General features: G+C 54.0%; 1 long non-coding RNA gene across 1 annotated transcript; it reads right to left on the bottom strand.

Annotated features, from left to right (window-relative positions):
* Positions 1 to 23460: 23460 nt before the first annotated feature.
* LOC119037850 (uncharacterized) lies at positions 23461 to 43747 on the bottom strand. The gene is made up of 4 exons (XR_005080303.2): positions 43413 to 43747; positions 43154 to 43235; positions 42340 to 42618; positions 23461 to 23870 (listed from the first exon to the last, which is right to left on the bottom strand). It is a non-coding gene; the product is annotated as an uncharacterized LOC119037850 (long non-coding RNA).
* Between the last annotated feature and the right edge of the window lie 17201 nt (positions 43748 to 60948).

The raw sequence follows: 60948 nt of genomic DNA on the forward strand, positions 1-60948 counted from the left end.
CGCCCATAAATGTCCCTCAGTGCCGGTCCCGAGACAGGCCCGCCTGGGTGACAGCCACTGTGACACCACCGCACACGAGGTTCAGACCCCACAGCAGGGGCAAGGACCAGGGAAAGCCCCGGCCAGGCCCCATGGGCGAGCCGCCGAGGAAGCACGGCTTCCAGCCTGCCCCGCGATATTCTCCGCAGCACGGCCCCTTCCGACACAGCCCCCTGAAGCTGCTTTCTGCTCGGTCTTGGAGAAGGAAGATGACAACTTGGAAGAGAACCCCCCTGTGTTTTGGAGGAGGGAGTGTGCCACGGTGAAAATGAGATGCTGGCTGGGCTCACGTCTCCCATGTTCGTCTGATTTTTTGCAAAGTATATATTGAGACCCAGCGTGTTCTCAAGCCTCCGAATGGGTTTGAAGACGAGACGGTCCCTCTTGCGTGGCTCCCGACACTGGCTCTCTCTTCCCCTCCCTCCATCCTTCCGCAACGTTCCCTGAGCGGCTGTTAGGTTTGCTACATGTGGTATCGGGGTCTGTGGGTGTGAACAGAGGGCTGAGTGGGCCTTCTAGAAAAAAGGAAGTCGGGCGTGCAAGAGGAGAAAACGACTACAGGGGAGGTGGAAGGAGACCAGACAGTGAAACCAGAAGCTGGTCCCGGGGCCCCCCCGGCTCCTCCCACAGTATTTTAGTCAAAGTCACCAATGATCTCAAACCCATGCCAAGCAGCTTTATAGACACAGCGCAGGTCGGAACTGTTAGCAGCACCTGCTGGGCAGGAACAAGGGGCCCAGTGGGATTTATGCTGACATCGAACAGATTTCGTGGAAACCCTTTCTCATTCTTTGAGAGGAGTGAATGTGTGCAAAAGGTGGGGTTTGAGACCGGAGGGGGGGGCAAGCCCGGCCCCCACTCAGAGCAAACCTTGTGGAGTAGGAGGCTGGGGCTCCTTGGCTCCGTGCGCTGGTCACCCTCCCACCCCTCACGATCCTTGACAACGCACAGAACGTCGTCTCTTGTGCTCTGCCCCCAATATTCAGCGTTCTGTGTCCCCAAGGCTGGGCAGGGCCGGGTGAGCCGTGGAGGAAGGCAGCCCGCCCTTCAGGGCCACACCTGGGAATCTCGTCTTTGGGGGCTTTGTCTGGACTCCAAGGGGCGAACCGTGCAGAGGGAAAGTTAAGGGAGGAATCCAAGAGCTGAGAAAACACCAGAAGGAAGACTAGGATGTTCCATTATTGCTCCACTGAACCAAACAAGATAAGAGTCCTAATAGGTCCAATTAGGGCTCGGAGCGAAGGCGAACTGAGTCACGTTCAGAGCCATTTGCAAAAAAACGGCCTGCGGTCTGTGGGGTGGAACTCCCCAGAAGGAAAGAAACCCGACAGCAGAAGCGGGCTCGCTCCCTGTCGTGAGGCTCCCGTACACGTAGCCACGCCTGCGCCCCCACGTGCTGCACTGTGGCAGGTGCTCCAGCCACCACGCAGGTCCCTGCTTCAGTAAAGCTTCTGTGCCAGTGGCTGGGGTGGGCCACCTGTCAATCAGTGAGGAGATGCTGCAGAAGTTACCGCACATACAGGTGCCTGCCTTCCGTCCTTCCTTCTTTCCTTCCTTCCCTCCTTCCTTTCTCCCTCCCTTCCTTCCTTCCTTCACTTTATTTTGATCCGCGTGTTTGGAAGCAGGGACAGGCGCTGCACACTATAACTCAGTTCTCCCAGGTGTAGTCTGGCCTCCCTTGGCCCATTGCTCAGTTCCCCCTGTTCCTGCCCTCCTCTCCTCCAAATCACACCTGGGGACATGAAGAGGGGCACCCCCTGGGGCCATTCCATCTGGTTCCATCCCTGGACATTCTGTTGCCATCCCTGGTCACATCCGAGGCTGATAGACCTGTGGTCTTTCTTGGCTGCGTCAGAACCCGGTGTCCCCATTCTGCTGCCTCAGCACCCTGGGCTCTTTCGGGACTACTGGACCCTTCCAGGGGGCCCATTTTGCCCCCTTCCCCCGTCACCTCCCTGCCCCCTATGTGCCGGCGCCCCCCAGAGCCCCGCTCATCCCCTCTCTGCTCACACTATTCAGGACAGACGTCCCGGGCCCACTGTTTGCCCAGCCCTGGGCCACCTGTCAGGTATCGCCTCCAAACAGAAACCTGAATAGAGACCCCGTTCCGCCCTCCGCACCAGGCAGCAAACGCGTCTGGTACTCACAGGCCCGGCAGGCAGCCCGGACCCAGGTCCCCGAGGCAGCCGGCAGCCCCCCGCCGGGCCTGCTCTCCCGGGCCCCTCCCCTGCTGGGATTCCTCTGGTGGGTGGGGGAGCCTGCATGCCGCTTTCCAGAACGGGGTTCCCCTTGTGGCACAGTAGGCAGGCACCAAGGTCACTGACTGAACAGGAGCACCCCCAAAGGAGGGCAAATTGTGCAGGAAGAATCTTAGACTTGGTGTTTGCCTGCAAAATCGTCGCAGTCGACCCCAGAGGATAAATCCGGACTGGCTGACCTGTCTTATCTGCATCTCACAGGCTTATTTTTTGTTTTTCGTTACATGAGGGAGGCGGGAGGGTGCCGTCAGCATCTCTACCATGCTTGCGCTTTCTCCCATTTGGGCTGCTCCTGCAACACCTGCCATAAGGAGGTGGCCCAGGAGCACCTGGAAGATTCAGGGCGTCTGGGGCAGGGCGGGAGCTGTGAGGGGAGCAGAGGGGATAGAAGGGTAGTGGGAGGCTTGGGGTGGGAGGGGAGGTCTGGCCCCCTCTGCAGTTCGCCCATCGAGGCAGTACAGCCCAGCAGTTGACCATGGGACCCTGGGTTCAAACCCCAGCTCTGGCGCTAGCGAGATGGGTAACTTCGGCATGTCACGTGGCTGCCCCATCCCACAAAGTCACTGGGGGGCGTAAATGCATCAGCTGGAGGGGACAGTACCTGGCCACTAGGCAAGTGGCTAATTGGAGGTGGGGGGAGGAAAGAAGGGTCCCCAGACAAGTTCCTGCCGGGGGCATCTGAGTAGACCTTGGAGCCACCCACGGCCTGTTGGCGGGATGTGTCCTGACCTGGGACCGCTGTTCCGGACCCACCCTTACGTGGAGGAAGGGAGGTCTTCCGCTCCGTGTCTGCCACACACTCACTCCCGGAGGCCCACCCACGTGACCACCCCCTTGCCCAGTGGCTTCCGGGGGGACTCAGCCAGCAGGAGGCCCGGCAGGCTGCGGTCGGCAGTGACTCTGTCTTCTGCCCACGGCCTGGAGGACCCGCCCTCTCCTCAGGTTCCGGGCATCGCCCCTTCTCGTCCCTTCAGGCTTTCGAAGGGTGAGGGCGGCTCCATCCTGTGCTTCCCTTCACTTCTGTCAACAGTCCCTTTATCCATCTCTCCTTGGTGACCCCCTGTGATGGCAGCATCTTGTCGGGCAACACCCCCACCCCCACCCCAACACACGCCTGTCCTCTCCTGGAGCGACCTGCTGTCCGACAGCATCCGCCCAGGGCCTCGGAATCCAGAAAGTGAGACGGCTCAAAGGGGCACGGGAAAGGTGTGGCAGAAAGAAACAGGGGCCGTGCCCCCAAGCCCAGGGGCCCTGGCCGCAGCTCCGCAGGAGGGGCACACGGAGGCTGAGGGAGGAGACGGAACAGCCTCCCCCAGGGCTGCCAGGGCCCAGGGGCCACCACGGCTGTGAGTTGTAAGGAAGCCCTGAGAGAGCTTGGTCTGGAAGAGGGGCCTCAGGGTTGGGTGACAGGGACAGGAGTTAGGGAAAGTTGACGCTTAACTTAGAATGAGACGCGGGAAGGGACCTCTGGGATTCACAGGCAGGGCAGCAGCCCCTGAGGGTGGAGAATTCTCCCTCGGAAGGACACAAATGTCCTTCCTGGAGCAAGACAGGCACTGGGCCAGTCCTGGGCAGCGCTCCTAAGGCCGAAGGGAGCTGTTCTGCGGGGAAGATGGACCCTTGGGAAGGGCAACCATGACCCTTGGCACAAGCCCCAGTCCCAGGCAGGTCTTCAGTCCCCTCCTGCTCCTGGGACCCAGCACAGGGCAGAGCTTTCCTGCCCCGGGCACTTGCCTCCTTCCGCTCCTCATTCAGCCCCTCTTCTCCTGGTCACACCCCTCCCCTCTGCCCTGCCTCCCCCTACCCTGTCCCAGTTTTCACTCTCAACCTCCACCTTCCTGCTCAGCCAGGAGAACAGTGTCCCAGCCCTTGGCCTTGACCTCTCTCTCTGAGTCTCCTCTTCCACCTGTACACTCTCCCCAGGAACCCCTCCCACCAAGCTGCCCCCAGACCCCTGAACAAAAGGCCGGACCTACCAACCCCATCCCTTTGTAAGCACCCCGTCTGAGCCTGCGCAGGCTCGGCTACCCTCACAGAATGACTCATTTGCCGCCCTGCCCCTGGAAGGATCAGATTTTGATCCTTCTTATTGTAGTACATGAAGGTTATTATTAAAATGAAAGATTGTTACAGTTAAGTATCCTTGCTACTTCTTTTTTTTTTAAGCTAACCAAAGCAACTGGTACAAGGACCCCTCGTAAGTTCCTCTGATTTTCTATTGACATTGTCTCATGAGAGGTTGTTTTAAAGATTTTCCTGACCTCATTTATTCCCTGAGCTGGGAAGGTGCACAAGACAACAAGCCTTAGCTGCAGGCCAGGATGTTGGGGCCCTTCCCCCGCCGCGTGATCAGACAGTGCCCTTATAAGCATATTTATGGAACAGGAGCAATGACTCGCGCCCAGCAGCTTGGAATCTAACACACGCTGTATCTACCTTATTTGCAGGATTAGAAGCCATTAATTCCTAGAATTGTTCTCTGGAGCATAAGTGGCAACAGCTGTAGCTATCTGCTCACTGTCTTTCCACTCGGGCGCCCTGCACGAGAGACGCATGAACACACACAGGCGGATGGGCACCGCCTACTCTGTGCCGGCTGGAGCCCAGACGGAGCCTGTCACCGCAGACAGAGAGACGGACAGTACCCCGCCCATCACCTAGAGGCTGAGGAAGGGGGGGAACAGGCTCCTCCTGCTTCCTGTCCCTCCAGCCTGTTCTCAGCAGGGACAGGTGGGAAGAGGGAGTGTCCCCCAGGTTCTGCTCTTGCAGTGGCACTTACTGCTCCGGCCTGGCCAAGGGACGAGCACCCAGGAGCCGGCCCCCAACCTCTCCAGGCCTCGGCCCCTCACAGGAAACTAGAAACCACGTGGGTCATCTCACGAGGTCTTTCGAGACCTTAAAGCACAAAGGAAGCTCACAAACAGACAAAAAACTGCCTCGGTCGGTGGAGCCAAGCTTTGCCGAAACCCAGAGCGCCAATTCGTCAGAAAAAATGATGAACTTCTACTAACACAGCTCCTAAATGACCGCTGCATTTCAGTGACCCTGTCTGGGTTTTTGACTAGGAAAATTAAAAGACCAGAACGAACGTGGTTTATAATCCCACCATCCAGATAACCCTTGTTAGCTATAGATACAGGGTTGAAGGGATGGACAAATGGACAGACAGGTGGACAGGAAGTAAGCTGCCACGTATCTTAACATTTTCACATAGTACAGAAAGGAATTAAGTCAAATGCAAAAATCTCTCACTCCTTTCCACTCCAACCCGACTCTTTACCTCCCTCTGAAGCTACACTTTGCTAACAGTTGCCTGTGTATCTCACCAGGAAAACAACATTTTTACACTGATACCAGCATCTATACTAACATATGCTTACTCAAAAGGGAAACATAATATATTTGGCTTTCTGCAAAACTTCTCAAACATACAGAAAATAATATAACAGACATCCACGTATGTACCATCCAGATTTAAGATATGTTTGCCTTGCAATTTTATTTGCTGCAGATCCAAAAAAGAAAGGAAGAAAGAAAAGAAGGGTCGGAGGGAGGGAGGGGAGCAGGGGGCAGGGGCATCAAGGGAGGGAGGAGGGAATATCGAGAGCCCAGGTCAAAGCCCCAAGTCCCACCCCACCCCCTCCACAGAAGTGGCCACTATGCTGATGTTTGGCGTCTGTGGCTCTCATGCACATTTCTATAATTTTACTACATGGTTTTATAGCCACAAAAATACACTGTGGTTTTATGTATATGTATTGGATATCACATGAATAGAGTGATACTGAATATATCTTCCTAGAATTTGCTTTTCTTAATCAACATATTCATAATCGTTCATCCATGTTGATTCAGATAAATCGAGGAAAGTCATTTCAATTTCTCCCTCGCTTTCCATCGAATGACGAAACACAGTTCGTCAGTTCATTCATCCTTCCGCGGACAGCCACAGACGACTTCCCGCTTCGCTTCTGGTTTTTTATTTCTTTTGCAGTCCCAAACAAAACAACTGTTGGAAGGCTTCCCTGCAATCACCTACATTTACCTTATTTTTTAATCATTTTTCCGCTGAGTGGATATCCCATAATTTATTTAGCCAGTACCCCACTGCTGGTCTTTAGGTTGATTTAAGGATTTTATTCTTATGAACAAGGCCCCAAGGAGTAGCTGTATCCATTTCTTGGTGTACTCCTGAAATTACATCTTTAGGGAAAATGTGTAGCAAACAGCCCTGGCTGGTGCAGCTCAGTGGATTGAGAGCAAGCCTGGAAACCAAAAGGTCACCAGTTTGAATCCCAGTCAGGGCACATGCCTGGGTTGCAGGCCAGGTTCCCCAGGAGGGGGCGCTCAAGAGGCAACCACACACTGATGTTTCTCTCCCTCTCTTTCTCGTTCCCTTCCCCTCTCTCTAAAAATAAATAAATAAAATCTTTAAAAATTTTTTCTAGCAAACAAAGACCTGGGCCAATGAACACACATTCAAACACACATTGATAGATCTAACAAAATTACTCTAAAAAGTGGGCAGCCAACGATGGTGAGGGAGGCACTGTTACTCCACAGCCTCGCCCACCAGCAGTTCTGTCAACCTGGTAGGTGCAAGTGGCTTCGCAGGTGACTTCCACGTCCTGTCTGGTCACTTATTTTCACTCCCCACTGACCAGCTGGAGCCGAGCCGCGCCACTACGCTGCTTCCTCAGACTCCATTATGTTCCCGACCCCCTATCTCACAACTGCTTTCAGTCGGGCAAGAATCCAGGCTGGGAGTGAGGGTTCGTCAGCCCACCCAAAACACATCCCTCGGGAAGGTGAGTCCTTGAACGGCTGCCCCCAGCGGTCACCACGGCGCCAGGATGTGGATGCGTGGAGGACGGACGGTGGGAAATGGTGAATAACCAAATGAGAAACGTGGCTTTTCTGGGCTAACGAGACCAGCAGCGCCGCCTTAAAAGACCACTCCCTTGGATCTTCAGCCTTTCTGAAGGGGTGTCAGACACCGCCACCAAGTCAGCCCCTCAACATCCCTGCCCCGTGGCATTTGCAGGCTTGTTTGAGATGGTCACCAAACGACCTCTGGTCCCCAAAGTCCAGCAGCAAGGAAATAATGAGCTGCTCATGGGTCGCCCGTGGCCTGGGACAGTGAGGCCCCTCCGTGCCCTTCGGGGGCCAGTGGCCACAGTCAGGCTGGGGGACAGAGCCATCGGCGGCCGAGATCTGGCACAACAGGAAAGAGAACTTCGTCCGCCGCATCTTCCGGTTCTGTACTGATGCTGCAAAATCTTATTTTGTCGACTAAAAGTGTGTATAGAGAAAGGTTCCAATTCCCTGCCCTTTCTGTTTTCCATAGAAAGCTCATCCTTGCGGTTTATCCCCAGCTGGACTCTGGAGGGGTCACCTTCTCAAGGCAGACACCGCTGGACGGGTGGGATAAGCCCACAGATGCCAAGATTCTCACCCCCGTGGAGAACACACCCCAGCAAAGCCTCACCTGCAGGCCTCGCCACACAGGGGTCATTGAATCCCGCCTCCCCCTGTGCGTGGGACACTTGGCCCCCCTGTTCAGGTTTCCAGGGGACAGGTCATTGGAAGAGCTTTCAAAACACGACATGATTTCCTCCACTGGTGTCAGTGAGATCTGTTTTGGTTGCCAGGGACAGAGCTGCAGTTCTGAGCAGCTTAAGGAAAAAAAAAAAAATCAGCTGATTCACAAGACAGAAGTGCCCAGGCCCGATTGGCCCCAAAGCTCAGAACGTGCCCGGGTCCTGGCTCTCGCTTCCTTCTCTGCTTCTCCAGCCCTCCCACCCAGCTCTGCCCTTCCCACGCCCGTCCTATTCTTCCCTCCTGGAATGACAGCTGTTTAGGTTCCTCTGGACTCCACAGAAAAGGGCTGCCAAGGCCTCCGATTTTCCAGGCAGATCCCGAATCCAGTCACAGTGTCTGTGTGGACCAGACTCCTTGAAGAACCCTTCAAGGATCGGGTTCCATTCTTGTGGAGAGGGGGGCGTGGGAGCCCAGGATTGTCAGACCCAGAAAGTCTGCAGTTCTCCAAAAAGTCACTGCCCTCAGAGAGCTTTCACTCCACCCGTGGCTACAGATGTGCAAACATGTGTGATGTCATGCCCAGAGGTGCTAAGTGCTGTGAAGAAATAACTCACAGTGAGGAGATCAGGGCTGATGGAGGCTGCCGTCTTATTCAGATCAACCTTGAACATGTCTCCGAGAAGGTGACTTTATAGCAGAGACGTGGCTGGGCCGCGGAATCCAGCAAGAGCATTTCAGGCACAGCCAGTGCAAAGGTCCCGGGGCCAGAGGGTTCAGAGGTCCCGAGGCTGGCGTGCTTGATGAATGAGAGGCCAAAGGGAAGGCGAGGGGGTGGGGCCTTGTGGCCTGTGGTAAGAGCCTTGGACTGAATCTCAGGCGCAATGGGACGCCGTCAAGGGTTCCACCAGGATGCAAGCCCCATGAGAGCGCTGCCTCACCTGCCCACCATGTCCCCAGTCCATGGAGTCTGGCCCTTTAAAAAATGGAGTGACTTAATTCCTTAATGCAGTCCCTACCCTGTAATACATACGAGATCCAAGTTCACATTACAATTTGAACATTCAAATGACATTCTGACTGAGCAAACAAAACCCTTCTTTCCTTGTGGCAGATTCGACAAACTTCCAAGGTGCCAGTGTCTCCCTCCACAGGTCACAAGCCGCAGAGAAAGGGCCTCCTTTGCTGATTTTACTGGGTCAGATTCTTTGTGTGAAGGAGGGGGCGGGGGGGGGGGGTGCAGGGGGAACAAGAGGGTGTGTCCTGCTGTTCCCTGAGGAGACAAAGGCAAAATCGAGCTGTAAAGTACAGCGGGTGGGCCCCTGCTCCGCAGTCCTCAAAAACTTCCAGAAAACGCCGGCACCCTTACTGCTGAATGGAGCCCTCAGTTCCTTAAAGACGGCCACCCCCACCAGAGGGCCTCCCGCCAGGAACGGGAGGGGCGGAATTACCTAGAGGTGTCCGACTGTTAGATTCCATGACTGTCGTCCCCACTCCATGCCACTCAGGTCTGAGTAGCAACAGGACCGGGAAGGGTTTTGCTCAAGAAGCCTCCCCTTGCCACGGCCATGGCCACGGGCATCGCAAATGTAGCACTTCACCAGATACTTTAAAACAGAAGTGGGGGGGGGGAGAAAAAGGCAACACAACAGCGTTTTTCCAACCAATCAAAATCAAATTATACCTGAGCAACATAATTGGAGTTTAATGAGTAGTTTTATGTTTTGCTAATCAAATCACCATATTGATGGGGTTTATCAGCAGAAATACAATGTTAATTACTAAGCAATGATAAAAAATTAATGCAACTCCGAATGCAGCACTCCACGTTGGGTACGGAAAGGACCCGGGGAACGGTCGGGAGCTGGTCACTTTTCCCTCTCGTGAGTCAGTAGCCACCAGGCACAGGCACTGTGGCAGGGCCATGATTATTTTCCATTTCCAATTAAACTCGGTTCAAGGGCAGGATGTCATCGGTGCGCACTAATGTGAAGTGTCCTGGGAGTGAGCGGACTCCATCCTGGGGCTCCCACGGGGTCCGCAGGGAGAAAGAAGTACATTTTTAAAGCCTCCCCAAACCCCTCCTCTTTGCCACTCAGGGTGTTAGGGAGCCACCAGCTGACAGAGAGAACGAGCCAAAAGCCAGAAAAAAATTACTTAAATAAACTCAGATGTTAAAGGCCAACTAGATTCACACTCTGTCGTCCAAAACAGATCTAAAAAAAATCTCTCTTTTTCAAAAGATCTGATCCATGAGGAATGACTGCGTCAGTTTGGTCAGTAAGGAATGGCCAACCTGGGAACCTGGTGTGGCTCAGGGCTTTTCGGAGAAACTGGTTAAGTTGGGGACTCATGGGACCCCTCCTGGGGCAGCAAAAACTGCCTCCCCAACATGGAAAAGTCCCACGAGAGACGGGCTCAGGGACCTGGCCCCTGGGCGCCTGTCCTGTCCCCTGCCTTCATTTTCTCTTCTGAGGTTTGACGGAGAGAACCTCATCACACGATGAGGTAAGAAGAAAAGTTGGTTAAAGGCACAAAGAAAATAAAGTTCATTGAAACTTCTGAGATGTTCTTCTCCAAACAGTTGACCACATTCTGCAAAAATACGCAGCCCACCTTCCATCTCAGGGACCAGGAACGCGTCCCCGGTAACTGCGTGTTCACACAGGGCTTTGCGTCACTAAGCTAACTCACATCTGCTGGCCCCTGTCAACTTCACGACAAACCCACGAGGTGACTATTGTCATCCATGTCTTAGCGTTGTGGAAACTGAGGCTCAGCAAGTCAGGCAACTCACCTGGAAAACCACCGGGTGGCTCACCTGGCGAGCAGCAGGCTCAGACCCTCACCACGGCTGTGAGCTCCAGGGCAGAGGAACTGTTCCCTCACATGTGGTTCTAGGACTCGGGGTGCCATCAAATGGCTCACAAGGTGAAGCCCACCGATCCCCCCATGGACAACCCCCACCCCTCGGCTGGCCAGCAGTCCCGGCCCTCCATCCCGCTGCCCATCCTGACGACGCTGGGACTTCAGCCTGTGCTGATCTGCTGCAAAGCTTTACCTTTTGCTGCCAGTTGTTTTATTTTTTTCCTTTACCACGCTGCCTCCTCCAGGTGCAGGCTGCAGGCATGAGTGAGTTTTGGCTAGGCCGTCCACAGACCCGGGGGCTGGCCGACCGTGGGACCCAGCTAATCACCTCGCCTCTCCGGAAGGTTCTTCCTTCCTCTCCCCTTCCAGCCGTATCCCATTGCCTCCCACTGGCCAAATCTGCCTGGAATCCAGAGGACAAATAATCCTGGGAAATGTCACTTCCTGAAAATGCAGAGCAGGACAGAGAACAGCCGGGATTGCTCCCAAGAACAAACTGATACGGGTGTTTATTTATTTATTTTTCATCTTCAGCATCTGGGTGTGCCTAGCACAGGGTAAGTGTCCTGAGTGTGTTAATGGAACACATGTATGTACTAAATGTTTCTGCAAAGGGTAGAAATGACATATTATATGTATTTTGTGACTTGCACATTTTTTGAGGTTGGAATCACGTATAATCTGTCTATAGTTGACCCCAGAGAGCCCCACCTTCTGGTGTGCACCCTTGGGAAGTCCCCAGAACTTGAGTGTGGATAGAACCTGTCGGTAAATTCCTTCCAACCAACGGGGCAAAGTGGTGGGAAGCCGCTCCGCACTTACATTCCATTAGTTAAGGTTCTCGCGGGCTCACCCTGCCGATGATCCTGGCTGGCTTGAGAGAGCAAGCAGTTATGTTGAAGAAGTTCACATCTCAAGGCCCTGAAGGAAGCTTCTAGCAGCTGAGGACAGGTTTTTGGAGCTAAGGAAGCCTACGGCTGACAGCCCAAGAGCAGCCAGGGTCCCCAGTCCTACAGATGCAAAGACATGAACTCTGCCTGAGTCTCCACCTGAGGTCGCAGCACCGCCCACACTTTGACTGGAGCCCTGACACCCTGTGCAGAGGACGACCCCGGCCAGCAAGCCGGTCCTGGACACCGGCCCCAGGGAAAGCACGCAGCAGCAACTGCGGATCGCCAAAGTTGCCTGTGCGTGATGACGTGCCATCACGCAGTAGCACTGCACCAACACAAATCTTCAGGCAGAGAAGGGGCGGCAGTGAACGCTACTGAATGAGGGTCCTGCCGCGGAACCATCAGGTCCCACTGTTGTCCCCCGGGGCAGACCCCTAAGCAGCAATCCTCAGGTTTCCTTGTTAGAGGTGCGGCCACGGGGCTGAGATCCAGCCAAAGCAAGGAAGCGAAGGTTGCAGGGGCCGACACAGGGCCCACGGCCCAGGTGATTGTTCTCCACCCACTCCTTCCCCATCCGCTGGCTGAGTGGGAGGATGCCCAACCTCAGGACGTCTCTGGGCCACGCTGGAAGAAAAAGAGTTGTCTTGGGCCACCCCTTAAATACACTGCAACACGTAATTGCAAAAAAATCTCACAATGTTTTAAGTAAACGTGCAGGTTTGCGTTGGGCCGCATTCGCAGCCGTCCTGGGCAGCCCACGGGCCGCAGGTCGGGCACCGCTGCCCCAGGGAAGCAAAGCTGAGGCGGAAAGAGCCCGAATCTGACTCACGGCAAGAAAGGCTGCCTAGCACACACTCCTCAGGGCTTGAGTCGGAGCTCGACTCCGCGGGGCTGAACCACCAGGAGTCTGGAGTTCGTCTGTTACAGCTGCTACTGTGTCCTTACCTGAAACAAACAGGAAGGGAAATCGCCTGCTCTGAGCACTCACTAGGCACCGGGCACTCGGCTCCACACTTCATGTCTGTTATCTCCTGAAGTCATCTGCTCAGCCTTACAGTGTGGGTTTTATTCCTCCATCGAAGCTCTGGGAGGTTCAATAACCTGCCCCTCACGTGACTAATAAGTAACAGGCAGAATTAGAAGCAGGATTGCCCGACCCCCAGAGCTAAAGGAATCTCTAAAGACGACCAGCACGGGCGCTAAGGGCGAGAGAGAGAAAAGGTGCTTTAGGACATCAAAGTGAAAACAAATCACGTCAGATCAAAAAGGCGCACAAATGCTCCAGGAGGAGGGAGCTATGAGACTGTCTTTGAACGATGAGCAGAATTGAACCGGTTAAAGGGATCGGTGCATTTCCAGCAGAGGAAAGAGCCCAAGCACGTGGGCAGAATTCGGAAAGGGTGGGGCCCAGATGGAGGAGGGACGGGGGCCCAAAGGTCAGGAGCGGTGGGTGCAACAGGAGACAGGAGGCGTGAGTCTAAAGACAGGGTTTGCATTTCAATCACTGAGGTCTCGGATGCCCAGAAATAAATAAATGAAGGCATTTATACTTACCATAGTAAAGGTTTTTCAGTAGAGGAGTTATAGAATTGTAACTGTACATCAGAAGCCTAATTTAACATAATCTCACGTAAGCGCAAATACTCTCTTCCACACAAAGGAATTCGTATCGTTACATGAGAGCTGCCCGTGATTTGGGGGAGCGGAGCCACGCCTGTGAGCACACCCGGGCACGTGCTCCTGTGTGCGGGATGGGCATGCGAACGCGGACACGGCCTGTGCCGAGAGGGTGCTCCGCCCTCGGCCGGGGAGGCCACCAGCAGCCACGGGGTGGACGCCGTCTGTCTCTTGGACATTTCACAGGAGGGGCGAGAGCCTCCTTTGCGTTTCGAGCCCCTGTCATCTCTTCAGACACGTGGAAGATTTTCTTTTCATGGGCAGGAGACCTGTTAGGCCACCCGTGACCACGACAGCGTCCACAATTTCAGGCCCGAGAAGCCATGAGGCCGGGATCCCAGCGGGGGAGGGGCTGTCAGAGGGCTGCGGCTGGCTGAGTCCTGCTGAGTCCACAGACCTGGGCGGGCCCTGCCGTGGCTCTCGGGGGGTGGGGAGAGGACCCCCAGAGCCCCCCACCTGAGGGAGTCAGGAGCAGCCGCTGAGCCTACCTGCAGACAGTCCCAGCAGGGATGACCCTGCTTGGGGTCCCGCAGGGGCAGTATCCAAAGTTTACGGGCCTCGCACTTTGGTAGGAGGACATGTCCAAGACCGCCACAAATTCCGGTGACCCGGCCTCTCAGTCCCCACCCTTCCCGCTCCTCTGCTCAAGTCCGGCACGTGAGCAGGGAGACAGGATCTGAGTTGGCTCATAAAGGTTATGGCTCAGCAAAGGACGACAAGCTTTGGACCCAGAGGTCTGGGTTCAAATCCTGTTAGGCTGCCCCACAGCTTCCGAGACACATAAAAAGGAACTCGGTGAATAATGGCTGTCGTGAGCCACCCGCCCTCGGCTTAGTGGAAACTGCGAGTCCCGGCAGCACTGCTGAGCTCTGTGGGACGTGGGCAAGCCTTTCGGGGGCCAGGAGCCTTTGAGCAGTGTGATATGTCTTCATAATTTGGACACAGACCGAGGATCAAGCACAGAATTGGCAATCAATACGTCAGCATTTCCTCCCCACTTTGTATCTGCTGCTACTGTGATAAGAAATCTTCGAGGCCCTCTGTGGGGTTGCCAAGGAAAACAAGCCACAGGCTGAGCCTGAGACTGCGCCCTGAGGGCATAACCTGGAAACTGCCCTGCATGGTGACGTCAGTCTGATCCCCGATTCCACGAGGGTACAGTTGTTGAGAAAACAAAACCCCCTAACACCTCCTCAGTTTTGTCCCCACGTAAAAGATGTCTGCCAGGACATCCCGAGATTTCAGTTAAGTTCCTGAGGACTCCCGCCTGTGATTACCTCCAAGGAACCAGACCAGGGGGCCCCAAGGACAAATGGCTTTTTGGTCAATGGGGCCCATGCAGCGTCATAGAGATTTGAACTCTGACTCCACCATTTGCTACGTGAAATGACCTTGGGGGTGTTCCTATAGCTTTCTGAGCCCCAAGTTTCTCTTGGGGAAAAGGGGAACAAGCCCAGCCCGAGAGCTTGTGGAGGAGGTGGGGGGAGACCAAGTGGGACTCCCGTGTTGCCCAGAGCTGGCCCCTGTCAGACAGGAGCTCCTTTGTTCCTGCACCAGGGTCTCAGAGCCGAGGACCTGGAGGGGGTAGGGGAGGAGGCGATGCCGCGGCCCCTCTCAGCCAGGTGTACAGGTCTGTGTGCTCACACGAATCTTGGAAAGTGAGCAAAAAGGCACTAGTCCTAGGGACGTCTCAGCACATCACTTACCCAGTCACCTGTTCTCGTTGGCAACACATCCCTGCTCTTTCCCTTTAGAGTGGCATTTGCGAAAGGACATCAGAATATCACCTTTTAGTACATCCAAGACCTGGCGGCTGCTGGCCTGGGCAGAGAGTCCCAGGTGCTCCCTGGAGGGTCCTTTCTGCCTTAACAAAGGGGAGTTGGGCTTCATTTGAACATTGCAGCCGTGAATCCTGGGCCCGAGCTGCAGGGTGGGCCAGCCCTCGGGGTGTTTTGAATACATTTTAAGGATCATTGCAAATTTGATTGCCATCAATAAAGTTGCAAACGATATAATTATATTTGTTTGCTTATGTCTAAATAGGTGCCCATGTGAAATGTGAGTATCCTAATATAGGCAAACACACATGCATCCATGTATCTGTGCTTTTGGATCTATAGAGATTGGAACCTACATGGCACACAAATGCACTTATATAACTTGCAAAAATAACCTACTTCTTCTGCACTATACCAGAAAAAAAAATCAAATTTAAGCACGAAGGAACTGAAAAAACTACATGTATCATTCACCTGATTTCAATTGTGCCTCCCTTTGAACCTCAGCCAAATCATTTTGTACATTAAAAATTGGTCAGGGATGATAAGATTCCATTTTCACGGTTGGCAATGCAGAACCAGGGAAAGAATACAATTACGGACCCCTGAGTAAACTCTGCGAATGTCAACTTGATGTAAATGATCAAGTGTCGACAAAGAGGCCGGAGGAGGGAGGGCTCTGAGCGGGAGAGAGCTGGACTCCAGCAGACAGCAGAGACGGACAGGCGGAAACAGACAGACAGACAGAGGAGCGAGGGGTAGAGTCGCAGCCTGGTCGGCACTCCGGGGAGCTGAGTCACGGGGCGACAGGAGCCCAGGTGTCCTTTAAAGGGCTCACCTTGGGCCAGTCTGAGTGGGCGGAGATCTGGCCGCTAAATGTATGCACAGATGCCCCCCCTTATCCGTGGCCATGAGTTCAAAGACCCCCAGCAGATGCTTGAGACAGAGGACAGTATCAGACCCAGTACGTGCGAAATCTCTTTTCCATACACATACACTTTCTCACTTCAAGGAAGCACTTGACCCCTCTCTGTGGCGAGTCTCAATTGCTGGTGTCACTATTCGTACGCTATGGGGCTATTATTGAGTAACAGAAGGGTGACTTGAACACGAGCACGTTGACATGTGACAGTCGATCCGATAACCTAGATGGCTCCAAGTGACTAACAGCAGGGAATGCACACAGCTTGGAGATGCTGGACAGCGGGGTGACTCCATCAGGACAGGGCAGGACGGGGCTGAGCAGCGCAGACCCGAACACTTAGGAGCTGCTTATTCCCGGAATTTTCCATTTAATGTTTTCGGATGGAGGGTGACCGCCGGTAACTGAAACGTCAGACAGCAGAGTCACAGATAAGGAACGGGCACTTGTGCTCACTGCCCAAGCACTGACGAAGCTCCCACTGGGGACAGCAGGACCCGCAGCTCAGCAGTCCTGTCGGACACCCCTAGGGACGGACATGGAAGGAGTCCAGGCAGATGCTCTGCTGGCAGCTGAGGCCGTCCTGCAGGGGGCGCACACACTGGGGTTCTTCCGCGAGAGCCAGACACAGTCGGCTCAGCAACCCCTCCTTCTGGCCCCTGGATCAGAGGAACAGCAGGTGACATACAAGGGAAGGGAATGGATAGCCTCCGTCAGCTCTGAGGCCGCCCCTAGTGGGACATCATGCTTCAGGGCAAACAGAGAGAACCTGAAGGGGAAGGGTCTTGGGATCGCATTACATGAGAGATTGTGGAAAGAAATGGGATAGTTTCTCTTAAAACCCACGTCTCAGGGCCGTGGCATCTAGTGTCAGAACTTGAAGGGCTGCCGAGAGCTGGGGTGGGTCCATTCAGCTCCTAGCGGGTGTTGGACTAGCGGATGAAATGACCTGCGTGGGTTCCTGCACTTCATCACAGAAGGGTGTTTAGCATTAAACTGAGCTGCTTTGTGTGGGCATGAGCTCCCCGTCTCTGTAGGTATGACAGAAGGCCGGCCAACCACATGTTTGGAACACGGTAGGGAGCGTGTCTGCTTTGGAACGGGAGAGAGGCTGACTGGTTCCTGAGAGGTGAAGAGGGAAGGCCTTTCATGAGAATCCAGTGAGTATCAGGTGCGGAGAAGGAGGTTCTGAAATGAAAACCGTCCATTCTATGTGGCCTTTTGTCTTGGGCCCCCCATGTCCCCTCCTCGGCATGTGCTGTCACTCTCTGATTCAACAATGCCGCTACCTAAAAGACAGGTGCTCACCTGGGCTCGGAAGGGGCAAAGGTACACAAGGCACTTGAATTCTCTGGGGTTCACCTGATCTATTGACGCTGGACATGAGGTACTCATGCATGTACCCAAGTGTGAGCTGTGCGGGCAAGGCGGCAGGGGCACCCCCATCCCACCCACCCGCAAGCTCACCGCCTTCACGAGGGACCACGGATGGCGCGCAGAATCTGGAGCGCAGCAAAGACGGGCTTCATAGACTGAAGGCAAAGGGGTGCCTTCGGGCTTCCCTCCCACCATGCCGGTCACGGGTGCCTGCTGTCACGGTGATGAGAGACAGGAGGACGGCAGGATGAAGCAGCAGGGACTGAAATGCCCACGGACAATGAGGTTTCACCTCATGCAAGGCAGTGTCCCCATGTGTCCTGCTGAGCCAGGCTGGGATGTCACAGTGCTGCTCCTGGGGTGTTGGGCCATCAAGTCCAGGCTCTGAGCTTCTGGACACCACATCGGATTCTGTCTTCTTGCCATGAAAATAGGAATTCGGGGAGCTGGAGGGATCTCCCACCTCCAACTCCATGACTCTGGGGTGCCTTTTCCTTTTCCCGGCACTGTCACGAGAGAGCCAGCTCCCTGGCCTCTGCCAAAATGTGGAGAAGTCCCCATCAGGCCGCCTCCCAGTGGCACCTCTGAGAATGCCCCGTCAGGTCGACCTGAACTATCTGTGCTTGTCCCACCAACGGCAGATTCGAGCATTTTCCTTGGGCTTCCTCCGTCCCTGGATTCTCGAGCGTGGCTGGAAGCATCTGCTCAGCCACTGGCCTGACGTGTGAAGAGTTGGCGGAAGGGCAGGAGGCCAGAAAACAAGGCCTTCACATTATCCAAACCTACAGGCTGTGGTTTGGAGAACAAGGTGCGTTGATGAAGTCCCTTTTGAGGTCCCATCTTAGCAAGGGGACCTCAAATCACACCCACCACCGTCATTATTTTTCTATTTCTCTGAAGTCTCCGACAGCACCGGGGTGGTTGACATGCCAGGGGAGGGTGCCTGCTGGACAGAATTAAAACAGGATTCTCTGTCTTTCTCACTGTTGCTTCAGGGTCATCTCAGCGCTGACTGGGGAGGTGGGGCGACCTGCAAAACAGAATTCCCGGCTCACTGCCCCGATACCTGGCCGCCTTGTCCACAGAGGAGCCCCGAACTGTTCCAACAGAAAGCACACTCGGCAAGGCAGGTGTGAGGGGCCAAACCTGAGAACAGTGCATGGGGTCGTGAAGACGGGGATGACCGGGGATGGGGACCTCGGGGACTGAGGACTGTGTCCTTGGAGGGACCAAGAAGAACGAGCATTTTCCAGGAGAGAGAGCACACGTCTCCCTCCCATCCCATCATCATTCACAAGCTGAGAGCAAGACTGATTTTTCCAATTTATTTTGGAATTATCAGCCGAACTGATTAAAGCAGCGATCAACTTCAGTTGTTCTTTGTGTGGCGTCCTCGTTTCGCATCTCCGACGCTTCTGCGCGTGCAGCCTGCATAAATTATTGAAACATTATTTTATTTATCCATCCCCCTGTGACAGAAATAGGTTTTCTGAAAGCAGATCTTTCCCTAATCAGTTTTGTTTCCCTTGGTTTTGCTTCCAAACAGCTCGGTGAATCTGAGGCTGACAGATGTAGCTCGGAGCTGCTTTCTTGGGGTGCGCCGAGCCGCGGGGGAAGGTAAGGAGAGCGGCCTGGGTGCCAGAGACCCCGCCCGCACATTCCGGGGGCCTGGGCCATAAGCAACTTCCGAAATGTGTCCCCATCAAGTGCAAAACGCAGAGGGCGGAACGAGGAGATGTGCCCTGAACTGTTGACTTAAGCTGGTCAGGGTTTGGGGCAGGTGGGCCTCACTTCACGTAGTCCTCCCCCGGGCTAAAGACCTGCATCCTACCTCCAGACAGTCGGTCATGCCCAGTGGGAAGCCGGGAAGGAACCAGGTCACAGTGTGACCGGAGACAGCTGTGGGTGTCTATCTTCCATGAAACTGGCCCGGAGTTCACCACGGCTGCCCACCGCAGCCACGCCGGGCAGCCACCTGAGAAGAGCCCCTGCACAGCGAGGCGTAAGGGAAGGGCAGGGTCTGCTGCATCTTGCAGGGAGTAAGCATTTGATTGAGGGTGTGTGGCTGATGAGGGACAATGTGTTTGCCAAGAGAGGAAACTCAAAGATGGAAAACCCAGGTGTGGCCAAGGCCATCCAAGGTCAGGCTTCCTTTAAAGCAGAATCTGTGACCAGGATCCCAACCCCAGTCACACGATTCACTGGGACAGACTGCTCTTCTGGAAAGATCCCTAATGTTGGAAGCACAGGGAGGGAAGGAGCTAACAAGCGTGCGCCGCCTCAGGTCAAGTCCTGGCCCTGAACGGCTCCCCAGGTGGGTCGGGGCCTCTGGGACATAAACACACCCATGGAGCTGTCCTCGCCTCGAAACAGCAGTGTGACTTTGTCGCCCCTGGATCAGCCGTTCATCAGCTGCCCACTGACCAAGGCTGTTCTTCACAAAGGCGGGCAGCTGGGAGCTGTCAGCAGCCACGGCCACGGGGAAAGGCCATCTGAGTGGGGCACCGACTCGCCCACTCCACACCCTCCCCACGAGCATCTTACACACGGCAGATTGTGATGGCGCCAGCCATTCACTGAGCGCCTAGAGTCGCGTTCTACTTGCTGTCCTTCCCAGCGATCCCAAACAGAAAGCAAAGTCCCCAGCAACAGAAACATCAGGGGAGCCTCAAAGAGATGGGGGGGGCGTGGTTCACAGGTGAGCAGCTGGTGAATGACAGGCCACGCTGCCAGCTCAGTGTGCTGGCACTGGGCACCGGGGGCCGCTCCTTTCACTGCACTCCTGGCCCGACTGCGTCAGGGCAACTGCCAGTCGCCTTATGCTTGTTCGCACATCCCTCTCCCTGCTCACGGGGGGCCTCATTATGAATAGAGACCTCCTCTTCCTGCCCCCTCCTCCTTCCTTTTACTCTTTTACATTTATTTCCATTGCCACCAATTCCTGGACGCGCCCTCAGCCCGGCGCTTGCTAGGCCTTCGTGGTCGATGACATTACCTGTAACAGGTGGTTTCTAGCCACTCTCTGCCATCAGACTGCCACTGCCCCTGGCACCAGGCTCGGTGACACGACCTGCTTTGCCAGTGGAATGGGGGCGATGTGACGGGCGCTCTGGGGCGGAAGGTAAATAACGGGGTGAAACAGGAAGAGCTGGCCAGCCCGGGCAGCGGAAGGCGCCAGTGAGGCCAGGACCTGCAGGCCTCCGGCCTGACTGAGTGACACTGGACACCGTGCATGTGCAAAGGCCCTGTGCCGCAGCCAGATGTCATCAAGGATCTGAGGCAAGGCCCGTGTCAGGAGCAGAACCACGGAGGCCACACTTGACTGGGGTGGAACCGTGGCGCCCCACAGGCCTCCTTAAGAATTTGGGCCTTGCTTTTAAAGCAGTACCGTGTGATCTCACTTACATGTGGAATCTAACGAACAAAATAAACTGATGAACAAAACAGAAACGGAGGCCTGAACACGTGGAACAGACAGACAGCTGTCAGGATTGGGGGGAGACCAGATGAAAGAAGGTGAGGGGACCAGCTGAAGAACACACGGACATGCCCAACCCCTGGACACAGACAATGGTGCCCAGACGGTCGGAGGGAAGTGGGGGCGGGAGGGGGTGGAGGTGGGCAAGGGGGAGAAAACCGGGGACATCTGTCATAGCGTCAACAATAAAAATAAAGTTAAAATAGGAAAGAAAAGAAAGTAAAATGAAATAAAGCCACAGGGACACATGGGAGGGCTTGCTTCTGGGCTCTTCCGTGAACAGCGGGGCAGCTGGGGTGGGTCCAGCGACTTCTCCAAGCTTCTCTCTTATTGGTCAAATAACAGTGCAGGTGCGGGGACTTCCCCCTTTGCAAGGTGCCCTTTGTCCGGCTCTGCATGGGTGCCAGACGTGGCAGAGGCACCGTGTGAGGAGACCCAGGGTCCCGCCTTCAGTGGGATTTGCCTGACGAGTGGGTGGTGCGCCCACCCCCCTAGCGCTCCCTTCACACTGCATTTCCAGCCTCGGTCAATAAACAAACAAGAAACCAATTTGGTTAATCTTCTTCAAACAAAAGAAGAACCCAGAAATCGCTTAATAAAAAGAAAATAGGCCTGTTTATAATCAGCCCAAGAAAACTGCACATAATGCACTGTGTGCCCTCGTAACTAATTTTCTTAAAATTTTTTAATTTGAAGCACAGAAAAATAACTATTTTTAAAAATGTACCATCGAACGACTAATTCCACGTTAATGCAACTCAACATCTGGGGCTTTTCACATCTGATAGAGTTAAAATATTACCAAATTAAAGCACAGAATTCATTTGTTTTTTTACTTATTAATACTGGTGAGTCATTAAAGCTTATTCTTCTCCATTTTGTGTTTTTGGGGGGTCATCAAATAGCTCTACCCTGTCCTTCAACGATGAGGGAATTCCAGGAATCACCTTCAACACCTTGCCACTCACGCAATGAACCATCATTGCGCCCTCTGCTCCTTTCAGCCGAATGACGCCAATAGCCATAAAATATCCCCATTTTCCCCTGCAACTCCGTTCCCGGTGGTTTCAGCTCTGAATTTGCCTTTACTTAGAGCATCTGATGTCACCGAGAACCTGGAGCCCCCCCGCCAACACAGACAGATGTCCCTCTCCGTTAGTGGCCTTTCTTCCTTGAATCCCCTGTGTGACATCAGGATCTTTTCTGAATCCTTCTCCCCAACTGCCCACGGTTCTGATCATTGTCACCTGCACAGCCATTGATTAAGTGGTTTTATTACCAATAAACCAGCGTGTCTGCAGCAAGTCTCATGCATAAAGCTCAGTGTTCTAGCCTTGGGTGGGGGGTGCAGGGTGGGGGAGTCACAGGGGTCCACATGTCATCCTGTCCTGCCGGAGCTCACCATCCAGGACAGGACACCGTCAGGACCCTCAAGATTCTGAGATGAAGCAGAGGGAAGCACACGGACCCCAAAACTTTGCTCACCAACACATCACTCTTCAGAATTGGGGGGCACCGAAGCGTAAAAGCTGAGCGCTTGTCATCCTGCTATTGCTCCTCCTCACCCTGGTCCCCAGTGTCCCCAGCTGTAAACCCTGGGTGACAACAGTCTCTGCCTTATTTGGAAGTGAGGCTAAGCCCTGGGTTGCTGAGTGGCCAAATGATAAGTACCTTTAAGCATTTAAAGTACTGACGTAGTAAACATGCTGTAAGTATTTCTTGGGTGGATAAATAAATGTTTTCAAATAACCCCTTGCCAGGACGAGCTTGTAAAGGAAATTTTAGACTTCCATATCAAGGAAGCTTACGTGACACTGAAATGATTGGTAATTTTATCAAATTATTACTTATGATAAATTTCGGGGCGGACTTCCACATGGCTAAAACAGCCACTTGTAGCCTGCATGTGAACCATACCTCCTGTAATGAATTCTGTCCTGACGTCCCAGTATGAGAGAACACACATGTGTCTTGTGTAAGCGGTGAAGTGCTCTCCAGGCTGAGCACGGTTCTGCCGTCTAAAGCCCACGGGTAAGGCCTCTACTGCTCCTTAGACCGGTCACTTTGGATTCAAAAATACGATTCCCCACAAGCACAGAAATTCCCTCCTGATTTCCATAACACGTCATCGCCAAAGACACTCTTTTGTTTGTCTAAAGTTTCCTTAACATTTAGTTAGCCTGCCTTGGTTAAAAAAAAAAAATCAAACGAGCTTTGTGGAAAATTCAGTGCTCAGACCTACGGGGAATTCGTCCCTGGCATTTCCATAACCCAGCTGTCTGGCTACTGAATGGAACCCAGAATAAATAACTAAACTAACAAATGACAAAGCAAACCCTCGAGTTCTGTGGTATTTACAGAAAAAAAAGACAATACAGACCAGAGATAAACTCTCTCATGAATGAGTTTACTTAAAAAGCCTTGACTGAAAGCCTCCTAGTATTCTAAGGACTAAAAAAGTGACTATGACCAACTCGAAACTATGGCAGATGAGGAAAAACACGAGATCTTTCCAGTACCGTTATTTCAGAAAGGTCCGTTTTTTCACTGTAATTTAGGAAATAGTCCATGGCTCAGAATTTTCCAGGTTTCTTTCTTTCCCTTTTTTCTGGACATTCTGCAATGGGCTGCCATGGGCTCAGAGTGAAAAGGGCATTTTATAAGAACAATTAGCAAGAAACAAAAGTGGGGTTCAATTTGCCACTTAATTCTGCATCACTGGAACGAAAAGAAAAGAAGGGTTGTGGGGTCTGTGGCAGAGACTGCTAATAAATATTCAAAATCTATTTTCCCTTCTCTCCTCACTAACAAAACCCCTATATTTTGGCAGGTAGCAATTTTCCAACTTACAAAAAAAAACCCCCACACATTTCCCATTTTCCCTTGCAATGGTGTGGCCCATGAAATATAGGTGGCAAATGTTGGATGGGGCTTTCTGGAACATTCTATAAAGGGAGCTTACTCAGCTGGGAGGTATGTCCTTGAAGCCTTGGCCCTGGAGACATAGACCGAAGAGCTGGAGATGCAGCAGCCATCTTGGCACTATGAGGAAAAGACCAAAAAAAAAAAAAATTGTAAACATCCTTAAGCCGCTGAGCCCATGCTAACAGCTGCCTCCTTCTACACTTCCTCACCAAGTGGCAAAAATAAAAATCGTATTTGTTTAAACCACCATGATCGGGCCTCTGTTGTTTGGAATTCCTAATGGCATTAGGTCCTAAGTTTCTAGCTTGCCTTTTTCCCATGGGAGACTACAGGTTTCCAAATAAGATTAATCCAGGAAATTACAAAACAAAGATCTAGAAGTACTTAACTTATTTTTTTATAGTGTGTGCCTCTACATCTCGGACTCACTGCATTTCAGCTGAACGCTTCTTTCTCACCCTTCTGCCTGCCTAACTCCTCCCCACCTCTGAGGTCTCGGCTTGCACATCGCCTCGTCTGGAAGGACCTCACTTCCCCCAGCCCACGGGGACCAGGCTGATGACCAGAACCCCCCCTGAGCCCCAGCTTCAAGTCAGGATGGAGTGAGTGGCCTTCATACCGCACGTTCAGCATCACAAGTGAATGAGTGATTGAAATACATGTTTCTTCATTTACTTTGATTTTTATGGGTTTTCCCTTTTTTGTTGTTGCCTCTTAAACGTCCTCTTATTTCTGATCCTGTAACCTAATTTTTATGATTTATGCTATTACAGTTGTCCCAGTTTCCGCACTTTGCCCCCCTCAGCCCGTACCCCCACTCCTATAGTCAATCTGCACACCGTTGTCCGTGTCCACGGGTCCTTCTTACATGTTCTGTAACCTATTACATTCACTGTCCCAGGGAGGGATGAGGACACACATTCACAAGGGAGGGAAACTCTGGCAGAGTGCTAACGAGCCTCTAACTACAGCTTATTGGGGGAAGGGAATTCGGTAACTCCTAACTGAACTGTAAACCTAAAACTACTTCGACCCCCAAACTCCCCATCTTAAACAATATCCTGCAGAAATATTAGATACATGTTTCTAGGAGCATTTATAAAGACGTACATCTTGGAATTATTTATAATAGAAAAATCTAGGACCCGCGTAAATATCCTTTAATATAGAGTAACTAAGTGATTTGGGTCATATTCATGCTGTGAAATATTATGCAGTCGTTATAAAGAATGAGATGGATATAACGTCTTGTCGTGGAAAGGCTCCTTGAACATATTAATGGGAACATGGGGGTGGTGTTGTGTGTAACGGTTTAGCATCTTTGTCAAGAGCAATGTAAACACGAGAGTGCAGGTTAGTACGAACTGTTCTCAAAGTGACTGACTCTGAGTCAGGATGAGCTGGCAGGAACCGAAGACGTTTTAATTTCTTTAAATAGATTTTCTTTCCTGTTTAAATCTTACATATCCTTGGATATTACCTGCTATCTTGCCACCCAGATAGTAAAACTTTAATTTTTAAAAAAGATAACAAAATATGAAGAAGTTTGGGTGCCATGAAGCAAATGGTCACAGATTCAAAGAGAAAAAAGGGGGGAAAGTGGCCAGGGTGCCTTTTTCTTTCTCTCTACCTCTCTTACTCCTAAAGACATCAATGCTAATAGTGCTGTGAGGCAAGAAGGACCAGCTTTACCACTTTCCTTGAAACACGACAAAAAACTAAAAGAAGTTCACAGAGGAGAAATGACCACCTGTGGCCCCCTAACTGGCTGGCCATGGGGCCAAACCTTCATTCAGCAGAGATTTACTGAGCCCTTAACACACTACTTAAAATTTCTGAGACCCTATAAGATGGGAAAACTCATACATACACGTAGTCCAGAAATGAATGACATAAAAACAAATGGGAAAAGCTCTCAGCACATCATTCTGCACATAACAGCTCTTGTAACGCTCATTTCTGTTTATCCGCACCATTCTGTAATTTCACTCCGATACGTCGAAATTCAGATTGATTCCACTGCTCGAACTTTTCAATCTGCTCCCTGTGACACCACATCCCTTTGACACCAGCTTTTTCTGATTCCTTGAGGCCACATTCAGGGGTGAGGGAGAGCTATTCCTCACTTGCAGATTCCAAAGTTTACGAATTCTTCTCTCCATCTCTTTCTAATCTCTTGTTTACTCTCTTCAACTTAAAAAAAAAAGAACTCTATCTTTTATTTGCTATATTTTCTGTAAGTAGTTTCTTGTATTCGACAAGCTGTACATCAAGGATGATATTTTGACCTGACTCTAGTTGAGAATTCTCAACGTGGCTATTCCATAACCCTCAGACTCAGCGGCAGCAGCCTGCGTGAGATGTCACTTAAGCAGGAGCAGTTCAGATTCCAGATCAGTTCAGCTCTGCAACTTCCTAGTTAGGTGACCTTGGGTTCACCTGACTATACATCTATTTCCTTCTGATCAACAATGACGATGATTACAGTGCACACGCTACGGAGTTTTTATGGAGTTTTAAGTAAGTTGATACATAAAAATCATTTGGAGCAGTGCCTCGCGCATACAAAACTCAGCCTTCAATACACAATAGTTATTGTCATCATGTTTATTTCCTTGGGTTTGAATTCTTGCATGTGATGGTTATATTGGCTGTCTCTTATTGCACTGAATTTCTTAATGTGCTTTTTAACTTTTGTTGAAGAGTTCAAATTGTACAGAGCTTTTCTCATGAGGCCCTCTCTGTCCATTGGTTTTATAGATGTTACAACCCAGACCTCCAATTGCCCGACCCTAAAGCGGGTCTTACATTAGGGGACCAGGGTCCTGGAAACTCTAGACGCCATTGCTGTAACTCTGCATCACTCCGGTCTCTGGAAATGATGCCTAGACCCAGCTCTTCCAATTCACAAGCACCAGCATGCAGGGGCAGGGACCGAACTCCCTGAGGGCGGGCCCAGGCCTGCTCCCCTCACCCCCGAAGGCAGAGCCCACACACGGTCCAAGCCCAGTTGCTGTTATCGACTAAACATGGAAAGACCATCTTGGTGATCGAAATGGGCTAAAATAGAAGAAGACTGGCGCTAGTGGCCAGTCTAATGCTGCAATTTGCCACTAAGTAGGTACTAAAGACCGCACTTAGGTCTTTACCAGGTTGTAGTTGCTAAAAAGAGAAGTACTATAAACCTCCAAAGCCAAGAGAAGACAGTACAAGGAAGTTCCCACCCATCTTGTCCCACCAGCGCCTGTAGAGATGGAACCATTCTGTTCGGAGCTCATCGGCCCCCTTCTGTGAGGCTGTGCCCTGCTACCGCTCATCCCCCTGCCCTGTCCTGTTGGCTTTTGCAATGAATTCACTGAAGTGTGTAAGTAGCAGCCAGCAACTGTTGTTTCAGTGTCTACGGGGGAGTTAGCCCTGCGTGAGGCCAGGGGGATTCAGAGGCTGTAAGCCAGTCTGTGACCACAAGGGCCCCAGGGCCTGCCTGAAAGATCAGTCTATTCACCCCAGAAAACAAGAGGCAAAGCCCAACATGGAAGGAGGAGGAAAATAAGGCCAGTGGGGAGAAATTACAAGGAGGCATATGTGAAAGTGATTTCCAACGAGTAGAACTATCTCAAGACAGAGAAGGCTTACACAGGGAAGCAGTGAGGCCCCCAGCCCTGCAGGCATGCAAGGGAAGTCTGGACATTCTTTCATGGGACTATTATGCAAAGGAATCCAACGGACATTGGACCAGCTGGTCCTTGTGGTTTCTGCTAATCCAGAGGCCTCCTGAGTCTGCACCTGGCATAAGGCATTTACAGTATCAGACATGAGGGAACTGAATTGCACCCTCCAATAGGGGGTCACCCTCGCTGCCCAGGGATCAGGCTTGCATCTGAGAAGTGATAGCTTGGCAGCTGGGGCAGGACTCCTCAGCAGGTGCTGCGCTCAAACCCACGTGACCCAGGCTTCCTGTGTCTCAGTGGGGAGCAGAGGTGTTCCTGCCAGCAGAAAAGCCCAGGTCTCCCTCCCTGTGCTCCGGCTGCACAGCCCCATGCGGAGGGGCGCTCTGGTCACGGCTAAGCTCTGTGCAAACCCCACTGCTTGTTTTGTTTTACATCCAAATGACAAGACAGTACAAAGCTCTCATGTAATTTTTTTTTTCCTTGCACCATTAGAAGATGTTATGTGCATTACGGCAGAACCATCTGGAAAGGCAGGAAAGGCACACGGCCTGCTGCCTGGATCCTGGTGTGGGAAATGGGATGCCACAGCCCTCACCACGGCGACTGTCCCTTCCAAAGCCTGTGCATCCATAGCTCCAACTCGGCCGTGGACACCGACCCAACGCACTTCTGCACACTTCAGCCTCCTCTCCAGCCTCCTGTCAGCTCCATCAGCTCTGTCAGCAAGAGCCGCGTTCCCCGGGCAGGTTTCGGCCGGGTTGTTTACTTGCTTTTGTTCCTGTTCTGTGGTCCTTGGTTGTTTTTAAGAAGGAAGAAGCTTGAAGAGCTTTGGTACTTAATCTGTGGGTAGGAGAAACTTGAAAGGCTGGAATAGACCTCACCCCTTCTCCCTTCTGACAGGCGCTATCTGCCAGCAGCTCTAGCCACCCATGCATCACTGCCACCCAAAAGGAGCAGAAACTTGTTGGGGGAGGGGGGAGGACTGAGTGTCTCTGCTGACCAGGCAGGCAGGCAGACAGACAGGCAGACGGGTGGCCAACTGAAGGCCTGTGTGCCACCTGGGGATGTCCTGAGTCCTCCCCTTCAATGCATGGAAAGTCACCGTCCTTCGGAGAGGCTGCAAATGCCGACACTGGTAAGGGTTTTTTTTTTTTTTTCTTTTAAGGGAAAAAAAAAATACATGAGCCTTTCCTGTGACTAGCAGAGAAAAGGAAACAAAATACCTGGAAAAAATATATTTACCAAAAAATAAAAAATAAAAAGCTGATCCTGGTGATTCTTTTTAATTGGGTTGGAAGGGGTTACTTCATTATGCAGCAAATTAGAAAATTCATAATTTATCATTGCACCCAGTCGAAATGCCACCCATCTGAGTCGCACCCCTGTGAAAACCATCACATAACAGCAAACTGTCAAGCCTGCTGCAGCCGACGGGCAAAATTAATATGCAAATGTATGCAAGAAATTAAAAAGCAGAATTACCCAGGCAAATGAGGTAGCTATACTTGAATTGTTAGAATTATGAATAATTACTGCGAATTTTCTGCTCCTAATATAACTTGTTTTTTGATAAACAAAGACTTAATTATCGAGATGCGCTGGAGAATTTCCGTGGCACTCATTAATCTTGCAAAAAAAACAAGTCCCTGGTGCCCAAGCCGTAATGAAGAGCGCGTGCCCTGAATCTCCAGAAAGATCACAGGCGCCAGGGTGCCAGGGCTGGAGGAAAAAATGACAGTGCCAATGTCCCCTCCTGTACCCTGGAGTGTCATAACGTCTTCCACTAACTATCAAAGGGACTTATTTATGCCAGCAGCTGAGCTATAAGTCCAATTTACGATGCCTTGAGCAGTGGAGAAATGATCTGTTGATGTGTGGTGGAAATGCCATCTTGCAGTGGCGCATGGGTCCCAATGATACCAACGTGATGAGGACCCTGCGCTCCGGCACTAATGGATGCCGCCTGACAGACCGTCACCCACAAGAGGGACCATCTTTTAGGACCGGTCTCGATGGCCCTCCATTAATCTTGGTTGTGCCGTTCGCCGGTGTCCATGGGAACAGGAGCATTATCATAATAAACACGGGCTTTAAATTTTCCCGTTGAGAATGGCAACTCCGAGGAACAAGAGTGGGCACCACCCACCCACTGGGGACAGCCATCCGGGTCTGTGAAGACCAAGGGCCCACGTGTGACAGGCGGCTGGCCCCAGGAGGTGGCCCCTCCTTCAGGCTGGGCCCAGGAGGCAAAGGGGGCCGGGGAGGGGCCGTGGGGGCTGTTTCCGGAGCCTGCAGCAGCTGCAGGGCCCCGTGGGGAGCTGAGCTCACTCCCCAGAAGCCACAGAGAGGCCACCATGTCCAGGCCCTCGCAGCGTCCAGCCCACCACCACGCACCTGTGATCACTGAGAGCCCGGAGTCTGAGAGGGAGCGACCGAGTTCCCATCATCGTCAGACCGATTAGCGCCGTGATAAACCCTCACAGATCATAAGGCAAAATTACAAAACATCACTTCTGGGGCTCCGTGGCGACCCGAGGAGCTCCGGGCAGCCTGCGCTTCCAAATGCCTCGTTTCTGAATTCAAGTCCCCACGTACCCTGAAGTCTTGACAGAACCATTTCACTGTGTAGGCAAATTGTCACCTTTTACACCAGAGCATCTGTCATTTTTATACCCAAGGCCGCCTCTCCCTCCTTGCTCCCCTCTCTCGCCCGCTCGCTCCCTCACACGCACACTCTCATTCTGTGCCCCGGTTTCCCGAGAGCCCCTGGGGATCCCAGCACCCTGTCCAGGAACAAGCTCGTATATCTCCTGCATTGTACTCACACGGAAAGAAACAGCCTCCTGCGAGTCAGAGAGAAATGATGGATCTCCCACATCATTCATCCCCAGATTTTATTTTTATGCGGAACTCAGAGCAGCTTGTCTTGCATCCTCTCACCTTCTCCGAGATTAATTCTCACCACGGGCCCTCCATGGGATAGTGAGGGTGAGAAAGAAGACAGCCGCGCCCAACATCCGAGAAATGAAACCGAGTCAGCAACTCCGTCTCCAGCCGCCCACCGACTCCCGAGGGAAGTTCCTGGAACCGTCAGCCTCCCCGGAGGGGCGGGGAGCAGGGTGGGCCTCCGTCCTCTCGTGGGGCAGGGAACCAAAGTGTGAAACTGAGCCGCTCCTAAGTGCCCACCGCCGGATGTGAGGGACCAGAGAGGTGCACCCCAACTTCCTTTTACACTCGACCACGGCAGAGGTCTGTGGCCTCGAGCAAATTGTCTCCTGTCTTGGAGCCCAGTGTCCTCCACTGCAACTTGGGGGACAGGCTACAGCCAGAATTCAACGCCATGAGTACGCAAACCTCAGCGTGCACCAAGCATGATGGGTAATTTGTGTTTTTATTATTAGGTTGGAACAACGACTGAGGCATAATCCCAACCGACCCTCAGGGAAGGTAGAGTCCAGCTGGGGTGGGACAGGGGCCAGGACCCCCAAACATGATATGTTAAATGGCTAGCAGCGGGTTAGGAGCTAAGTTGGGCAACCGTGACCTTGGTGGTCAGTGGGGATGGAGTCACTGCAGGGGGTTGACAGACATCAAGCTACTGTCTCTCAGCCCAGCCCTATCTTGTCGTCTCTGCTCTGTGACAGAAGGCTGGAACCCTGCTGACCTGTGGTCAGCTCTCCCTGCTGCTCACTGCCCAGCTCGAGCAGGAAGTCCTCTGAGTGCCACCCCCAGTCTGCCCCTCCCCACCCCCTGCTCAGTAGCAGCTGCTTCCTTTGGCAGCAGGTGAACCCAGTTTGTGCTTTGTGACACTCGTGGAACCAGCTGCCCTGTGCCCCAGGCTGAGGACACCAAGGTTTCGAACGGGAAGTCCCTCGTCCCCGAGCCCCCTGGGAAAACTGGGGTGGTGGGCCGCCCGCTCACCTCAGAGGTGCCAGCAGCCCACAGCACTGCCTTCTGGGTGCTGGTACTCCCAGCCTCCCGCTGTCTCCCCAGTTCCGGGGAGCTGCTCCTTGAGCCCATGGCACCTCAGTGCGCTCCGTCCGAGGACCCAAAAAACACTCTCATAGCTGGCGAACAGCTCTTGATTTGTAATTGTGCTGACAGAGACATAACATACACTTTACCGGCTTAGCCACGTTGAAGCATGCAGTTCAGTGGCATGAGGTTCGGTCACACTGTTGTACAGCGGTCACCACCCTCCATCTCCAGAACCTTTTCATTTTGCAAAACGGAAACTCTGTCCCCAGGAAACACGAACTCTCCACCCACCCACCCTGCCCCAGTGACCACCATTCCACTTCCCGTCCCCATGAGTCTGGCCTCCGTAGGGACCTGTCCTGGGTGGGATCCTGCAGGGTGTGTCCTTTGGTGGCCGCTCGTTTCACTGAGCACAAAGTCCTCAGGGCTCATCCCCGTTGGAGCGCGTGTCCAAATCCCCTTCCTCTTTAAGGCTGAGCAATATTCCGCTGCGTGAACAGACCACATTCGGTTTGTTCGTTCACCCATCAACAGACACTTGGGTTGCTTCTGCTCTGAGTGTGAATCGTGCTCCTGTGAACAGGCGCGGATGCCTCCCTACTCGAGTCCCTGCTTTCTTCATGGTGCACAGACAGGACTGAAATTGGCAGATCACATGACAGTTGTCTGTGTGAGTTTCTGAGGAGCCTCGGCGTGCTTTTCTGCACAACACCGTTTCACATTCCCACCGGCCGACACTTGCCTTCTGTTTGGCTGGTCACGCCATGCTAATGGGGGGTGCAGTGAAGCCCCATTGGGATGGTGGTGTGGTTCTGCCTCCTGCCTGAACCCTGGCTGGCCCAGGCTTCCTGGGCAGGTGCCATCTGACCGTGGCATGGGCAGCTGTGTGAGCATGGAGCGGGGGAGCTGCTGGGCAGGGGCCACGAGGCAGGAGGAAGCAGGCAGGAGGAGCGAGCGTGACGGGACCCTTGCTGGGTGGGCACGGCTATCCTCTTCTCCCCAGGGCTGGAGCTGGAGTCTTCCACCTACAAGTCCAGCCATCTGATCCCAGACCAACGGCTCTCCAGGTGCCAGGAGTGCCCCTGAGAAATCCTGAAAGGCAGCGAACTGCCCACTGAGCAGATGAGCACATGGAGGCCTACGGAGGGGCAGTGACTCGGGCTAAAAACAGCCCCCTCTGGATCTCTCCACAAGGCCTTCCCTGTCCTTCCCGGGCCCAGTCCCGGGGACAGTAACAGTGAGGGGCTCTGACAGCCTTCACAGGGACCAAGCCATCCGTGTGCCCCATGCTACCGAATTTCTCCACGCTGCCCCAGGTCAGCTCTAACACCATTCCCACTATGCGGATGAGGAAACCGAGGCTTAGTGAACTCAAAAGACTCACCCGAGCTCGTAGGGGAGTGCGGCCAGGATCCGAACCTGGCCGGGCTGATGTGGAAGCCCCCACGTACTTTAGCAGGCCCAGCCCTCTGCTCTGCATTTCCCCCAGGAGGGACCAGGTGTCCCCAGCTGCTTGTCCAGTGGAGAGCTGAGAGCTGGGTGCTGAGAACTTCCCAACACACAGTGCTGGCTGTGAGTTGACTAGTGCTTCTATGGCAACGTGTGGAAGGCAGAGGCCGTAATTGGGAGAGACAGAGCGAGCCCAGAGCGGGCAGAGTGGGCCTGTCAAAAGTCCTGAATAAGGCAAGTGCTTTCTCTATTATTTTTCTCTGCCTATATTTATTATTTATTTAGGGATGTGTTTTCCCCCCAAGCTCTCTCTGTGGCTGTGGTAAGGTGGGCTCGTGGCGTGGAACTGTGGCAACCTGTGCTTGCCCCGCACAAGGCCCCATGTCTGCCTCCCCCGCCCTCCGCGTAGGGTCCCCGGGGCCCTGATGCTGGACCATGGCCTCGGTTGGGCCCAATCAGCCAGCTGCCCAGAGTCCAAGCCAGGGCCAGTGCTGAGAGGCTGAGCCTTGAGGCTGGCAGGCCCACGGGCCAGGCTCCCCCATAACACCAAGGCCGCCAGGATTCCCCTCCGGTCCCCTCTCAGCCTCAGGACTTCTCTGGCTTTCTAGCTGGGGGTCTTCCTGTGGACCCAATGAAAGCTCCAGATCTTCTGCCTCAAATTGTACTTCCTCACAGGTCTGCAGGGTTGGTAGACCCCCCTGAATGCACCGTGGAAATCTCAGGGTCCATAGACCCCAGGTAAGCCACCTCTGGGCTTGACTCCAAGCTTCTTAGGGACACAGCAAAGCACTGTCAGGTTGCAGGCCCTTCCACGGGTTGGACACGAGGAAGTGGACTCCAGGTGGATGAGGAAGCGGAGGCTCGGAGCAGGTGAGCACCTGCCTGACAGCGTGGTCCCCGGAGCCCAGGCCCCATCTCCTCTGCCTGAGTTCGCATGTCTTGAGAACTTAGCTGGTGAGTGTGTCCATGTGAGGGCTCGTGTTCAATTCCTGTAACAACCATAGCAACAGGTTCTAGCATTGCACCCATTTTATAGCGAAGAAACTGAGGCCCAGAGGGGTTAGGCAACTCACCCAAGGCTCTCAATGGGCAAGTGGCAGGGCTGGGATTCAAACCAGACTGGCTGCTTCCAGGGCCCATGGGCCCACCCAGTGGGCTCCCCCACCTCCCTCAGGGATGTGGCTTAGGTCTCGGAAGGTAGGAGCAGCCCAGACCCCCTGTCCCACGGAGAGGGCGATAGCACACACGACGTCTCTGGAGCAGCACGTGGCTCTGGGTGAGCACCGACAGATGGTGACTGTTAGTGCTGGCTGCTGGGGCCTGGTCGCTCCATCGGAAATGCCTCCTCAGCTCCAGTCAGCGCACTTGGCCAGCCCCAGGCTGGGTGCTGGGGACGCAGAGAAAAATCACTCAGCCTTCACACTCAAGGCCATGGTGGCATGGGGACAGAAACTGAACCCACTGGGCTTTTACCTAAGAATGACTGAGCTGGGCCCCGGTGAGAGACACAGGGAAGCTACAGCGCTCACCCCTAGGCTGGGAGGGTAAAGGAATTGGAGCAGGGCTTCAAAGGAGAGGGGCAAAAGGGTAGGGGAAGGGCTCCCCAGGCGGAAGGAAGTACGCAGGCACAGTCCTGGAGGCTGGGTGTCCACAGAACACCCCCAGCACAGGCAAGGCCTCGTCTCAGGTGTGCAGATGCCTTGGAGCGTGGCCTTGGGCTGGCGGCCAGGCTCCGCTCGGCCCTCGATTGAGATCCCTGGCACAGTGAACAGCCTGACCAGACCTCGGCAGCTCCCCTCGCTGTGGAGGGAAATGAAGAATCGTTTGATGCTGCTGGAGTTTGAAGCCCAGGGGAAGACGGCAGCTATGAGAGTCGGGTTGGAAAGATCAGAGGAGCCATCCTGTGGAGCAGGGCAGCCAAATGGGCTTACCCGCGGGAAGGGGTGCCACCGGTCCATCCATCAGGATTGTCTGCCGGAGGATGTGGAGTGCAGAGAATCATAGAGACACTGCCTCAGAGAGAGCTGAGATCGATTATTGATGCCTGCCATGGGCACAGGAAGGGAGGGATCTTCTGGGACCTGGGTTCATGCACTTGTCTTAGAAGCAGCCCCATTGCATTTGGGGGTGTTTCCAGGAGCATTTTCTGCACAGGAGGCTTCTGTGGCACAGAGATGGGCGGCAGCTCCATGAGCCCCATTTCCCCTGACATTTCCTTGTCTCTCAAATCAGCAAAGCACAATGAAGATGGGGGACCCCGCCCACTGCAGCAGGAGGACCAGGCAGCAGCCTCGCCAGAAGGGCCTGCCTCCTCCTCGTGCCGACAGGGCCTTGGGTGCAGACTCTTGCCCCCGAGGAGGCTGTGAAATGGGAGCGACTCTAAAAATTAATTTTTAATTGGCTTCCCCTCACCATGGGAAGGAAGGAAAAAGGCATCCTTTCCCCCCGGAACTCAGACCATGCCCCCCAGATCGTTCTGTGACCTCTGAGCTGTGCTGTCCACTCTGGTCACCCCAGGCCACCGGAGGCTGCCACACACTTCAAATATGGTCAGTCTGAATCCAGAGGTGAGGGTTAAATATCCACCAGATTTTGACGACTTTAGTACAAAAAGAAAGAAAAAAAGGCAAACTATTCCATTAACCTTTTTATATTAATTACATGTTGAAATGATATTTTGATAAGACCTATTACTAAAATACGTTTGTCTTTATTTAATACGGCTACTAGAATGTTCAGCTACAGACCAGCCTTGCGGGATGTTTGTCAGGACTACGCTGCGCCCAACTCCCTGCAGGGGACTCTGGCCGGTGCTGGGGCTGGTCCTGGAGTTCGGGGCTCTGGTCACGGACACACTGAGGATGGTGTGGGCCCATCCTCCACAGGTCCCATCCGGCCTCTGCGACTCAAGAATCCCCACCCAAAATCCCAGCAGAGGGCTCTCTGCGTCTCATTACCTGAGATTTGTATTATTCCAAGGTAATCCCTCTTTTTTCTCCTAAAAATTACAGTAATAGACTTGATTTTCGAGTATTTTGAAGTTTTCAGGAAAACTGAGTGCAAGGTGCAGAGGGTTCCGGGGGATGCCCCCCCCCCCCGTGCGCAGGGTCCCCCCCTCCCCATTTGGCATCGGGTTTACAGCAGCACTCACTGTGACCAATGAAGCAAGGCTGATGCCCGTGATTGCCTGAAGCCCGCAGTGCACACTGGGGCTCACGCATGGGGCTGCACATTCTATGGGCTTGGACAACTGTACAATGACATGTGTCCATCATCACGGTGTCATACAGACTGACATCACTGCCCTAAACGTCCTCTGTGCTCCATCTGCTCGGCCCTGCTGCTCCCCCATCTCCGGCAACCGCTGGTTTTTTCACTCACTGTCTCCATGATTTTGCCTTTTCCAGAATGTCCTGTAGCTGGAATCCTACCGTATTTGGCCCTTTCAGACTGGCTTCTTCCACTTAGCATATGCATGCAAAACTTCCCAGGGTCTTTGTGGCTTGGTAGGTCATTTCCTTTCATTGCTGGATTGCACTCCATGAACCACAGTTTGCTTATCCATTCACCTATCAAAGGATACCTTAGTTGCTTCCGGGGTTTATTAATGGATTGTTTTAAGACTGGATTCTTCGGTTCATACCCTGTTAGTAATTTAGCAGTATAATAAAGCAGCATTTGGGAAACGCATAGAGGAGCCGGGCGATCTAATACAGTGATGGCAGGAGTGTAAATGGCTGCACTTAGGGGTGGGCTGTGGACCCCCATGGGAGGCAGGGAGGTGCAGAAGATGCCGTCCCAGGGGCCGGGGCTCAGGATGCCGCAGGAGCACCTGCCACCTCAAAACTGAACTGGAGACTAGGCGAACAAGCAAGCTCACAAACGGCGGGGTGAGCAGGGTGGGGGTGCACTCAGTGAAGGATATTTCATCAGTGGAAGCCAGCCAAGTGCCCAGGACCATCGCCCATTTGGTCCCCACAGCAACCTTGTGAAGTCTGAATCATTAGCCTTGTTTCACAGCTCAGAGAAGCCATGCCACCTGCCCAAGGACACACAGCACGTTGAGCACCAGAGCTGATTTTAGAGGTCAGACCACCTGACCCCCAGGCCACGCATGTGCATTCCAAGGTGACCCACGCTCCAGCTGTGGGAGCAAGGGCTTCATGTCCGACCTCTTGCGGAGGTAGTATTTATTTCAGAATAAACGAGCATGTGGTCTCTTCTGTTCTTGTCACTACTGCATTGGCTGTGTCTAGAACAGAGCCTGTCACACAGCAGGTGTCTGATCAGTGTTTGTTGAAGGAAAGAAGAAAGGAAGGAAGGAAGGAAGGAAGGAAGGAAGGAAGGAAGGAAGGAAGGAAGGAAGGAAGGAAGGAAGGAAGGAAAGAAAGAAGGGAAGGAAGAAAGAAAGGAAGAAAGAAGGGAGGGACATGGTCTATTCCCTCTGAGGACATGCAGTTTACGAAAGAGAAAGACAAGGAACATGCCTGCTTGGTGCAGCAGAAATCCTCAGGTGGGGCCCCAGATCCAACCTGGGGCATGAGGGAGGGCTTCCTGGACAAGGTGATACTGTGCTGAGTCTCAAGGAGGAACAAGAATCAGAAGGAAACCCAAAGCCAAAAGGCAAGGGACAGGACAAGAGGGTGGATGGATGAAGGGCCAGCGGTGGAAGCCAAGGAAAGAATGCTGGAACCCATCCTTCATGTCCGGGGCAATGGGTCCCCAGAGGAATGCATTGTAATGAGGGCAGAGGGGACCCAGGCTCCTGGAGAGGTGTCAGGATGGGAGGGAGCTGATGAGAGTGTGCAGCAGAGACGCTGCCTCCTGTCACGCTGGGCAGTGCCAACCGGACCCAGATCTGGGCCCCGTGGTGCGACGTCACCTCCTGCAAGACACTTCTTCACTGGTACCGTGGGAGGCATGCAAGGGCTTTGGCAGGGGTTAAATGGATGAATGCACACACAGGGCCTGGCACACGGGAAGTGATTGATAAATAGGAATCATCACTATTGATAAATAGTAGCTATTATCATTATTTATCAAACCGGTGCACGGGGTTTCTCTTTTGAAAAGGCTGAACAACACTGCCCTCAGGAGCTATTAAAAGGGCTTTAAGGAGGACACTCGTGGGCTCTGATTTGCAATTTAGAAAGATCACTGGGCTGCTGGTGGAAGATGGATGAGAGGAGCGGAAGCCAGAGTCAGGCAGAGAGAAGGCGACATCCATGAAGCAGGTGAGAGGTGATGGTGGCGAGGGATGGAGGTAGACTCACGTGCAGCGCTGGTGGAGAAAGCCAGGCCAGCACCCATTTTCAAGGGAATGATGAAGTTGGTGGGGGGCGGGGTACATGGCCACCCAAGGCTGGCCCTCTCCTCTCAAAGACAGTCTGGTGAAGCCCAGCGGCCCCTGAGAAGACGGTGGTGACCACCCTGGTGCACAGCAGCCCTGTGCTCTCACATCCTAAGGCATCTCTTTGGAGAGGCAGCTGTCCATCACTGGTTGTTAATTCTGCCCCGACGGGCTGCCGTCTGTCACCAGGCCTCTGGTGGCATGTTTTAGGGTCTCACAAAGCACTGGGAACCCTTCAGGGGAAAGCCCATTCAGGGTCACCCCTCGGGGCTGTCTCCTCCCAGCGTGATTCATGGAACACCATCACCCCATCCAGAGAAACCAAGGGCATGACATCGTTATGAAAACCCCCATGTTCATTTCTGGTAATGACATCATGATCAGTGTCGCCTCCTCAGGAGGGCACCTTAATCCAGGGTGACACACCCTCCCCAGCACTGACATTTTCAATGTGGCTGTGTTTTCCCACTGTACCTGTAATCACCCTGTCCTTTCCTTTCTCGGTCTGCCCCACACTCTGCACGGAGCCACTCTCTACACCGCCGAGGCCACTTCCCTGTCCCCCCAACCGGTCTTCGTACTGAAAATTAATAGCTGTTCTTTCACAATTAGTGTCTCTCTTCTGGCACCTCTCACGGCCTTCTCTCAGTGCCGCTCACAAAACACACAGGTACACTCCCTGAATTCAAGTCCAAGTTCATAAAGGTACGATGCACGGCCAAAGCCATTGGTGACAGCAAAACAAGGTCCCTCAAGCCCCGTCGCTCGAGGCTCAGTAACAGATGAGAGCACAGAATATCTTCGGGGGAGAGTATTTACAAAACTACTTTAAAGGAATTGCCTGTCGTTAATCACAAGTTCTTAAAAATCAGTCTTCTCTTATTTGTTCCAATCTAGCTAAATGGCCCTGGAAATACAGTCTGTGGTTTGCTCGGCAAATGCAAGCGGAAAAGCATAATGTTCTCATCCCAATTTCCAACTCGTACTTTGTGTTATGGATTTTTTTTTTTTTTTGCTGCTAGCATTTCTCCAGTCCACTAAATATTCCAGACGTATGAGACTCTTCATTGGATTCATTCTAATAACTTTTTTCATCAATATGACTTTTTGAGAATGCAGTGGTATAGCAAATTAAATATTATTTATGACTTTAATTTGTGTCCTATTTAGATTTTACACTCACAGGGCCAACTTGGCTATCATCATTATCATATTGTTTTAGACTCCTCCTAAAATTAAAATCCACTCTCGTCTTTAAATGTTTTATTGTGCTTGTCGTTCTTGTTTTGTGCCGCACCGAACATGATTAATTCTGTTGGCCAAGTGCATATGCTCTGCCTGGCCACCAATCCATTATCTTCATCACGGCTGCCTGCGAATGAGCACTTTATTATTATTTGTTTCATCTTTTCAATTACCAGATGTGTTTTCCCATTCTCGGGGGTTCTGAACTGTCCCAACGCAAATCTTTGCAGTGACTTTGAGACGCCCGTGTGATCCGGCCGCATCCTGGGCCTCCCTGCCCCTCGCTGACCACTCAGGCTTCCCGAACTTTCTGTCGGTTTCTAGAACCCTCAGAGCCACCCACCCCCGAGCCTCTGGGCAGCCCCCCATGCCTTTCCCTCTCTGGCTGCGTTGCTCTTCCCTCACTTTCCTCCATGGCCCCTTCCAGTCCCCCATTTCCTGTTTCCCCTTCTGGAAAATGGGCTTCTATAAGTCCCACCAAGAAGAAGCCGTTCCCTCTCGCTTTTTGTACAGAGGATGGCGGTTAAACACGCAGAGATAACTGAGGGCTAACATTCGTAAACCGCCCACACAAACCACCGCACTCCACGCCAACCAAACACGAGTGTACCCTGTGTCACAACGACTCCACGGAGGGTGGGCAGAGGGTGCGGCAGTGGGAAGAGCGAGACTGCGAGTCAGAGCTCTCTCGGTCCCCAGCTCACCTGCACCTTAGGAGCTCCCGGGCACCACGCCACGCGCGCCACACCACGCACGCATTCTCCCGAGGAGATGGCAGTGCTTCTCCCCGGCTCAGTGGTTCCCCCACAGAAACAGCCCGGCTGACCAGTAAGCGATGCCTTCAATGGGAGGAAATGCGGCAGCGACTATTAATACACATTTTTTACTCTGTACTTTCCGTGGGCCCGGTATTGTGTGGCGTATTTAATGGGCACAACCGGATTTAATTCTTAAAACTACTCTATGAGATGCCTTCTAGCATTTCACCCATGAAGACACTAAAGCCCCAAGTGATGAAGTAGGTTATACCAAGCCACATCCTGGTGCGTCAGTCAGGGTTCTCCCGAGAAGCAGAGCCAATCAGATGACGGATAACAACATGGGCAAGCAGGTAGATGGATGAATAGAGTCAATGGTTCTATCTGCCCCCCCAAAGGAAATATATATATAGAGAGAGAGACTTATACATAATAAGAAATGTACTCTATGTATACGTAGGCCACATGTGTATTTTACATAGAGGTGTAACGTTTTCAGGACTAGAGAGCTGACTGCCAGAGGCCCTGCAGTGGTGGAAAGGGGCTGCCTCCGGGGCGCGGGGGTTCAGAGTGGGAAGCTGCGACAGCTGGTTTCCACCACGGCCCAGGGCGAACAACTGGATTCTAAAACACTCACATCTATGGCAAGAGTAAAAATCAGAGCAAAAAAAGAAAAACGTTCCACAAGACGATGGCCTGTGGGACCTTTACCAGCTGACCTTCCTTCAAGTGCTCTCTGCTCCACTTTGCCTGGATACTTGGTGCCTGGTTTCCATTTCCTCGTCCGCAAAGGGGACAGGACAGCAAAGCCGCCTGGACTGCCGGGAAGATGGCCGTCCTCCTGAGGACACGTAAGCCCTCTCGCTCCTCAAAGGCCCTCCTGGAACCCATAGGGCTCCTGTGCCCGAACCAGAGCCAGAGGGTAAGCTGGGCCAGGCCGGGCGCAGCCCCTGCCCACCTCTCCACTGCCCCTCCCCACTCGGACACCCCGACACCGGCCTGCCAAGCTCAGCCCCACCACGGGGTCTCAGCCACGCTCTACCTCAGCTCTGGACCCCTCCACTCCCCTACCACTTGAACTGGAGGTTTCGGTCCTCACCAACCCCACCACAGAGTTAGCCCCCCGCCCACTTTCTCCTATCACTTATCAGAACGTGATGGCTACCAGTATTTTTCATTACGCACACTATTTGTTCATTTGCTTCTTCGTTGCCTGTTATAACTAAAACACCGTCAGCTCCATGAGCAAAATGAGCCTGTTTTCCCAGGGGCCTTGACGGGGCCTGGCCCACGACAGGGCCTCCCTCGTCGGTAAAGGAAGACAATTGTGTCAGATGGAGGCCCCAGGAGGCCACGGTCGCTGCTCCAAGCCCCTGCGCCCCTTCCTTAGTTTTGACGAGTCCCCAGGCGTAAAGGGCTCTAATTCGGGTATTAAACGGAGGCACGGCACCAGTTAACTAGCAGGGTCCGCAGTTTACCACAGTTAACACTGACACTGCATTCTCTCTGGGCCAGACCCCGATCTCAGCAACTCGCACACCAGAACACACTCGTTCGCATCCCAGCTCCCCTACATGGGGGCGTGAAAGCAGAGACCTGCACAGAGAGTCCAAGCAAGTTTCCCAGGTCCACACAGCAGAGTCCAGATTCAGGTTCCAGCATCCCCACCTCAACCACCGCACGACCCAGTGGGGCCTCCGAGGTCAGGGGCGAACCTCGGGCTGCAGCACATCTTGTGAAAAGGAACAGCGGCTCCGGTACAGCCTCCAACCTGTGCTGGACACACTCGCACACATCCCTCCTTCCACACCAGCCTTGTGTCAGTCTCACCCCGCCCACCACAGCCCACCACAGCGGCCCTCCCACTGCCGAGCTGAGAGCTGCCAGTGTGCACCCAGGGTGGGGCCCCCAGGCCCGTGCGCTCACTGCTGCATCTTGTGCTTTGTCCCAGAGAAAAGGGGGGAGGCGGGGAGTGGAAGGAAGAGAAGACGCAGCCAGCGACAGCCACTCCCCTCGGAGGAGAAAGCCCCTGCACCCCCTTTTAAGACGAGGCTTGAGCATAATTGAAATGGCAATTCTTATAATCCCTAGGGAATGAAGATTATTTTGAAAAAGAAATTTTTCATTTTTTCACTTACCAACTTGCAATAACTTTTCCTCTTCAGAGGGAGGTGGTGGAGACCCCCTGGATGGAGCCCCCAGACTATTTCTGAGCAGGTACTCAGGACCCAGTCCTTGCTCTGATGGACAGTATTCCAGCAGCGTGGGGGAGGGGCAGGCGTGGAACTGGTGTGTAGCAACTGAGGCCACTCACCATGGGGCCAGACTGCCAGGGTTCAAATCTCAGCTCCGCTACTTAATAGTTACACAGAACCTTGGGTAAGTGGCTTCTATTCTCTGTGCCTCCATTTGCTCACCTGTAAAATGGGGGAGAACAGGAGTAAGTCACTCAAAGGAGCAGCACGTGGCTCAAATCCACAGCCTCCCTCAGAACAAGGTCAGAGGCTCGGGAAATGGCAGCTGTCCCTGTCATCGGTAATCCATCTCCCTCTGCAGCTTCCCAGCTCTCAGGGCTCGGTGCAGCGCTCTAATGATTCCCCAGCTCTCAGGGCTTGGTGCAGCGCTCTAATGATTTCCGCCCCCCACCCCCCTGCAGAAGAGCCTCCTCACTCATAAATCAAAGGGGTTGCAAGTCCTCTTCCAGTGCAAAGTTTCTAGCTGTGGGATGCACTCCGGACTGCCATGTGGGCAGGGCCCTCCCACACCCACAGGTCCCCCCTGAGTCACGCCCAGCCCCGGAAAAGAAAGTGCCAGCAGGAGGGGTCAGCTGTGCACAGCGCAGGACAGCGCCTGCCAGCACGAACCGGCGCAAACGCGCATGCTCAGGTTTGCAGCTCTTCGTGGAACCCCCCCAGGTGCTGTTTATCACACCCAGGCAAACATCTATCTCACCTGTGCCCAGAAAGCTGAGTGGTGACGCTGAGGACCCAGCTCTGCCAGGACGTCCCCTCCAACCACTTGAGTCCCACCCGCCCTGCACATTAAGGTGAAACACTTGTTAGTGGCTTTGCAAATGGGGGATGGAAACTAGTCAGAAGCAGGTGGGCGGGCACCTGCTGGACCCGTCTCGGCCCGCCAGCACAGACATCTCGCTGCCTCCCGAAGCAGCCCTGGGGTCCCCGCCCCTGCACCTGCCCCAAGCCAGGTTTACCTTCTGTCCCCAGGCAGGGGCAGCAACTGCTTCTCATCGGCCTCATTGTTCAACAGGATAATATGCTGGGTTTCGAAGCAACCAGGCCGGTGGTAATGAGGGTTTGATGGTGTCTGGGCAATTAGACAAACAGACACACTTTGATTTCAACCTAGGCTGAGGCTAATGACCTCAGGTGGGAATACGGCGGCACTGAGTTTTGAAAGGAGGAGAACAGGCTTCCTGGGAACCTCCAAGGAAAGGAATCACAGGGTGGGCTCCTCCCCACAGCTCTGCTGCTCTGGATGCCCAACCCATTGACCCCCAGACGTCAGTGGTGGGGGACTTCAAGCCAAAGGCCGACCATCCGAGAAGCCAGCTCAGAAGCCAGCTCGCTCTGGGTTGAATCTGCTCCGCAGCGGCTCCCGACGTCAGGTGCAGTGCGTCACTCACCTGGGAGCAGTCGGCTCTTTCCCTGTGCAGTGGAGACAGGGAAAGTCTACCGGGCAGGGAGGGCTGGCCTGAGTCCCCAGCACACGGTAAAGGTGCCACCAGGATTTGGGAGGGGGTTCTGAGAGCAGGGAGGCTGGGCGTGGAAGCCTAGAGAGGCGAGAACATGGAAGAAGCCGGGAGAGAACAGCGAGTCCTTTCCAGCCAGCACAGCGAGGCCGGCTTCTCCGAAGGTTCAGACAGCACTGGCTGTCCAGAGCACAGCTCAAAACAAAGGAAGGAGCGGGAGAAACCCCTGCTGGATGGGCACCTGGGAGAGCTGGGGTCACCGCAGGTCCCCGGTGTGGCCAGGCAGAGCAGCCTCACCTCCACTCAGAGCGGGGCAGGGATCTGCGAGGCCCGGGGTGCGGCAGGCGTCTGGAAACAGGGCAAATGGAGCAGGGTGTGGCGGCAGCAGATGGGTCCCCATAGGCTGTTCTCTTCAAGACCGGTGGTAGGGCAGAGAGGCAAAAGATGACCCCCGGGCCAGGCCCAGGGGACAGTGTTGGGGAGGGGTTTGTCCCCTCAACACACCTCTGCGAGGCCTGTGGTTGGACCAGGGTGCAGCGCTCACACTTGGGGCACAGAGATAAATAACATCCAGCCCCTCCTGGGCACATTGTCACAATATAAAGTGACAGGGCATTTAGGTGAAATTTGCAGGAGCACAGGGCAGCGAGATCGGCTCAGCCTAAACGCAGGGAGAGCCCCCTGCACAGTTTCAGGCTGGTCCTTGAAGGATGAATCTGTGTGCCTGGACCCTGGGGACCCAACATCAGGCTGGGGGTGGAGACAAACACCCCAACCTGCTATGTGCAGCCTGTGGGGGATCCAGGCCAACTCGTGACCCTTAATTCCTAGAAAAGAACTCTCTTGGCAACCGCAACTATGTGAAAGGGCCAATTAGTCTGCCTCGCAGTCCTCCACGGCCAGGCGGCTGCACCCACCTCTGCCCAGTGCTCGCCTGTCCTCACACTCCCCTGCCCCTCCGCTGCCTCTCCACCAACCTGGACACGCGGAGGGAAGTTGGATCAGGAGCCACCGGCACCAGGAGAGAAGTTGTGGAACCCAAGGCATGACCAGTCAGCACCGTGGACAGAGACACAGGCTCCTGGCCGGAGGGGGGGGGGCGGTTGCACTTCCGAGCTACCTGCAAGCAAGCACCTCCTCCCTCCCAGCCCATGTGGGCTTCTGCAAGTGGTCGTTTTTATCCACACACAAAGGGTGTTCAGAGGTGCTTTCTTGTCTTACATTTGCATCACTATTAGCAAACCAGGTGTCAAATTTTGCTGAAATCTTCTCAGACCTGCAGGACCATACCTGGAGATTTTCCCAGTTGCCATTTTGATCCGAATTAGCAGAAGCTCCACGGATGGAAGGGTGTTGTGTCCTCCTCTGTGAGTGTGCACATGGCAGGTGGAGCCCACCAGGACTCCGAGCTCGGGGCCAAAGGGAGCAGAAGGGCAGATTTTTAACCGACAGCAAAGGGTCGCCAGTCCCAGGCTGAGGCTGCCTGCAATCCCCCCGACCCCCTGTTACAGGACAGAAGCCCAAAGGGCCTTGCTCCAGCGGTCTGCCCTGACACTTGTCTGCCCCTGGGGAGCCACCTCTCCCACAGGAAGGCTGCGGTGGCTGCAGAGAAAGTCCTGAGCAAGGCCATGCCTCAGGTAATTCCACTGAAGAGTTCAAGTTCACTGCTGAAAACTCAGGGTCAGCCTGAGGACGTGAGAGGATGAGGTTGACACCCTGACTCACCAAATCAGTCTTGCCCGAGTCAGACACCTGGACCACACGTTCCTCTCAGGACAAACCAGCAGATCCCAGGGGAGCTCAGCACTCAGACGCATGTTTCTCCGGAAACCTCGGCCCCTGCTTGTGAGCAGGGCCTCCTTCAGGAACCCGAAGCCAGAAGTGACAGCCAGAAAAGCTGATGCTGTGCTGCAGGACTCCCCAGAAGTCGACCTCAGCTCAGACAGAGCTTGGGGGTGAGCGGGGGTAGGTTCCGAGCTGCTCAGCTGAGCCCCCCTGCCCCCCGAAACCCCTGCAGGACAGGGGTCATGGCCTCATGATGCAGCCGCTGGCCTAGGCGTCCAAGGCCCTGGCGCTCCCTGTCCTGCTCACCCACCATCACCCCAAGAGCCGCCCTGAGGGCAGACCCAGTGGGCTCACGAAAGCCGCCTGTCCCGCAGGGGTCAGGCAGACAGTGACACCTTCCTGACGCTGCACCCACACCCCCCAGCCCTCGGCCTCACTAGACAAGCAGCCCATCATGCTCTCAAGACTCTCCTCACTCACCTGCTTGACTTTAATTTGGGCACTTTGTGTCGCTTCCAGAAGTGCTGTTCCAACAGTATCGCCTGCTACGGACCAGGCTCTGCGCCAGGCGCTGGGGCTGTGCGGTGGGCACCCTGCAGTCACCCATCAAACGCCTCTATTCCGTCACCCGTCACCCAACAGACAGTGGCTTTGCAACATCCTCACTCCATGGCACAGCAGCACAGCCAATAGCAGCTGCCCTGCTTTAGCTAAACGAATGAGGACAACGAAGATGTCTCGAGAGTTCTCCAATGTACTGTGGGGGCGTCCGGCATTGCTAAGAACAGAAACAACTCTAAGTGCCCTCGCCATTCGGCCGGAGGTGTGAAACCAGAAGGGACAGAAAGGAGGGACCAAGGACCTACTTAGGTTCCAGTTCACGGACCAAAGGACCTCTTGACAATGACGAGACATCTAATCCATGAGGCTGCAAAGGGCTCTGGGAGTGGAGAAAAAGAAGAAATTCCTTTTAGCTGAGGTGGTCGGAGAGCCCCGCACAGTGGGGAGGGACCTAAGCTTGGAGACGGGTGATGCACTAAGGGGTTGTGGCACAGGGAGGGGGAGGGGACAGACGAGGGACGAGGACCAGTGGAGTGGGACCGACTGGCAGGTCTAGGGTCCACATTTCAGATGACGCTGGTTCCCTTCCAGCATGCCATTTCCCAGGCCCCTCCAGAATCGGGATCGACAAAGGATGGGCCCAGGAATATTTGTTCAACCAATTCTGACACAGGATTCAGATGCGGATGCAAACCAGACCTCCGGAGGGGCCCACATAAGGCATGCAGAGTGGGGTGACAGACAGGCTAAGCACAGACCAATACAGAACATTAACCAGAAGGCACATGGGAGCCATAGCAGGCTCTGGAGTGAAGGATGGCACCACCAGTGCTGTGAATTTGGGGAGAGGTAGCCTGCGGGAGGGGAGGAACTGACACAAGAACTCCTCCTGGGGAACTGTTGCCAGAGGCCAGGCATGAAGTAACAGCTGGACAGAGGCAGCAGCGGACGGAATGGAGAACAGTAGGAGGAATTGACAGACCTTGGCAACTGATTGGATGGGGCAGGGGGGTGGCAGGTAGGGGGTGAGTCAAAGATGACTTATTTCAGATGTCTCTGGTGTTTTTCATAGAAATATAATTATAAACACACAAGACCTTATAACTTCTAACACCCATCAGATCTGAGGAAATAGCCCCCACCTCCCCCACCCCCCCACTCAGCTCCCGGAGGTGCACAATGGCTCGAGACAATATTAACAATGATGTATCTTATAGTATCTGAACTTTGCCATCCGTGGGTACAGGCATTGAAAAGTCAATGTGAGTAAATTGACAAGCTTGTCAATGGATGAAATTAATTTTCTTTTTCTGCTGCATCACTAAACATAATTTCAGGACATCGGGGTAATAATATTCACTGTCCATTATCGTGACCATGAGAGAGAAGCAGAGCAAGGGAGCAGTCTCTCGGCGGAGGTAAAATACGGAAAGAAACAGTGGTGCCGTGGCATCTCCTGCACACGCGCCCGAGCAGGCATTTGTTCCGGTGGGCACACGGCCCTCCATAGTGCCTCTCAGAAGCTGTCACATTTGCAGCCGAGAGACCTCTGCCCCGTGAGCACAAGAAAATGGATTTCAACACGTTGCCCGGTTTTAACCTAAACAGTAGCATTCTCTAACAGAACAGATGGTCAGCTTAGGAGGAGGCATCAGAGATCAGAAGTCCAGTGTCCTTGTTTGAACAACAGGGAGAAAGAGGCTGGGGATGCCACCCGGCCAAGCCCACTGAGAGCCAAGGCCTCGGCTCTGGAATTTAGTTAAAGTCAGGTCAGCGGGCAGGGTGTGGTGGGGGCGGGGCCTTAGGGCCCCACAGACACAGTCCTGGAGGGTCTGGCCCTGCTTTGTGCAGAGAAAACAGAGACGCTGGGCCGGTCGAGAATGTGCAAGAAGGTGCTGGTCATTCATGGTCACTGGACAATCCAGCACTGCACACTGACCACAGCCAAACGCCACTGTGGGCCTTGGGGACACAGCAGAGGACGGAACGTGCAGAGCCTGAAGCCCAGTGGGAAAAGCCAAAGCCCACAGGGCACAAGAGAACAGGAAGTGCAGGCTGTGGTCGAGGCTCTGCAGGAGACAGACAGGTGGTGACGGGAAGCAGCTGGGGCGGCAGCTCCTGAAGGTGGGACCCGTTCCCGGTCCACTGAGACACCGTTTCCAAATCAAGGGAGAATGCAGAGGAACCACTGCCCAGAGGGTGCTCCTGGAGTGCCCCGGCTGACCGTGAGCTTATGTGGACCTCATACAGCCCGACGGAGTAGGTCCTGCTGTCCCCACTGTGCTCCAAGGGGGACTGTGACTGTCCAGGCAGGTCCAGGGCCCACACCCAGCCTGCCCTAAGCTTCTGACCTTCGCCTGGCCTCGCTCAGCCAGTTTTGCTGCTGAGTTCACACCTCTGTGGGTTGTGCTTCCTGCCCCCGACTTCCCGGAGTGCAAGCTTGCTGAAGTGCCTCGTGGCGCCGTCTCTCACAAGCCTGCTTCGAACATAGAACCTGTTCGGACTATAGAACCTGGCAGGGTCACCATGATGGCTTCATGACACGAGGGTCAAAGGCTAAAGGGCCAAGGCTTCAGTAGACTGGTGGCCCTGCCTGGGCCTCACTTCCTTTACCTCTGAAATGGGAGTAATCACTCACTCCGCCGGCCCTGGGCAGTATGTGCCTCAGTTGAATGATATTTCGTGGACTGGGAAGTTGCAGGTTCAGGTCCCAGTCAGGGCACGTGCTTGGGTTGTGGGTTTGGGCCCAGTTTCGGGTACATGCAAGAGGCAACTGATTGATGTTTCTCTCCCCCTCGCTCTCCCTTCCTTCCCCTCTCTCTAAAATCAGTAAGCATGAAAAATAAATAAGTAAATAACTCGCCCTGCCAATTTCACGGGTGCTTGGGACCACAGAACAGACGAGGAAAGGTCCTAAACTTGTTAGCTTACCCATAGCATTTGCGCAGTGTGCTTCCAGTGGGGGGTGGGGGGTGTAATTTCAGTATTGCTGTCCCTGTCCTGAAGATGGGCACATGGAGACCCAGGACGGTGGGTTGACCTGTGTGTGCCATAATCAAAGCTGAAGTCCTTTCCAAGGTCAGGGCCCATGTTCTAGCTCCCTTGGCAGAAATGTCCCCGTGCTCAGCCGCAGCCAGTACCCTCCTCAGTCATAGCTGGTGGGAGGAGTCACCAGCTGTCTTGCAGACACGCACAGTGCAGCTTCTCCCACAACTGAGGCCCCGCCCCTGCAGACAGGAAGACGTAGTGCCGGGCCACGCCCACACTGGCCACACCCACATGGCCACGCCCACCCATGTTCCTTTCCCTTCTGGAGAGAAGAGATGGTCTCACTTAGTTCTGCCACCTGATTGAAAGGGCGGTTGCCTTCCAGGTGACAATAGGAGGACAAAGACGGACTTTTGGAGCAAACGTGGGGGCCGTTTGTGTTTGCGCGGCACCTGGCAGGAAGCGGGATGAGGGAGCCTCCGGGAGGCGGCTGAGGACCAGTGTTGGGCGCTTTGGCCTTGGAGCGGGCCACTAATTGAAACTTGCTGCCCCGTTAATGAGTTCTCTCTCCAGAGACTCGTCTGACCCTTTCTACTCTGAAGTCCCTGCCTAATGGACTATTGAGCGCCGGAGAGCCCGCGCAGCTCTGTCTCAGAAGCCCCCTGTGAAATGCACAGCCGTCCCCAATTAACCCAGGCTTGAAAACCAGAGGGTAGTGGCGGCACTTGGGCCAGCTCCCAAAAGAGGGCTCCACTGGTGATGTGACTGCTCTCCCCCCAGGAAAAGGCCAGCGCGGCCACCACATGAGCTGTGGGCACCTGGCTCCTTGGTGGCCGAGAATCTGTCTCCATCCTCAGGATGCCACCTGTGCATTCCAAGTCATTGGGGCCCTGACAGTGACCCTGGAGGCCCAGGCTCACAAGGCCAGTCTTTCAGCGATTCCCCAGCTGCCTGGAAAATAGGTCTGTGACAGAGTGGAGCCAAGCAAAAAGGTCAGTCCCCAGGGACATTCAAGGGCAGATGCGGGTAAATGAGCTCCCCCCAGCTGGGTGGCGGCAAGGACTCTTCCAGAACCTCCTGTTTACCCGACAGTGTCTGCAGTGGCATCTCCTCAAGTTGAACAGGGTTTCTCGGCCTCGACCCTATTGGCATTTGGGGCACTTAATGACTTGGTGTGGGGGGACTTCCTGTGTGTTACGACAGCCAGCCTGCCCCCCACACATTGCTAAATGTGTCCCGGGGTCCCTGGCGCAGCACCTCTGGGCCAGACTGTCAGGGCCTGAGGCCGCACCCGGCAGAGGAGCACAGCGCCAGGGACGGGCAGGTCAGACCCAGGCTGCCCTCCTCACCCGCTGGGTCCCCGAGCAGGCTGCTTCCCCCACCCCAGCCTCGGTTTCCCCACCTGTGAAATGGGGCAATGACATGCTGAGATGAATGCCGTGATTAACAATGGCATCGATATCGCTCCACCACCGACAGGGTGTCCTGCTTTCAATACATAGAAAGTGAGGTGTTCTCTTTGGAGTCTCCTGGCATGTGATGGCAACTGCCCTGTGCCAGGTTCTCTTCCACGTGCGCCGACCCAGGCAACTCTCACCACTGTTACTGTCGCCACCCGGTGGGTAAGGAAACCGAGGCCCCAACGTCAGCTGACTCACCCAGGACCTGGGGGGCCACCCGCTGGAGCTCAGCTGGGAACCCGGAACCTGGGTTCTCCCTCCTCTCCATAACCTGGCAGGGGCTCTGCCCTCTCCCGGCTGGGCCCCATCCCAGCCGGTCTGGTGACCCCAGGCCTCCACTCCACGTCAGTTTCTCCGGGAGCTTGTGCCCACATCTCCTTATTTCTCATGACAGCGCCGTCACCACCCCCAGCAGTGACGACAGGGTGTGCCCCACTGTGTCCGGCGCCTGACGCACGGGCACGCACTGTAAAGTGAGTAACTGGTGAGTGACTGAGCGAATGACTGGCAAAAGCAGAGAAGGGCTGATGGGATGGCCTCCGACGAGGAGCGCGGCGGCCAGCAGGCCAGAAGGGAGCACTCGGCTCTCAAATGGCCTTTCTCTGTTCGGGTGTCTGCAAGTTCTCCTGTCTGCGACAAGCACAACGCGCCGCACGCACTGGGGACAGTCACGCAGAGGCCATCCCAGGGCCTATGTTTAGAAGCGTGGCTCCAGCCCACTGACACGAGTCACTTAGAGGCCAAGGCCCAGCCAGAGGCCGGCCAGTGCTTAGCTCCACGGGCAAAGCCACCCCTTAGCCCACGAGGTCAGTGGGTGTGGGGGAGCTTCACCCAAAAGTGGGGTCCCTCTGACCTGCTCCAACTCCTCCACAACCCCTGAGTACTCTGAGCACCACACCTGTGCCCTCCCACCTGTGTTTTGTCTCCAGCCGGATGTGCTTCCAGAAAGGCCCCTTTCCCCTCCCACTCTGATGAGGCCCCCCCGTCAAGCCTTGCTCCTCCGGGATGTCCGTCCCCTTCATCGCACATGCTCCGTGACCGTCGCCCGCTCAACTTTTCCATGGCTGCACCTTGACACCCCGCACATGGGTGGGTGAACAGATGCACTTTGCAAAGGTGCCACGTTCGGGCTGCCTCGTCCTGATATGCCCCAGGACGTCCATTTCTTTAAGTTCCTTCCATGGTTCCACGGGCACCAGGCAATGCTCCGCACAGGACTCTGCCCATCTCTCGAGAGGTCTGCCCGCAGGGAGAGGACACCCCGGTTGTGACTGGAGAATTCTGACCCACAGGGCCGTTGACAGTTCTCACTGGAAACGAGCAAACTGGATCTAGGTTTCATACGAACAAAACCAAGTACCAGGTGACCCCCTTGCAGGGGATCACCTCTCGGTCTGCTGCTGTCCTCTCTCCCAGGACACAGGGTGCAGTGAGTCTCCCTTTGTCTTTGTGACCCCGAGGAAGGCAGGCAGCGCGGGTGGGAGAGAGCTCGGCACTAGCCTGGCACCACACACGCCTCACTGTGCACAAGGACACCAGTGTTTACTGAAAAACATTACACAAAGGAATCTCTGCCCACAAGAAAATAAACGTAATCATCTCTTTAAAAAACACACAGTTCCTTAAAAACCCAGCCACACCCTGCATACGCTCCATTTCAATGCATTTTATTAAGATTTATACCACTGTGTAGTGGCTTGAAAAATCACTCTATAAATAATCCTATTTTAGTACTGAGAAGGTTGGAATATTTCTAATTCGAGCCAGTAAAAACCTCTCCTCAGTGGTTTGTGAAACTTGAGTACATGGATGAGGCAGCGTTCAATTAACGTCAGGCCGTATGGATTTCAATCTGGCTTGAAATTTATTTAAACAAATGAAGTAGATACAAATGTTGGCTCTTTGGCCAGCCAGAGCTAAAAAAAAAAAAAAATCCATTTTCTATCCCATTTATAATAAGAACTAATTTGAATGTAATTTATCTAAAGCACAATGTTTCCTAATTTTTACACGCAACCATTACTTATAGTTTAAGTAATAGTTATATCCATGGATCTTAGTGCCCTTAATTGAAAATGCATGTTATTAAAACGCAAGACTTAATCCTTCAAAAAATAAAAGCATTATCCTAAAGAATAATTGAATACTCAGACTCAGAGCAAGAGAGAACAGGAGGGGGAAGAAAAGCTTTTAAAAAAGAAACCCCCCCCTTTCAACACAGCACTTCTCTCGTTTTGCGTGGTATTAGAATTGTGTCAGAGTGAAATTAGCCACTCTCGACCCGCTATTTCAATTCAGATTATGACTGCCTCTCATCCAAGTGTCAGACTTGGCATCGGAGTCAAATCCGTCTGCCGGGGAGTGACATGTCAAGGGTGACAGTGACAAATTGTCACTAAGTGAGGAATAACACATGACGGGGCATGTGTCCGTAATGAGGCATCTGCATGCCAGGAAGCCTGGGGCCGAGGGAGGCTAAGGGCAGAATGCTGGAAGCGCCCCTGACACCCCGAGTTCTCATTAGGGCTCCGCGCCTCCTTGGAAGGGAGTTTCCGTCATTAAAATGAATAAATAATAAATAAGCTTCTAAATGAACAACACACGGACCAAGCCCTTTTCTGTTTTGATGGGGCTTTTTAAATCCAAATGTTCGCAAAAAAATGTTTGAGGGTGTGAAATACAATAAGGTCATTCTTTGTGACTTCTTCCTGCACATCCATGGTCTGCTCCTTGACTTCCTCCTTCAACTTCACCAAGTTCCAGGAAGCCCCTGGTCCAGACCAAAGTGGTTCCACTGCTGTGTGTGCGCAGAAACATTTCCACGCGTCCTGAGAGACGGTCCAATTTACCTGGCGGAGGCCATCACCTCGACATTTCACAAAAGCAACACAAGAGTGGATTGGGTGCAAATGACCTTTTCTTTTTTTCTACCCCAAGCAAAATGCAAATGGAGAGAGAGACTGGGGGAAGAGAGAAAGTAAGAGGTCTCGTTATGAAAAATTAACTTGAGGCCACAGACCCAGAAAGCTTTAGGGAGATGGAATCTTATTTCTGTTTTGTTGTCTTTGATTTCCCAGATGGGACTCCTGGAATTGTTGTTTGTCCCAATAAACAGCAATGTTTTTATACCTGAGTCACAAAGACACATAAAGATGTTCTGTCCAATTTTACTGGGTAGAGAGATGGGTGGTAGACAGACAGACAGGTGGACGATGGACGTGAAGATGGAGGGATGGGGGGACACAGAGCTAAGACAGGAGGTGATGAGCCCACAGGCATGACTGGGGCAGCTCCTTGGGGAACTCAAATGTCCTGTAGGAGCCTGGACCACCCAACAGGGCCCGCACCTGTTGGAAGTGGGAGGGGCATGCACAGGTCTGCAGGGTGGACCAGTCACTCTGGCTTCAGTGTGCGCAGTCAATGGGGGTGGGAGGAAGTACAAGCAGAGGAACCTGGGAGGAGGCTGCTGCAACCTTTCAGGTTGGAAGTAGTGACGCCCACAATAAAATGCTGAAACAGACCCAGAGCCCTGGACAGAGGTTAGGGGTGTCAGAGAGCAAGAATCCATGGGAATCGGAGACCTGGGCGGATCTGTAAAGCGGAGAGAGATGTCCTGGGTGCAGCAGAGCAGAGGGGTGGGGACCACCAACTGAGACAGCAGCCCAGACAAAGAGCAGGTCTTGGAAGGGAGTGACACAGGGACCATTTGGTACGTGTGAAATCTCAGCAAAAAATGGGGATTTGGAGCGCTGGGACCTTGGTTGGAACTGAAGCTACGGGGAGGAGAGAGAAGGTACTGCAATTGAACTGTGGACATTGGCAACATCGGAGGGACCCACGGGGTGACACTTGCACGTTCCTAAAACGCACATTTCCTACATAGAGATCTACATTCTCTAAAGCGGGATAGGACTTTGAATGCGGTTTGCAGTCTGCTTTAGTTTTCTCTCCTCTGGACATTTTCCCCTTCCCTCTGATCTCATTTTTAATGGCCGTTGCAACGCAGGTCATAAATGACTGGCCGTAATCCCCCCTCCTGAGCGTTCAGATTATTTCTGGGTTTTCACGGGTGGGTACGCCCCCCTGTGACTCTTCCCCTCTAAGATAACTGATAAACTCAGTAGCACAGACACCTGGGCCTCGATTCTCCTTAGGAAGTGGGCAGGCTGCTTGAAGTTTAAGGACCTCAGCGCCTCGTGGCCGAGCACAATGGAGTTTACTTTCACTCGTGCAAAGTCTCGCAGCATCCAGGGTGGGTCTGAGGGGACCCAGGAAGGCAGGCTGACAGAGGCTCTCCCGTCCCACTGTCTGGAACGTTCCGCCTCTTCAGTCCCCGTGGTAATGGACTGAGGTTGGGGAATCCCAAAGGCTCTGTCCACGGTCCCTCACACAGATCGCTTCTGCTCTCAGTCCCTGGGCTAGACACCGTCACGTGACCGGCAGGGAAGACAAACGGGTTGCCAGGTAAGCTTCACTGTCTCTGCCACACCCTCCCCTGTGGGGACAACATGAGGTCACTTCCCTCAAGTGCCAACTGTATTGCAGCAAAAGATTGGAAACAACCTAACTCTCCTTCAGCAGAACTCTGATTACATTGATTCTTCGCTCATCAATAGAATTTACTTTAATCAGAAAAAAAGAGAAAGTGGTCCTACATCAGTATGACGTCACCTCAAAATATAGCCCGAGGCAGAGAAATCAGAGAACACCGCCCTCAGGTAGGAGGGGTCCCACAGAGCCACCGCACAGGAGGCTGGTGGCACAGCGTCTGTAAGGAGAGGGCGCGCTGGTGAACGGGTGACACAACAGACGAGGTACTGGAGAGCCGTACACCCGAGACCTGTGTAATTTTATTATCCAAGGTCACCAGAATCAACTCGATACAACTTAAAGGGAAAAGAAGAATGGGGTGCATGGCTGAGAACCGGGGAGACGGGCCAACTTTCCCTGCTTTTGAGCCTTGAACCATTGTAAATGCATGAACTAGTCAAAGTCCAAATTATTTTGTAAGTCTTCATTAAAATGGACTTTTGAGACCCCCCCCCCATAGCCAAGCAGGAACTCTCTCTCTCTCTTACACACACACACACACACACACACCCAGGGCCACTGAGAAGCTCCAGGCTGCTGTCTGATGCCCCCTGGGCTCTGCGTACGATCACCATGTCACAGCTGTGGCTGCCAAGAGCCCTAAGGAGGTCCCTGTCCTCCAGGCAGACTTTTCTGCAGTGGTCATCACTCACAGCATCCGCTGGCCTCCAGGACGGCTGCTGCCTTGCTTCTCCCTGACACGGCTCATTCCAGGAGGCAAGGTGCCAGGGAAGCCTCAGGCAGAACAGAGAGCTGAACACCTGCCCCTTGGCGGGGCTTCAGAGGCCACGGGCCCTGCTGCTCCCCTCTGCAAGTTCAGGGGCCACTCGACCCAACCACAGGAACGCCCATGACTGTGGCCTTCCCAGAGCCCCAAGAGTGAGCACCCCAGCCCTCACTTCTTCTGCAAGGGTGCCTCCTGCAGGGGGACAGGAGGCCAGGATAGCCACGCCCACAAGCTTGGCCTTGCCCTCTGGCCCCAGTTGGACAGAAGCCCCGAACCATCCACAGCTGTGTTTTGGGCACCTGTGCACACACAGGAAGACAAGGTGCAAGACAGCCCAGGGCAGTGCAAGAGACCCCGGGACTCTCTCGGCAAACTTGCCAAATTCAACCCTGGGGGGGGGGCAGGTTCCAGGCCACAGAGAGGCCCACACAGTCCCCAGTCTGGCTAATTAATCTCAAGTGTTTGGGAAAACCAGGGAACGTTTGCTGAAGACGAACCTCTGCTCTCCGAGTGGACAACTGCTCCCCTGGCTCACTCCCGTCCAAGTCTAGTTCTCGTGCAAGTGCATCCCCCACCGGCCCCTCTCCGCCATCCATGGGCTGCACTCCACCTCCCCTTGCCGCCAGCCCTGTCCTGGATGAGGTCTCAGACGCAGAGAGCACAGGGCTCCAGGCTGCCATTGCCCCCCCAGGGGACGACACGTGGGCCCATGGATTTCTGCAGGATGGGACTCACTGGCCCAAGGGAGGCCCCCCCAGGGCCTCGAGGCGGATCTGACAGTGAACTGCATGCTGTGCTGGGCACCAGGGGGAAGCAGTGGAGAGACAGCGCAGCCCCGTGGTTCTAGAGCAAGCAGAGGAGACACACCACAGGACGCACATGGGAAAGACTGATGCAGAGAACAATGACAAATGATGACACACAGACCCTGGGGTCTCTCGAGGGGCTGCAGTAGAGGGTGACAGGCCAGAGCTGGTTAGGGCAGTATGGGCGGAGGTGAGAGGACCCAGGGCAGAGGGACAGGCGAGGGGAGGTGAGCACGGGCCGCAGAGGACAGTGGGCGGGTGCTCCAGAGACTGGAAGAGAAGCAAGGGCAGAAGGAGCCAGAAGGGTGTAGCCCAGCGCTCGCAGTCTGGGGAGGGCTCGGTGGCCCGTCCTCCGATGGCAGCCGGAGGCGCAGGGATTGCAGGACGTCAGCGCAAGCGGGGCAGGAAAAGACTCAAACTGCAATTCAGATTTAAAATTTCCAATCGGCAAAAAGTGAAGAGACCAGGAAAAGGCGTCTGCCCCTCAGATAAACAGGCAAGGGAGTGGTCAGGACACACAAACACATCTATGGATCAGCAAGGAAAGGAGACACCGGAGAGGAAATGCTTCTCGCAGAAGAGAACACCGGGGCTGCACGGGGCTGCGGGGACCCTGCTCCAGCCCCTCCAGGCTTCGGGAAGCCTCGCTGCTCGCTGGCTTGTAGAAGGCCGTCGTCTTCCTGTCTCTTCACACCGCTTGCCTCCGTGGGTGTCCCCACATCCAAATTGCCCCTCTTTATGAGGACACCGGTCACACTGGATTTGGGGCCACCCTAATGCCTCATACTCACTCGGTCACCTCGTTCGAGACCCTGTCTCCAAATACGGCCACAGTCTCCGGTGCCGGAGAACACACCTGTGGGGCGGGCAGACACACCGCGACCCATAACATCAGAACAACGGCAAAATGAGCTCGTCCAGCTTCTCACATCCAACCAACTAGAAAGCATGCATCCTTCCGGAAGCGCATCAACCACTCATTGACGGAGAGGTGGAGAGGGGGATAAAGAGGAGTCCAGGGTCACGTTTACTGAGTCATCCTGGTGTGCGGTCAAGTGCAAGGCCATAGGCCTGGGTTTGAATCCCCAACTTTGCTCTCTACTAAGTATGAACTTGGTCAATTTTCTGAAAACCTACAGGCCTCAGTTCCTCCCTCCAGACAATGAGACGGAAATCCGTCTCATAGGGTGTGGCTCCGAGGACTGAAGAGGATGCATCCAAAATGCCCAGGCCGGCGCCAGCACGTGCTAAGCCCTCGATAAACAGCAGCTGTTATGACCTATGCCCCCCACTGTCTCGCACGTTGTGGGGAGACAGTGGGTGAACCCGAGAACATATCAACATGGACCGATCCGTTGTTATCATTGTTTCAGGCTTAGACATGGCCACCAAGCTTCCTTGCTGACGGACGACAAGTGTGCCCGGGAGGTGAGGAGACTGCCCATGTGCCCCAAGTGTTTCCACCGGCGCCTTCTGCGGGGATGGCATCCGTGCGTGCTCTCCCGCTGCAGAGACTGGGAAACGTTTTATACGTATTTACCAGGCAGAGCAATTAGGTATAATTATTCCATAATGCAAACACATTATGAATACTTACAGCACCATTTTTCCCTGCCTCTTAAAGAATCTGCTGAACTGTGTGTTCAAGGTAGCTCGTGCAACCGACACTTGGGGACAGCGTAGGAAGCAGCAGAGAGCCTACCTGGTGGAGGCGAAGGGCACCACCGTGGCGAGCTCTCTTGTTAAGGCAGCACAGCCAGGCCAGAAGGACTAGGGGACAGCTCTCCTGGGAGAACCCACCCAGGGGATGCGGAGGTGCCCGGCGCGCCAGCCGAGAGGTCCCCCGGGACCCATGCCCACTGCCACGCTAGCTCCTCTGCCCTCTCCAGAGCTTCCCCTTCTGACAGCATCCTCGAACGGTCACTGGTCCGTGGCACACCTCCCTCACTAGCAGGTCACAATTCTTGGCCTCGAGCACACTGTGTCCCCGAAAGCATGGCACCCCGAAGAGATCCAGGCACATGGCAGGCACTCCGTAAACATCTGTGAGATAAATAAGGCAGTGCCTAAATGCATAAACCACTTCCTGAAGGAAGGAGCAAAGCAGAAAGGAATGAGCCTTAAGTGAGCACTTGCTATATGGGACAGCCTCATGGAAGCGTCTCATTGTCATGGACACCCCCGGGGTCTGTATTTTATCCTCGATGCACGGGGGAGGAGACTGAGGCTCAGAGAGGCATTAAACAGTGTGCCCAAGATCACACGGGTGCACCGTGGGAGAAACGAGACCGTGGCTCAGGCCTCGGCGCCGCCACGGCACCATAGAGCCAGCTCCTACACCCGACACCGGCACCCTGATAAAGGCACATTTTGCGTGGGTGACCAACGCCGCGTAAATCACCCAGATGAACAGGACCACTGTGATGGAAAAGGAGCCATCAGACACAAAAGCTGTTTTCAAAAGTGAAAGAGGGGGTCCAAGTGGCTGGGGGAGGCCTTTCACTGGGGGAGCTCATTTTCCCCGACAGCTGACAGAAACCTGAACCACAGCCTCTCAACCTGAACTTCCACTTGGCCTAATTCCGTATCGAATGACAACAGTTTGCCATCTGTCCTGGGTCTGGCCCGCAGAGGACCTCGAAGGGCAGATCTAATCTCCCCTCGCTTGGCCTTGACATCCAAACCCCCTCTGCTCTTACCTCAGAAACAATGACAGCAGTTGTGCCCCGGCCCCGCGCAGATGGCCGGGCAGTCGCCCACTCCGTCTGCCCCTCCGTCGGAGGGAGTCAGAGGAAGGGACGGTCACGTTAAACGGCGGGGACGCCGATAAAAGCCCTGGCAGACAGAGAGCCTTTCAAGGAGGGCAGGACAGCTGAAGCTGGTGCACCTTTGCCCCGGGGGCCGGCCTAAGCAACCAGCCACTCAGACAGAAAACGCACACTCGGGTGTGACCCTGGGCCAGTCACTTTCCTTCTCTGTTCAGCTGTCTTAGTGCTAAAAATAGCTCATGGAGTTACTGTGAAGATTTGATTTAATGGGACAATGTTTGTGAACCACCTCGGACCCGGCACAGAACTCACTTCTTGAACAGGTGCTGTTAGTAGCTGATTCCTTCCACTGAGAAAATGTCTGGAGCCCCCGAGGTCCCCAGGAGTGCAGCATGACCCTCTCCCTGGGACTTGTCTAGGAAGTCTGTGCCCCCCCCCCCACCACGGGGCTGTGAGAGACCCTCCCTGTCCTTTGATCTGCCCATTCAGCTGAAGGGGAGGCCACGTCTGCCCAGGGACACAGGGGCAGAAGCAGGAGCAGAGCCCCAGACCTGAGCTCTGTCTCTCAGCCCCACCCCGGGGCGCCACATTCTGCCCCACTTACTGTCGTGCATGCCACCCCCCAAGGAGAGTCATGCCCTTGTCAGCGTTCAACCGCTAAGGACCCCGTAACAGAGAACCCCACAGACGGGGTGGTTTCAACCACAGGGGCGATTGTGTCCTGCCGTTCTGGGGGGCGGGTGCCCAAGGTCAAAGTGCCAGCATGTTTGGTTTCTTCTGAGGCCTCTCTCTGTGGCGTGCAGACAGCCGGCTTCTCTCTCTGTCCTCACGTGGCCTTTCCTCTGTGTGCCCACATCCCCAGGGTCTCTTCCCCTTTTTATGAAAACACCCATCTCCTTAGACAAGGGCCCCACCCTACGACCTCCCGATCCCTAATGACCTCTCTGGAGGCCCCACCTCCAAACACAGTCTCATTCTAATGCGCCGGGGGTAGGGCTTGAACATGGGACTTGGGGGAAGGGGGACACCACTCAGCCCCCATCATTATGACTGTTCCTGCGGGTCAGGGTTGGCGGGGCTCAGCTGGCGGCTCTGGCTGAGGTTCCCACAGGCGGCTGCAGGCAGGCGGTGTGGGTGCGGGTGCTGGAGACTGGCTGGCCGGGCACTCCTTCCCCTTCGTGCCAGTGGTCTCTCCAAGTGCGGTGAGGGGCTTGCTGGGGCAGCAGGCTGACTGTGGGGCAGCAGGGGGCTCTGACCACGTGACCCGGCCAGTGAGCGAGCAGGCGCATGGGTAGTCAGGCAGAGGCACCGTTCCACCCTTCCTATTGTGTCCAAGTCACGACATGTGAGTGG

Source organism: Artibeus jamaicensis, unplaced genomic scaffold, assembly GCF_021234435.1.
Source record: "Artibeus jamaicensis isolate MK-2021 breed Jamaican fruit bat unplaced genomic scaffold, CSHL_Jam_final contig_444, whole genome shotgun sequence".
In the NCBI taxonomy this organism is placed as follows: Eukaryota; Metazoa; Chordata; class Mammalia; order Chiroptera; family Phyllostomidae; genus Artibeus; species Artibeus jamaicensis.